The sequence below is a fragment of the Mustelus asterias genome, unplaced genomic scaffold (genome assembly GCF_964213995.1).
Source record: "Mustelus asterias unplaced genomic scaffold, sMusAst1.hap1.1 HAP1_SCAFFOLD_1679, whole genome shotgun sequence".
In the NCBI taxonomy this organism is placed as follows: domain Eukaryota; kingdom Metazoa; phylum Chordata; class Chondrichthyes; order Carcharhiniformes; family Triakidae; genus Mustelus; species Mustelus asterias.
The window spans coordinates 18,722-80,341 of NW_027591624.1; the positions used below are offsets into that span (position 1 = coordinate 18,722).

Genomic DNA, 61,620 nt, shown 5'->3' on the forward strand with positions numbered 1-61,620 from the left:
GGCATGGACAGAGTGGATAGTCAGAAACTTTCCCAGGGTGGAAGAGTCAATTACTAGAGGACATAGGTTTAAGGTGTGAGGGGCAATGTTTAAAGGAGATCTACGAGGCAAGTTTCCCCACCCCAGAGGGTGGGGAATGCTTGGAACTCACTGCTGCAGGTGGTAGTGGAAGCAGACAATAGTGTCTTTTAATGGGCATCAGACAAATTCATGACTAGGATGGAAATGGCCCCCAGAAGGATAGTGGTTTGAGTTTTGTCAGGCAGCATGGTTGGTGCAGGCTTGGAGAGCCAAAGATCCTGTTCTTTAATCAATGTAATGCATGTCATTTGTAACCTTTTTGATTGGATTATGTCCAGCTGACTGAGCTACAGAATTGTCTCAACCATGTATGTTGTGTGAACATACATCTCTCTCAAGAGAGATGGAAGTTGAGACTTAAGTTAAATAAATTCTCAGTGAGCATGAGCAGTCCTGTGTCCCAGGTGTTTTAACATTCAATAAGTCTTGTCCATCCAGCACCTGGTGTTGCTGTAACCTGAGATAATGTGTTCCAATATATGGAATTACCCCAATAGCACAGCATTCATGCTGGAAAATGTATTTGAAAAAATGGTTACAAAAGATACCATCCCAAAACTTGCATCCAAGCACTTCAGTGCACAACTGAACCATAGGACATTACAGCACAGAAACAGGCCTTTTGGCCCTTCTTGGCTGTGCTGAACCATTTCTTGGCCTAGTCCCACTGACCTGCACCATATCCCTCCACACCCATCCCATCCATGTACCTGTCCAAGTTTTTTTTAATGTTAAAAGTGAACCCACATTCACCACTTCATCTGGCAGCTCAATCCACACTGCCCCCAGTGAAGAAGCCCCCCCTAATATTCCCTTGAAACTTTTCCCCCTTAACCCATGTCCTCTAGTTTTTTTCTCCTCCCCTGCCTCAGTGGAAAAAGCCTACTTATATTCACTATCTATACCCATCATAATTTTACACACCTCTATCGAATCTCCCCTCATTCTTCTACACTCCAGGGAATAAAGTCCTAACCTATTCAACCTTTCTCTAACTCAGTTTCTCAAGTCCCAGCAACATCCTTGTAAACCTTCTCTGCACTCCTTCAAACTTATTAATATCCTTCCTGTAATTAGGTGACCAAAACTGCACACCATACACTAAATTCGGCCTCACCAATTTCTTATACAACCTCACCATAACATTCCAACTCTTATACTCAGTACTTTGATTTATAAAGGCCAATGTACCAAAAGCACTCTTTACGACCCTATCTACCTGTGACGCCACTTTTAGGGAATTATGTATCTATATTCTCAGATCTCTGTTCTACTGCACTCTTCAGTGTCCTACCATTTACCTTGCATGTTCTACCTTGGTTTGTCCATCCAAAGTGCAATACCTCACTTGTCTGCATTAAACTCCATCTGCCATTTTTCTAGCTGGTCCAAATCCTTCTGCAAGCTTTGAAAACGTTCCTCACTGTCCAGTACACCTCCAATCTTTGTATCGTCAGCAAATTTGCTGATCCAATTTACCACATTATCATCCAGATCATTGATATAGATGACAAACAACAATGGACCCAACACCGATCCCTGTGGCACACTAGTCATAGGCCTCCACTCAGAAGCAATCCTCCACTACCACCCTCTGGCTTCTTCCATTGAGCCAATGTCTAATCCAATTTACTACATGGATACCAAGTGACTAAACCTTCCTAACCTCCCATGCAGGACCTTGTCAAAGGCCTTACTGAAGTCCATGGAGACAACATGCACTGCCTTCCCTTCATCCACTTTCCTGGTAATCTCCTCGAAAAAATCTAATAGATTGGTTAAACATGACCTACCACGCACAAAGCCATGATACTCTCCCTAATAAGCCCCTGTCTATCCAAATATTTGTAGATCCTATCTTAGTACTCCTTCCAACAATTTACCTACTACTGACGTCAAACTTACCGGCCTATAATTTCCCACATTACTTTGAACCTTTTTAAGCAACCTATCCTCCAATCATCTGGCACCTCACCCGTGGATACCAACATTTTAAATATATCTGCCAGGGTCCCTGCAATTTCAACACTAGTCTCCTTCAGGGTCCGAGGGAATACCCTGTCCGGTCCTGGGGATTTATCTACTCTGATTTGCCTCAAGACAGCAAGCACCTCCTCCCCTTTAATCTGTATAGGTTCCATGACCTCCCTACACGTTTGCCTTATTTCCATAGACTCCGTGCCAGTTTCCTTAGTAAATACGAATGCAAAAAACCCACTTAATATCTCACCCATTTCTTTTGGTTCCATACGTGGCCAACCACTCTGATCTTCAAGAGGACAAATTTTATCCCTTACTATCCTTTTGCTCTTAATATACCTCGAGAAGCTCTTAGGATTATCCTTCACCTTGTCAGCCAAAGCAACCTCATGTCATCTTTCAGCCCTCCTGATTTTTTTTTAGTTTCTTGCACTTTTTATACGCGAGCATCTTATTTGCTCCCTGTTGCCTGTACAGGTCATACATCTCTCTTCTTTATCAGAGTTCCAATATCCCTCGAGAACCAAGGTTCCTTATTCTTATTCACTTTGCCTTAATCCTGCCAGGAACATACAAACTCTGCATACAAATTTCTCCTTTTAAGGCCTCCACTTACCAATCACAACCTTGCCAGAGAAGAGCCTGTCCCAATCCACACTTTTTAGATCCTCTCATTTCTTCAAATTTGGCCTTTTTCCAGTTTAGTACCTCAACCCAAGGACCAGTGATCAAGTTGAAACTATATGATCACTGGAACCAAAGTGCTCCCCTACACACACTTCCATCACACTTGTCCTCACTCATTTCCTAATAGGAGATCTAATATTACATCCTCTCTAGTTGGTAACTCTATATTGATTTAGAAAATTTTCTTGAACACATTTTACAAACTCTAACCCATCTAAACCTTTAACAGTATGGGAGTCCCAATCTATATGTGGAAAATTAAAATCCCCTTCTATCACAACTTTATGCTTCCTGCAGTTGTCTGCTATCACTGCAGATTTGCTCCTCCAATTCTTGCTGACTACTGGGTGGTCTATGACACCCACATTAATGTGGTCATACCTTTCCTGTTTCTCAGCTCCACCCACATGGCCTCCATAGACAAGCCCCCTAATCTGTCCTGCCTGAGCACCGCTGGAACATTTTCCTTGACTTGCAATGCCACCCCCTCCCCATCCCATCTGAAACATCAGAACCCTGGAACATTGAGCTGCCAGTCCTGCCCCTTTGAAAGTTGATCTGTTTCCACCATGTTCCCTATGAAGCAAGAATACATGATGGAATCTTTAGGCAAGCTATAGCAAGTCTCCTAAAGGATAACCTAGGCCACAGCATCAAACAAGTCAGATCACCATTAACAACAAGCCCTGGAACACATCCAGATGTGCTGATGTACAACATTGCAATAGCACCTCAATGTCAATTATCAGTTTCACCACTGATCACATTTGTTACAGAGACAATTTGTAAAGAAAAATATTCAACCCAAGAAAAGTCAATCTTCACAAAGTTATTTTTTCTTTAAACCCAAAGATTTTATCAAATCCTTTCTCAAAGCAAAATTACAAGGAATTTCACAGAAAACACTATCTCCATTGCCAAGTGGCAGATTCATTTTCAGTTAAAAAACTGGATCCAATAATTATAACCAACCTCATGGCTGTGGGAGTGAACCAGATACTCAAAAATCCAACATATACATGACAATCCAAATAGATTCTTTTGTTGTAACAGTCCCATATTATGGACTGATTATTCAGACAACATCAATGGATAGAACATTACTGAAAGACAACATTAAAAGTGATAAACACTCAAACACAAAGAAAGTAGCTGTCAGAGTCTCAGCTCCAGATCTCACTCTGAACTGTCAGTTCCTCAATCTGTGCTTCAGCCTTCACCACTGAATCTCTCTGCAAGTCTGTTCAGCTATCAGAGATAGAGCTGCTTCAATACTCACACTTTATCCTGCAGTCTCTGCTCACCTCTGAGCTCCTTCCCTCTCTGAGCCCCAGACACAGACTGAGCTCCTAGCAGCCGGTTTAAATAATCCTCTCTGTTAATCAGCTCCTCCCAGTGGGTGGGGCTACCAACCCCCAGGATTAGATTCGTCACAAAGATATCATATTTAAACATTTATATGATATCCACGTCATATTTATATTACAACGGTATCCAGATAATTTAAAATAATTCCCATTTAATATATTAACAACATTTTCTGATCAATTGTCTGAAATGTGGAGAAATGGGTCGAACCCACCCCCTATGGACTGCTTAAAGGGACCATTCCCCTGTACTGCCCCTTACCTCTGATTCTTTTACAGCTCCATCCTCCGCTGCCCCTTAACTAGGCGGCCTTTGCATCGCCGTCCTGTACTGACCCGCCCATGGGGGGTATTTCGAGCCCCTGCTGTCAGTCCGGTTAAGTGGTATTTAGATGTCCAGTTACACTGTCCTTGAACGCATTTGAAACCAAATCTGTGCTGACTTTAAATTACTTAAGCCTCCCTATATCAGCTGTCCCCCAATAAGGATATATTCATTTTCCCCACCGCCTTTAAATCCTCCCCCGCACCGCGATTGAAGGGCATCAATCTCCCAGGACAGCGATTTTTTCTATGCGATTATGTGATGGAAACGTTTCAATGGGATAATGTTGGAAGATGTTTTTTTTCCTGCATCTGATCTAATAATGGGAATTCTGTAGGCGAGGGACGGAACTGTTGGCTGTGATACTATGTGGGGGTTATTTCATGTGGTGGTTATTTGAAGGTTTTGCGAGGGTGACACTGTGGTAAACCACTGTTAGCTTATTGCCTGTGTGTGTGTGTGTGACATGCCTGGACATGCCCCTGCCGGCCCTGCCTGGGACTCCTCCCCCGGTCCAGGTATAAAGGTGACTGCTCCCCACCCCCTGCCTCAGTCTCTGGACCAGTTCATCGGCATGGGTGTGCTCCAAGTCTTTTGCTAATAAAAGCCTATTTGTTCTTGCATACAAACTAGTCTTTGCTTGATTGATAGTGCATCAGACACAAATTGATATTGATAATCATGGGAGAGTTTGCCTTCTTTAGAAATAGAAAGATACATGGGAACACTTCCACCTGCAAGTTCCTCTCAAAGTCACCATCCTAACTTGTAAATGTGTCGCCATTCCTTCACTGTTGCTGGATCAAAATCCTGGAAGTTCCTCTGTAATAGCACTGTACATGCAGCAACACCACATGGACTGCAGGGGTTCATCATTACCACATTCACATGCATCTCCTGCTCTTGTCCTTCCAGATGTTTGCTGTCGTGGGTTTGGAAGGCGCTGTCTAACGAGGCTTGCTGCAGTGCACTTGATCAATTGCGCAGTGGTGGTGGATGGAATTAATGATTAAGGCGGTGGACCTTTATTCATTCGTAGGACATGGACGTTGCTGGTTGATCAGCATTTATTGTCCATCCCTAGTTGCCTGAGGGCAGTTGAGAGTCAACCACATTGTTGTGGCTCTGGTGTCACATGTAGGCCAGACCAGGTAAGGACTGCAGATTTCCATACCTAAAAGATATTAGTGAACCAGATGGGTTTTTCCAACAATCGGCAATGATTTCATGGTTATCAATGGATTCTTAGTTCCATACTTTTTTTATTCAATTTATTTTCCACCAGCTGCCATGGCGGGTTTCGAACCCGGGCCCTGAGAGAATTAGCTGAGTTTCTGGATTAATAGTCGAGCGATAATACCACGAGGCCATCGCCTTCTGATGGTGTGCCAATTAAGTGGGCTATTTTGTCCTGGAGGATGATAAGTTTCTTGAATTTTAGAGGTCACAGCGGTTTGCAGCATGGAAACAGACCCTTCGGCCCAACTTGTCCGTGCCGCCCTTTCTTTTTTAAAACCCCTAAGCTAATCCCAATTGCCTGCATTTCACCCATATCCCTCTGCACTCATCTTACCCATGTAACTATCTAAATGCTTTTTAAAAGACAAAATTGTACCCGCCTCTCCTATTACCTCTGGCAACTTGTTCCAGACACTCACCACCCCCAGTGTGGAAAAGTGCAGCTCTGGACACTTTTGTATCTCTCCCCTTTCACCTTAAACCTATGCCCTCTAGTTTTAGACTCCCCTACCTTTGGGAAAAATATTGACTATCTGGCTGATCTGTGCCCCCAGTTATTTTATAGACCTTTATAAGATCACCCCTCAGCCTCCTACGCTCCAGAGAAAAAACTCCCAGTCTATCCAGTCTCTCCTTGTAACTCAATCCATCAAGTCCCTGTAGCATCGTAGTAAATCTTTTCTGCACTCTTTCTAGTTTAATAAAATCCTTTCTACAATAGGGTGACCAGAATTGCACATAGTACTCCAAGTGTGGTCTCACCAATGTCTTGTACAACTTCAACAAGACATTCCAACTCCTGTATTCAATGTTCTGACCGATGAAACCAAGCGTGCCGAATGCCTTCTTCACCACTCTGTCCACCTGTGACTGCACTTTCAAGGAGCTATGAACATGTATCCCTAGATCTCTTTGTTCTGTAACTCTCCCCAATGCCCTACCATTAACTGAGTAAGTCCTGCCCTGGTTCAATCTACTAAAATGCATCACCTCGCATTTGTCTAAATTAAACTCCATCTGCCATTCGTCAGCCCACTGGCCCAATTGATCAAGATCCCATTGCAATTGGAGATAACTTTCTTCACTGTCCACTATGCCACCAATCTTAGTGTCATCTGCAAACTTACTAACCATGCCTCCTATATTCTCATCCAAATCATTAATATAAATGACAAATAACAGTGGACCCAGCACTGACACATGAGGCACACTGCTGGTGACAGGCCTCCAGTTTGAAAAATAATTCTCTACAACCACCTGGCTTCTGTCAAAAAGTCAATTTTATATCCATTTAGATACCTCACCTTGGATCCCGTGAGATTTAACCTTATGCAACAACCTACCATGTGGTACCTTGTCAAGGGCCTTGCTAAAGTCCATGTAGACAACATCAACTGCACTGCCCTCATCTACCTTCTTGGTTACCCCTTCAAAAAACTCAAATTTGTGAGACATGATTTTCCACTCACAAAGCCATGCTGACTGTCCCTAATCAGTCCTTGCATCTCGAAATGCCTGTAGACTCTGTCTCTCAAATTACCTTCCAACAATTTACCCACCACAGATGTGAGACTCACCGGCCTGTAGTTCCCAGGCTTTTCCCTGCAGCCCTTTTTAAACAAAGGCCCAACATTTGCCACTCTCCAATCTTCAGGCACCTCACCCGTGACCATTGATGATTCAAAAATCTCGGCTGGGGATCCGCAATTTCCTCCCTAGCCTCCCACGATGTCCTGGGATACACTTCATCAGGTCCCGGAGATTTATCTACCTTGATGCGCTTTAAGACTTCCAGCACCTCCTTCTCTGTAATATGTACACTCCTCAAGTCATCATTATTTATTTCCCCAAGTTCCCCAACATCCATGCTTTTCTCAAAAGTAAATACTGATGAGAAATATTCATTTAGGATCTCACCCATCTCTTGTGGATCCGCACATAGATGACCTTGTTGATCCTTAAGAGGCCCTACTCTCTCCCTTGTTGCTCTTTTGCCCTTTATGTATTTGTAGAAGCTCTTTGGATCCTCCTTTGCCTTATCTGCCAAAACAATCTCATGTCCCCTTTTTACCCTCCTGATTTCTCTCTTAACTCTACTCCTACACCCCCTATACTCTTCAAGGGATTCACTTGATCCCAGCTGCCTATGAATGTCACGTGCCTCTTTCCTCTTCTTGACCAGGGCCTCATAGAGGTTTACTGCATGGAAACAGGCCCTTTGGCCCAACTTGCCTATGCCGCCCCTATTTTTTGCCCCTAAGCTGGTCCTGTGAATCTGGAAATATTCTTTATCAGGCTTGGCTTCGACAAAAATCGATTCAACTCCAGATATCTGGTTAACTTCTTTCTTTCCTTTAACGACGTCGGGTCAGCCTTCCGTAATGGTGCGGGTTACCGAAGCCTGCAGCCATCAAAGACTGAACACATTTCCCACGCTTTTTACAGTTTAAATACTGTTTCAGAACCGGCGCCAAAAACATCACGTGACCGCACCAACCACAAATTCAAATACTAGAACAGGCGCCAAAACATCGCGATTTAAGCAACACTCTACATATTTACATCCACATTCCCCCCTTTTATCACTCTGTGATAACCACTGACATCGTCGTGGCTTGATCTAATCAGGTTACAATTGTATTTTCATCAAGTCCAATATTACTTTATCTCCCTCATCCTCCGCATCCAATTCTGCCTCCACTTCTATTCGGGCTTCCTCCAGCACCTCGTCGTCCAGTATGAGTTTGTATTCCTCGTCCTCCTTCTCACTCGCGGCGACCATCATCAGCTGAGTCGGTCGTGATCCTATCGAATCCAAGGTGGTCATCACCCGTGTGATGAGACACTTTACAATGCCAATTCCAATCCTCATACAAAGAACTAAGAGTATGGCATATAACCCCACATTCTTTAACCAACCAAGACATCCTGACAGTTCCCATTCCCCCAATCCCTTGCCCTCTCTAATAGATCCTAGTTGCTGGTCAATTTGGTTCAGGTAATTAGTGAGATTAGTAGTGACCTTATCTAGTCCCAGTATGCAGTTATCCTTCACGATGGCACACATGCCTCCTTGTCGAGCTAGCAGGTAATCCAAGGCATATCTATTCTGCTGGGCATACAGCCTGAGTTTCTCTAATTGGACGGTGATGACCCGGAGGGCTCCTCTTGTAGCGTTCCCCAAGGCGGTAAGGCCAGAAGCGATGTAATTACGATTATTGGGACGGCTCCAAAGGAAAAGAAACCCGCCGCTCCATAGCCAGCAGCCTGACCAGGAGTGAGGGCAGTTATTTCCTTGTAGTCAGCGCAAAAATCCTCTGCTCAGTCCCGCTCTGGCCTCCTATGGGCGGCACGGTAGCACAGTGGTTAGACTGCTGCTTCACAGCTCCAGAGACCTGGGTTCGAATCCCGGGTCGGGTCGCTGTCTGTGTGGAGTTTGCACATTCTCCCTGTGTCTGCGTGGGTTTCCTCCGGGTGCTCCGGTTTTCTCACACAGTCCAAAGATGTGCGGGCTAGGTTGATTGGCCATTCTAAATTGCTCCTTAGTGTCCCGGGATGCATAGGTTAGAGGGGTTAGTGGGTAAATATGTTGGGATATGTGGATAGGGCCTGGGTGGGATTGTGGTTGGTGCAGACTCGATGGGCACTCTTTCTGCACTGTGGGATTCTATGATTCTATGACGTGAGGGCCCCCAATGGCTCGGACAGGGAACCATGCTGGGAAGTATGGTCCCTATTGCCACCACCTGGGGGTAAGGATAGGACAAATATTTGGTGGCCGTACCATTGAAAAAGAAGAAATACCCTGTCTCAGTGTACATGGTCTCTGAACACTTTTGCCATGTCCCGTTGGCTCGAACCCGGTGATAGGTATCATCGGTTCCCAAGAACAGGGATCTGGAACCTGTACGGGATGATACCGTCCGTCTTCCTTCTGCATTAATCTGTACTATCGTAAAGTCCCTACCGTAAGCATGAAGGTGGGTGCCATTCATATGGCCACAAATTAGATTTTCCCCTTTTCCCAAAGCTATGCAGGTAGAATTCAAACACTTACAGGTTACCTCATCTCTCTGGGCTTCGTACCCACATTTATGCTGATGGCAATGCTTGCTCAGGCAGGGGTGATCCTGGCACACACAAACTGTGGAGCATCCCCAACCTCTCCCTTTAAAGCAGTTCTCACAGCTTTGATTATCCTCGGGAACCGCTGTCCCATCGGCCTGTTGTTCCCACCAGAGGGAAAGTTTCCTCCAGTCATTAGTCCTCTGCCTAACCTTGGACTCACGAGGGGAATGGTAGCAATCCACGGTTGGAGCACAGGCGGGGTCATACCGGAAAGGTATCCGGTCCTCCCGAGGAAGAGTTGCATCTTGTTCTGCACATTCGAAGGATCGTCCCTCTCGATACCAAGAGGGAGTAATTGTGAACAGGGAATTTACGTCTTTGGGGAAAGGATAGCATGCTATAGTAGAAGCTCCATGGATGGTATGATGGGCTTGTACAAACCAGTTTCCCAGAGGGTGCTCTTGCCCTTTAATTGGGGATGGATTGTCCAGTCCCTCTAATAACCCTTCAATCTGAAATATACTATCCCCGGTGCTCCTTCGTCTCCGACTGTGGGCGTCTCCTCCAGGAACAGGGGTCCGATTAGGCTGGCTGATTTCATATTCCCCTGCACTTACAGCACAGAACATCAAGCTGATGAGCTCCAAGAGTATTTTTGCCAAAATCATGTTGGTTCGTCCTTACTTGACCACTACCTGAAGAGGAAAAAAACATTACGACAAGCATAACAACCACAGAGTAAAGAGCATGTCACCCGGTACCGCCTCTCGTACTAATCATCCGTAAGATCCTCCTCACTGCCATCCTCAACTCCCCCCTTTTTGGGATCGGCTTGCCCGATCAATTTACAGTGGTGGAGATGGACACAAGCCTCGCGTCCCGCCACCTGAGCCACTGTAGGGGTGGTTAACAAGACTTGGAATGGGCCCTCCCACCGCGGCTCTAAATGCTGCGAGTCCAATTTTTGATAAGGACAAATGAGCCCGGTTTTACTTTAGTGGGAGTGGATAAGGTCGGTGGTTTACCGTAAGCAGCCCGGACTTGTGAATGAAGATGACACAAAGAGTGGGGTAAGGGAGAGGATATATGAGGTCATTTCATCTGTCATATGATGGAAATGAACGGGTGTCTTTGACCCATCATCCCAAGGGGTCCGCAGGGGTCGACCAGACAAGACCTCCGCGGGCGAGAGATGGGGCGGTCCTGCAGGGGTGGTTCGTATTTGAAATAAAGCTCGGAGTAGTCTGACCCAAGACAGACCTGAGGTTTCTACAAGTTTAGCCAGCTTGGTTTTGAGCGTTTGATTGGAACGTTCGACGACACCAGCAGCCTGGGGATGGTGAGCGCAATGGAGTTGTTGGCGAATATTCAGCTGGGCGCACAGTTCCTTATTGACTGATGCAATAAAATGTGGGCCATTGTCAGAACTCAGGGAGGTCGGGACGCCAAATCGAGGCACAATTTCGTGCAGTAAAATCCTGACAACAGTTGTCGCTTTGTTATCCGATGTAGGATACACTTCAATCCACTTATTAAAGACATCCACGATTACTTAGACATATTTATACCCCTGACATCTCTGCAACTCAATGAAGACCATCTGCAGGGTCTCAAAGGGGCCTGCCGGCAGGGGAGTCTTACCCAGATCACAGGGTGCTCCCCGGGAATCAGCGACCCGGGGAGGGTGGGTCAGGAAATTGGCTGGATTAATAACAGTGCCCGGATTATGCTGTTGGCATATCAAACAGCGGAGAATTAGACTTTGTGCCATGTCCTGTAGGCGAGGATGCCACCAGGAAGTGAGGAGTAAATCACTAAGAGACCTTGCACCACAGTGAGTTGCAAAGTGTACACAATCAATTACCCAGAGAGCCACAGTATCGGACATACAGGTTTGGTTAGCAGGAGTGATCCAGACTCCGGATTCTGGGTCCACCCTACAGCCCAGTGCATTCCATCAATCTTTGTCACCAGGCGAGGCTTCTTGCTGCGATCTAAGAACATCATCGATGGTTGGCATGGGTTGCTCAGAGGCAGGGCCATCCACGTCCGGACTTTTCCCCTGCCTCATCATTCGGGGCACAATCATCTGACAAGTTTTAGAAACCAATTTGGCCGCCTCATCTGCCCTATGGTTACCTAAAGTGACAGGGTCTTTACCAGCGGAATGGGCGGCGCACTTAATCACTGCAATGCGTGCAGGCAGAAGAAGGGCCTGTAGTAAGTCAGACACCAGTTGTTTGTGTGAAATAGGGGCGCCGGGTGATGTAAGGAAGCCTCTATTCCTCCACAGTTGTCCAAAGTCATGGACAACTCCAAAAGCATACTGGGAGTCCGTGTAGATGTTAACATTCAAACTCCGACCCAGGACACAAGCTCTGATGAGGGCAAACAGTTCGGCTTGCTGAGCCGAGAAAGGGGTCTCAAAAGCTGCTGACTCCAAAATAACCCCCTGGTCATTCACAATAGCGTTACCCTGAGAGCCGATGGCCTCTCTCGTCAACGGAGGCACTGCCATCGGTGAACATGATGAGATCGGCGTTCGTTAGGGGAATTTCAGAGAGATCGGGGCGCACGGTGGTGTCTTCCCTGAGAAGGACGGAACAGTCATGTGGAGGGGAATCAGCGACCCGGGGAGGGTGGGTCAGGAAATTGGCTGGATTAATAACAGTGCAATACTTAAAGGTAAGTTGAGGATTATTAAGCAATTAAATCTCATATCGGTTCTGTCTGGCCGCAGTCAGATGTTGTGTCTGTAACTGGCCCAACAGTGCTGCCACCATGTGAGTGGTATATATAACAATGGGCTGTTGTAAAGTCAGATTTGCAGCCGCCTTCAAGCTGAGGTAAATAGCCGCAAGGATTTGGGTGCAGTGTGGATATCCGAGCGCTACAGGGTCCAGTCTGGAGGAAAAATAGGCAACCGGTCGGTGTCGGTCACCATGAAGTTGAGTCAAAACCGAAGCAGCGCAGTCGTCGATGATCGTCCAGAAGAGTTGAAAGGGTCGATCGTACAAAGGCCTCCCCAGGGCTGGTGCCTGTATTAAGGACTGTTTTAATTCACTGAACGCCTCTTCTGCTTCTGCGGAAAGGACGAAGGATCCCTCCTTAGCCGTATAGGGGGTTAGATTTTTTGTTAACAAGGTCACATTGGGGATACACTGCCGGCAGTAATTAATCATACCCAACCACCGTCGGACTTGCTTAGCATCAGTGGGACTAGGGAAGTGTGCTATTGGTTCAATTTGACTTTCTTCCAGGTGACGAGTGTCAGCGGACAGCAGGACGCCTAAGAACTTGACAGTGGTCTGAGCGATCAGGACCTTACCAGGAGACACAAGGTAGCCTAAGTAGGACAGGTAATTCAGGACCTGAACGGCATCTTCTCTATTACTGCATTCATCCGAACTCGCTGTAAGCAAATCATCAACGTATTGGATGAGGGTTGATCCACTAGCAGGGGTTAAATTCTGTAATTGTTTCTGGAGACACTGCGAGAAGAGGGTCGGCGAGTTAATAAAGCCCTGAGGTAGTCGAGTCCAGGTATATTGTTGGCCGTTGTGGGAAAAGGCAAACAAGAACTGACTATTCGGATGTAATGGGATGGAGAAAAAGGCATGCTGAAGATCAATGACCACGAACACCCGAGCATTAGCTGGAATGGAGGCCAGGATGTGGGCACCAAGGCATGTAAAGGCTCGATGGTAGAATTAATGGCTCGTAAATCCTGGACGAGGCGATATTCATTTGGCTTTCCTGGTTTAGGGACTGCAAGGATTGGGGTATTACATGGGGACTGACATGGTAATAGAATCCCTTGATGTAAAAGGCTATCGATCAGTCAAGTGATACTCGGAACAGCTTGCGCCTTTAAGGGATATTGCCGGATTGACGGAAAAGTCACATTAGGTTGCACCAAGATCTCGATGGGTTCAATATCCGTAAATCCAACCTGCACAGAGTCCATCCCCCATACAGAGGGGTTCGTGTATTCTATAATGTCCTTTCCCTTGTGTCGATGGAGGACCTCAGTGGAGACCTGCGGGTGGTGATAAAATTGGATACACAGGTTCCCAGGGAGCTCTTGTTTGTCCGTTCTGCGTGGGTCAGCTAATTCCACTGCTCTGTGCACCATGGGGCCCAGATCTTTGGCATGATTGGGTGGGGTGACAGATCTGGTAATATGCGGGGCCACTCCAGAAGGCTGTTTCCACAATTGGAGAGGGACATTGACAAAGTCAGCTTCACCCTCCGGTCCCTGAACCCAGGCACGGGTCTCAATGGTCCATGATGTACCTTCAAAATCCTTGAAAAACTCTGCCAAATCGTGATTCTGGCCACTGCGATCATAGGCAAGGGTCACATGATGCGTGGCACCCACCAGATCTAAGGTCCACCACTGGGGAACTGATGCGACGTAACACGTTCGAGGAGATTGTGACATGTCAATTTAGATACCAGCCTCTGAACAGCGGAGTCGAAGTTGAAAGGCACACAACAAATCTCTCCCCATTAGGTTGCAATCGATTCCAGTGGTGATAACAAATTGATGGTCCACAGTTTCACTCTGATAGGACACCGGGACCTTTTCTGACACCGCATATTGCAAAACTTGACCCTGGAGTCCGGAAAGTTTTGGGGGTTTTTTCGATTGGGGTAACTTCAAGGTGCCTTGTACAGAGGACATAGCTGCCCCAGTGTCTACCAGAAACAGATACCAGTGATTATAGAGCTTCAACATCAATAAGGGTTCTTGGTCGGATTGGGACTCCGTCAGTAACAGCATACGTTGTCAGAAGGGATTCTGCTGGGGAAAATGGAGTGTAGGGTCCGCGTCTATCACCTCCCCTAGTCTGCCTTCTGCTGGGGCACTCCTTGCTGTAATGTCCCAGACGGCCACAGTTAAAACAGCCATCAGATCTGGCATTATTCCGGCCCCGTGGGGTTCTCTCATGTCCTCGATGCAGGTTATAAGGTGGGTAATGAGTATATGGCAGGACATAAAAGGGAGCTGTGGGGCCACTTGGATGGGTTCTATATCCATATCCCTGCTGGCCTACCCACCCTGGATAATAAAAGTGAGGTTCCATTTGATAATGCACCTGATCAGGGTCTCCTCTGATAGGAGGCTGCCGCGGTTCCTCTTTCATTACATATTCAGTTTTTTCAGGTTTGACCTTAGCCTGAGGTTCCTCTTTCAGGCCTTGAGGTTCCCCTCTAGTGTCCCCTTGTGAGTTTGGCCAGAAGGCTTTGACAGCACGGGACATCTGCACGGGGGAGCTGTCTGCCCAATCAATGTTATTGGTCTTTATGGCTGTCGCCACCATGGAAGGGAGACAATGCATAAGGATTGAGCAGCACTGCGGCGAAGGGTTCCCCTCCTCTGGTCTCCTGACTGAGTTTCATAGATTTCGTGGAACCTTTCTAGGAACTCCTCTGCCCCTTCACTCTTCCGGGGTTTCAATTCCAATATCTTGGACAAATCAACAGGCTTCTGCAAAGTGCGACTGACCACCTGAAGTATCAAATCGATGCGTCCTTGCCCCGTATTATTAATCGGTAATAGATCGTCATGAATGCGGACCGGGTGGTCGTCCGTGCTCACATGGCCGAGGAATCGGGTGCACTCCGATGGGGTCAGCACCTGACGAACCAATGCCCACAGGTCTCTTGACTCAGCGCCATTAACCTGGATAGTGGTGCGAAGGAAGTCTACAAATTTTTGCGGGGTCTGATGCCGATCAGGTGCGCCGCCCAGTATGGCCATCAATTCATTCGGCTTCCATGGGTAATATACTTCCAAAGTTGCCCGGGAGTTTACGTTGTTTGGGTCGTGTCGAGGGTTGGGCATTGGTCTTATAGGGTAGTTCCCAGGGTGATTATTCGCCTGTGCTTCGGATTCATTGCCCTGGTTTTTATGGCTCCATGTGCGACCAGAAACAGGCTCGTCTGCCAGAGGTTCAGTATGTTGGGCGTCGGGGCTGGGACAGTAGGGACTGGGACTGGGACTGGTGACGTTAATTACAATTGGGGTCTGCGAACCTAACATGCCAGAGAGAGGGGGTAGAGGGTCGACTGTTGTCCCTGGTACGGGGGAGGCGCATATTTACCCTCAGGAGAAGGGGCAGTTGGACCAGGGATCTCTTCCCGTGTATCGGCATCCGCATTAGATGCCGTCAGGGGGTGGTTCTGCTAAGGGCTGCGCTTGAGATGGGTGAGGCGGAAGAGGTGCAGTTACCCCCATCATCCAATGGTGTAGATCCTCATCTGTATCATTATCAGTGACCTGAATGCCATCCATCATGTTCCCTATCTCAGAAACCTCACGATCCTTGAGAGAACGTTTCTTATGTAAGCATTCCCTTTTCAACACCTCAACCGGTTTCAGAGTCCCTCCCTCCAATAATTCTATTCCCAACTTAACAGCATTGTCCTGCCAGCTGGATAGGAGACTCTGCTCCTTTAACTCCTGACAATGTTGCAACCATAACCCTATAAGCTCCTTCGTCTTCCTTCCCATATTCTTTCGCCAAATTTGTTGCTGCGCAGCTTTAACAAGTTGGATATTTTTGGTCCCTCCTGGGGGCCATTCGGATGGCCCTAATTTATGGGTCAATGCCCCCGACAATTGTCTCAATTTGGTGGCTTTATCCGGATATTTCTCGCAAAGCATTTGTAAGGCTGAATTTGTCTGATTGGTTGTATCCAAATAGTTCCCCATTTTAAAACAAACTGTTGTACTCACTCAATACCCCGGTAAATTCAATTGGAGCTCTAACAATTCTATCACCACCTCACCAGTTCCCTGGTGACCCTCGCCGATCAACAGCGACCCTCAGTGAATTACGGTTCTGCTCAATTATTCACTGACTACTTATTTTATACCTCACCGTTTTCACAGTGACCCAAATAACACCCGACCTGGAGTTGCACAAGCTGACGAAATCACAGGCTATTCCGTCGGGGCGGCTGGCGACAATAAACGAAAGGTCAACAAACACCAGAATTACAGGGCAGAGGAAAACCAAGTGGTTGTATCAACGGTACTCACGCACTTGGGTGGCCAATTCCTCAGTCCCGGACTCGGTGCTGACGACTCTAACACCATTGTCTGTCGGCTGCCGACTGTTGGAATCCCACTTCTGACACCAAATGATAATCTCAAATTGCACTCAATCAGGCTTGGTTCGACAACAAACCGATTCAACTCCAGGTGTTTAATCAACCTCTTTATTTCATTATGTTACGACGTCGGGTCAGTCTTCCTTAATGATGCAGGCTAACAAAGCTTGCAGCCCTCAGGGGAGACTGAACACACTGCTTTGTTTTGGTACAATACAAATACTTTTTTTCTAACACATACAAGTGACCCGATAGCCTCCCAGCTATAGTCCGAATATACCCGTTACCAATCAGAGGATAATAATGCTTCGTGCACTCCTCGTGCTGACCTTCACTGGCCAGTCACATTCTGTGCACGGACGCTGCAACACAGAACACTTGTGTGATAACAAGTGACCGCAGCTGCATTCAGCTTATCTTAGCAGGCAGTTGTCTGCAGAACAAGACCATCCCATCACATGACCTCACCCAACCGCCAGGAGCCGGGCAAGAGTTTATACTCACGTATACTATAATACTGTAAGCATTAGATTATTAATAGTTTCTACAATCAAGGAAGACATCACTATCCAAGCATCACTACACATATATCCACATCCACAAAACCACGACCATGATACCCAGAAGACAATAAGATATAAGAGCAGAATGAGGCCATTCGGCCCAGCAAGCAGGCTCCACCAATCAATTCTGGCTGATAAGTTTCTTAAACCCATTCTCCTGCTTTCTCCCCGTAACCCTTGATCGCTGTACCAGTCAAGAACCTATTTATCTCTTTATTAAATACATTCAATGATCTGGCCTCCACAGCCTTGTGTGGCAATGAATCCCACAGATTCACCACCCTCTGGCTGAAGAAATTCCTCCTCGTCTCAGTTCTGAAGTAAGAAGTCTCACAACAGCAGGTTAAAGTCCCACAGCTTTATTTCGAATCACGAGCTTTCGGAATGCTGCTCCTTCATCAGGTGAGTGGGCAACTGGTGTTGTGAGACTTCTTACTGCGCACACCCCAGTCCAACACCGCCATCTCCACATCACATTTCTAAAGGGCCGTCCCTTCCCTCTGAGTCTGTGCCCTCGGGTCCAAGTCTCCCCGACTCATGGAAACACCTTCCCCAAGTGCACTCTATCCAGGCCTTTCATTATTCTGTAAGTTTCAATGTGATCCCCTTCCTCATACTTCCAAACTGCATCGAGTGTGGACCCCCAGTCCTCAGACGCTCCTCATGCGTCAAGTCTTTCATTCCCCGGATCATTCTTGTGAACCTGCTCTGAACCCTCTCCAAGGCCAGCACATCCTTCCTTAGATACGGGGACCAAAATTGCTGACAATATTGTGAATGCGGTCAGACCAGTGTCTTATAAACCCTCAGCAGTACACCCCTGCTTTTGTATTCTCGTCATCTCAAAATTAACACTAGCACAGTGATCTCTGCTATATCGAATTAATATTGACCCTACATTATTTCCAACTTTCCATCCCTCCCTGACCCTCAACACCCCATCGAGGCTGTAACTGTTCTACTTTGGGTATAAAAAGTGTTGGGTTGAAGGGGGTTAAGTGAAGCTGTTTGTTTAGTGACTGGAATTGATGTGAGTCTCCATGGATCCGATTAGTGTGCCTGGAGGGATTTCCCTCTTCTATTAATAAGGGATTCCGTTCAATGTGTTGTCCCATTGAGTCAGCGGGAGCGGCAACTCCGACACCAACAGAGATCAGCGGCTGTGGAGAGAGCGGGAGGGAGAGGAGAGATCAGAATCTGGGAGCAATGGATTGGAATCTTCCAACAATGGATCAGAATCTGGGAACAATGAACCGGAATGTTTCAACAATGGATCAGAATCTGGGAACAATGAACCGGAATGTTCCACCCAAGGACAGGAGTTTACTCTCTTGGATTTCTCAGTTTACTGCTGATTATTATTGGATAACATCAGCTGTTCGGATTCAATATCTACTGTACGTGATTCAATACTTTTACTATCCCCTCCTGGCGATTGTTGGTGTTCCGGGTAAGTCTCTGGCTGGAATTGGACCGGCCCGACCACCACGGGAATCGGTGCAGGCGAGGGGCGGAGAATGGGAAGGTCTGTTGAACACGGGTGGGATTTTGCAGCTTGGGGAAGAGTGAGGCTGGAAAGTCCCGTCCCCTGTGTCCAGTTCCTAATTCTGGAAAGGCTGTTTAACTGTTTTGATTTTCTTGTCATTTACTGTACTGGGTTTGCTGCTCTTGTTGAATCTCTGTATCCGGTTATTAATTCTTTCAGCCACTGACAATTGTCTCGGGGTCTATGGGCTGGGATGTCTTCTGAGTGCTGTGACTTTCCATAGACATGTGACCTCAAACACTATTCCACCGTGAGTAAAAGATTGAGACAGAATCCTTTTCACCCTCTGCATATAACACCAGTTCACCCACCCAATCACCAGGCCGCAGAATCAATTTTATTGGTCATATCTGCACAGCAGGATCTCACAGAGAGAAAACATATTTCATTAAATTTGAAATTTATTCATCAGTGTCACAAGTATGCAAACATTAACATTGCAATGAAGTTACTATAAAAATCCCCGAGTCACCACACTCCAGCGCCTGTTCAGGTACACTGAGGGAGAATTTAGCACGACCAATGCACCCAACCAGCACAACTTTCAGATGGTGGGAGGAAACTGGAGCACCAACGAATGTTGTTCCTCTGTTTAAGAAAGGGAATAGAAATGACCCTGGTAATTATAGACCGGTTAGTCTTACTTCGGTGGTTGGTAAATTGATGGAAAGGGTCCTTAGGGATGGGATTTACGACCATTTAGAAAGATGCGGATTAATCCGAGATAGTCAGCACGGATTCGTGAAGGGCAAGTCGTGCCTCACAAATTTGATTGAATTTTTTGAGGAGGTAACTAAGTGTGTTGATGAAGGTAGGGCAGTTGATGTCATATACATGGATTTTAGTAAGGCGTTTGATAAGGTCCCCCATGGTCGGCTTATGATGAAAGTGAGGAGGTGTGGGATAGAGGGAAAGTTGGCCGATTGGATAGGTAACTGGCTGTCTGACCGAAGACAGAGGGTGGTGGTCGATGGAAAGTTTTCGGATTGGAGGCAGGTTGCTAGCGGTGTGCCGCAGGGATCAGTGCTTGGTCCTCTGCTCTTTGTGATTTTTATTAATGACTTAGAGGAGGGGGCTGAAGGGTGGATCAGTAAATTTGCTGATGACACCAAGATTGGTGGAGTAGTGGATGAGGTGGAGGGCTGTTGTAGGCTGCAAAGAGACATAGATAGGATGCAAAGCTGGGCTGAAAAATGGCAAATGGAGTTTAACCCTGATAAATGTGAGGTGATTCATTTTGGTAGGACAAATTTAAATGTGGATTACAGGGTCAAAGGTAGGGTTCTGAAGACTGTGGAGGAACAGAGAGATCTTGGGGTCCATATCCACAGATCTCTAAAGGTTGCCAGTCAAGTGGATAGAGCTATGAAGAAGGCCTATAGTGTGTTAGCTTTTATTAACAGGGGGTTGGAGTTTAAGAGCCGTGGGGTTATGCTGCAACTGTACAGGACCTTGGTGAGACCACATTTGGAATATTGTGTGCAGTTCTGGTCACCTCACTATAAGAAGGATGTGGAAGCGCTGGAAAGAGTGCAGAGGAGATTTACCAGGATGCTGCCTGGTTTGGAGGGTAGGTCATAGAACATAGAACAGTACAGCACAGAACAGGCCCTTCGGCCCACGATGTTGTGCCGAGCTTTATCTGAAACCAAGATCAAGCTATCCCACTCCCTATCATCCTGGTGTGCTCCATGTGCCTATCCAATAACCGCTTAAATGTTCCTAAAGTGTCTGACTCCACTATCACTGCAGGCAGTCCATTCCACACCCCAACCACTCTCTGCGTAAAGAACCTACCTCTGATATCCCTCCTGTATCTCCCACCACGAACCCTATAGTTATGCCCCCTTGTAATAGCTCCATCCACCCGAGGAAATAGTCTTTGAACGTTCACTCTATCTATCCCCTTCATCATTTTATACACCTCTATTAAGTCTCCCCTCAGCCTCCTCCGCTCCAGAGAGAACAGCCCTAGCTCCCTCAACCTTTCCTCATATGACCTACCCTCCAAACCAGGCAGCATCCTGGTAAATCTCCTCTGCACTCTTTCCAGCGCTTCCACATCCTTCTTATAGTGAGGTGACCAGAACTGCACACAATATTCCAAATGTGGTCTCACCAAGGTCCTGTACAGTTGCAGCATAACCCCACGGCTCTTAAACTCCAACCCCCTGTTAATAAAAGCTAACACACTATAGGCCTTCTTCACAGCTCTATCCACTTGAGTGGCAACCTTTAGAGATCTGTGGATATGGACCCCAAGATCTCTCTGTTCCTCCACAGTCTTCAGAACCCTACCTTTGACCCTGTAATCCACATTTAAATTAGTCCTACCAAAATGAATCACCTCACATTTATCAGGGTTAAACTCCATTTGCCATTTTTCAGCCCAGCTTTGCACCCTATCTATGTCTCTTTGCAGCCTACAACAGCCCTCCACCTCATCCACTACTCCACCAATCATATGAGGAAAGGTTGAGGGAGCTAGGGCTGTTCTCTCTGGAGCGGAGGAGGCTGAGGGGAGACTTAATAGAGGTGTATAAAATGATGAAGGGGATAGATAGAGTGAACGTTCAAAGACTATTTCCTCGGGTGGATGGAGCTATTACAAGGGGGCATAACTATAGGGTTCGTGGTGGGAGATACAGGACAGATATCAAAGGTAGGTTCTTTACGCAGAGAGTGGTTGGGGTGTGGAATGGACTGCCTGCAGTGATAGTGGAGTCAGACACTTTAGAAACATTTAAGCGGTTATTGGATAGGCACATGGAGCACACCAGGATGATAGGGAGTGGGACAGCTTGATCTTGGTTTCAGATAAAGCTCGGCACAACATCGTGGGCCGAAGGGCCTGTTCTGTGCTGTACTGTTCTATGTTCTATGTCTATGTTCACCCGGAGGAAACCCACGCAGACATGGGGAGAACATGCAGAATCTGCACAGACAGTGGCCAAACCTGCAATTGAACCAGGAGCTCTGGTGCTGTGAGGTAGCAATGCTATCCCCTGTGCTACCACAAGCTCTCCGAGAGCAACAGGAACACAAACACACAGACACACCCAAACACACATACATTAATACACACATTTGTTGATACAAGCAATCAGATTTAGACACTTACTCCCACTCACACACAAATTCAAGAACCAAAATTGCTGCAACACTTCAGAATAACGCACACTTAGGAACACTCGTCAGGTACTCTGTTGCTCACACACAAACACGCACACATACACATGCATACTGGTACAGACAATATAGACACACGCAACACACACACGGTAGGGGGTAGGGCAGGATAACAGCTACTCCCTGTCCATTGATGGTGGGGTGATCAAGTAAAACCGCGTGACAGCCTGGAACTCAGGTCCACGTCCCATTTCTCACCTCTTGCAACCTTCACCGGCAATGGATAAACAGCGGATTCAGTCTCCTGAATTCAGCCCATTTCCGGCAAGAAGCTGAATAAATTATTTCAATTTATTTTGAAACAAATTTAAATGAGATTAGTGAGCCTGGGATGGAATTGTGCGCCACACTTGCCTTTGCAGCCTCACCGGGAGAGGTTGGGTCCGGTGAGGAAAACAGCTGGCCACATGTATGAGGACGAGTCATGATGACCTCGCCGGTAGAACCGAAGGCCATTGAGGACACCGGGCAAGGTCGAGGGCAAAGGTAGGTACCCCTTGGGCAATGCCCACTGGGCAGTACCAGGGAGTGGCGCATGAGGTGGCGTGGTCTACAGGGGCGGAGCCTGAAGGTAGCGGGGCCGACTCTGAACGTAGTTGCTGGGTCGGAGAGGGTCCCGTTACCACTCTGCCCACTGTCTGTGGGGTGGGGTGGTCCCCGCTGCCACTCTGCACATGATTGGTGTTGGTAGGGAGGGGGGTCTCGGTGCCTCTCTGCATGCACAGTGGGGTAGGGAGGAGGACTCGCTGCCTCTCGGCATCCACAGTGGGGTAGGGAGAGGGTCTCGCTGCCTCTCTGCATGAACAGTGGGGGTAGGGAGGAGGTTTCGCTGCCTCTCTGCATGCACAGTGGGGTAGGGAGGGGGGTCTCGCTGCCTCTCTGCTTGGACAGTGGGATAGGGAGGGGGTCTCGCTGCCTCTCTGCATGGACAGTGGGGTAGGGAGGGGGTCTCACTACCTCTTTGCATGCACAGTGGGGTAGGGAGGGGGTCTCGCTGCCTCTCTGCATGGACAGTGGAGTCGGGTGGGGGGTCTCGCTGACACTCTGCATGCACAGTGGGGTAGGGAGGGGGTCTCGCTGCCTCTCTGCATGCACAGTGGGGTAGGGAGGTGTCTCGCTACATCTCTGCATGCACAGTGGGGTAGGGAGGGGTCTCGCTGCCTCTCTGCATGTACAGTGGGGTAGGGAGGGGTCTCGCTACCTCTCTGCATGGACAGTGGGTTAGGGAGAGGTGCCCTGCTGACACTCTGCATGCAATTGCTGTGGGGGAATGGGGGGTGATTGGTCCAGGTGGTGGGGAGTGGGCTGGGTCTATATCTAGACGGGGGCTGCTCAGAAAGAGCTGAGGACCCCCGGACTACCTGGGGGCAGCTGCTGTGTTGAAGCGAGCTGCAGCAGCAGAGAGCTGACAGATGTCTCTCTCAGACCAGGCAGCTCACTGCTGGCTGCAATTGTGTATTTGCAACCAGATAGGTTTGGGAGGTGGTGGGTATCCCAGCCAGCGCTGTGAGAGCTGCAAGTGATGGGGCCACTGCTGTGGGAGGCCTAACAGCCATCGAGTTTTAACAGCACAAAATGAGGCCCTTCGGCCCATTATGTCTGAACTGGTCATCAAACACCTATCCAATCGAATCTCATTTTCCAGCACTCAATCCACAGCCTTGTCATAGAGTTTACAGAATGGAAACAGGCCCTTTGGTCCATCTTGTGCATGCCGCCCTTTTTTTAAATCCATTAAACTAATCCCAATTGCCCACATTTGCCCCATATCCCTCTATACCCATCGTACCCATGTAACTGTCGCAACGCTTTTTAAAAAAAAATTGTACCCGCCTCTACTTCTGCCTCTGGCAGCTCGTTCCAGACACTCACCGCCCTCTGTGTGAAAAAATTGCCCCTCTGGACCCTTTTGTATCTCTCCCCTCTCACCTTAAACCTCTGCCCTCTAGTTTTAGACTCCCCTACCTTTGGGGAAAAGATATTGACTATCTAGCTGATCTGTGCCCCTCACTATTTTATAAACCTCTGTAAGATCACCCCTCAGCCTCCTACGCTCCAGGGGAAAAAGTCCCAGTCTGTCCAGCCTCTCCTTATAACTCAATCCATCAAGTCCCAGTAGCATCCTAGTAAATCTTTCCTGCGCTCTTTCTAGTTTAATAATTATATGCTCTGGTGTTTGAGTTGCTGATCTAAATGCCTCTTGTGGTTGTTCCCGCTTCTACCATCCTTTCAGGCCGTGAGCTGCAGATCCCAGCACCCTGTGGATGGAAACATTTTCCCTCAAATCCACACAAAAATCTTCCCTTTACCTTAATGTCTCACAGGAACCCGAGTTCGATTCCCGGCTTGGATCACTGTCTGTGTGGAATTTGCACATTCCACCCGTATGCGCATGTGTTTGCTCCGGATGCTCCAGTTTTCACCCACAGTCCAAAATGTGCAGGTTGGGTTGATTGGCCATGTTAACTGCCCATTAGCGTCCTGGGATATGTATGTTTGGGGGATTAGCAGGGTACATATGTGGGACTTTGGGGATAGGGCCTGGGTGGGATTGTTGTCAGTGTAGACTCGATGGGTCAAATGGTCCCCTTCTGCACTGTAGTGATTCTATGAGTCGGTTGGTCCATGTCCTCACACATTCTTTATCTTTTTCTCTCATGGAACAAGTGGGAAGAGTTGATGTCCGTGGTGCGCTATTCCTGAATTAGGCTGGTTGCTTTTGTGAGGCAATGGGAAGTTTAGACAGAGTTAATGAGTGGGAGGTTGGTTTGAGTGATGGACTGGTCTGCATTCACCAAGCTTTGAAGTTTCTCGCAGTCTTGGACAGAGCAGGAGCCATTCCAAGCTAGAATGTTATTTATGGTGCATCTGTAAAAGTTGGTGAGAGTCGCAGCTGACATGCCAAATGTCCGTAAACCTCTGAGAAAATAGAGGCGTTCGGAGACTTTTTTAATTATAGGGACATCATGGAGGAACCAGGAAAGGTTTTTCGTGATGTGGACCCTAAAACGTGAAGCTCTCGACTTTTTCGACTTCATCCCATTGATGTTGATCAGGGCATGTACTCCACTAGACTTCCAGAAGTCAATTTGCTTTGTTGACATTGAGGAGGAGATTATTGTTGTCGCCCCAGTTCACCAGATTCTGTGTCTCTTCCTCCGACCCACTGCAGGTGTCATCAGCAAACTTGGAAATCGAGTTGGAGGGGAATTTGGCCACACAGTCACCAGTGTATAAGGAGTATAGTAAGGGGCTGAGGACGCAGCCTTACGGGGCACCGCTGTTCAGGATGATTGTGGAGGAGATGTTGTTGATTGTCCTTAATTTTGCTCTCTATGGATTAGGAAGTTGAGGATCCAATTGCAGAGGCAGGAGCCAAGCCCAGGGCCACGGACTTTGGACATGAGTTTCGGAGGACTAATGGTGTTGCAGGCTGAGCTGTAGTTGATAAACACGAGTCTGTGTTCCAGGGTTCACTGTCGGGCCAGGGAGATGGCATTGTGGACCTGTTGTGGTTGTCGGTGAACTGTCGTGGATCCAGGCAATCTGGGAAGCCGGAACTGATTCATGCCATGACCAACCTTTTGATGCATTTCATAATATTGGATACCAGAGTCACCAGACGATGGGCATTAAGGCAGCCTGCTTGGCTTTTCCTTTGGTACTGGCCTTTGTTTGAGTTTTACCTGGTGCATAGATTGGCAACCTTCCTGCCGAGAGAGGACTGATGCAGCTGCACTGGTCCAGTAGACCAACGTGGGACAGCAGTAATCGCACTGAGCATTATGGACGATAGCGATTCGCTGAACCCTGAAGCTTTCTCCCACTCTTCAGAGTAAACACTGGAACTTGTGTTCTGTGCCAATCGAGTGTGAGATTACTATTTCTTCCTGTGTTGTGCTAACAGTGGCCACAATGCTGTGATCTCCTCTCCAGGGTACAGTTCTGTGTAAATATAATAGAGATTCTGTGCTGTCAAGACATCAGGATCTCCCTCTGCCAATTGTTAGTATTGTCCAGAGGCAAGGGTCAAACCAGCCCTCTTTGGTACCAGCTCTGTTGCAGGGGTTGTCAGTAAACTGTCTGAGAGACGACAGATTACCATCTACAGGACTCCAGTCTGGATTTTCTGTCAGGGTTTACTCCCTCATCCTTGTAGCTGAGTGAGGGTCAATGTTGTGGACTCTCCGGAAAGCTCTCTCCTAAATGTATACCACTGTGGTGCTACCATGGAGCAGCACGGTGACACAGTGGTTAGCACTGCTGATTCACAGCGTCAGGGAGCTGGGTTCAATTCCAGGCTTGGGTCACTGTCTGTGTGGAGTTTGGACCTTCTCCCCGTGTCTGTGTGGGTTTCCTCCGGATGCTCCACTTTCCTCTCACACTGCAAAAGACGTGCTGGATTTTTTAAAAACAGATTTAAGTGATTTTATGTGTGTACATTCTTTTTTATTTTAACCCATCCTCAGTCCAAATGGTAACATCTTTCCCTGAATCCTGTCTAATTTTATTCTTTATTTCCCTTCCTGACAGTGAACATAATCACAATTGTGACACTGACGAGCAGAAACTGTGGTCTGTCCCAATGTGTGACTCGTTACCTGGTGGCCATGTCAGTGGGGGATCTGCTGGTCGTTATCCTCGACCTGATATTCAGACACATTCCCATTCTTTATCGGGAACAGTTTTATTTCCTCTACTGGGTCCCCGTGTGTAACATCCACGCCGTCCTGCTTTATGCAGCCACTGACTGTTCTGTCTGGTTCACCGTCACTTTCACCTTTGATCGATTTGTGGCCATTTGCTGCCCCAAGCTGAAGAGTAAATATTGCAGTGAGAAATCGGCGGCTGTGGTTCTGGGAACAGTGACGGTGCTGAGCTGTTTAAAGAACATCTTCTGGTATTTTATGTTATTAAATAGATATCTGCTGGGGAACGTCCCCTGGTTTTGTGATGTCACAATGGATGTTGTGGAATCTCCGGTCTGGGGAACAATCGAGTTCCTCCACAACATTCTCACCCCGACTGTCCCGTTCGCCCTGATTCTGCTGCTCAACGTTTTCACCGTCAGACACATTTTAATGAGCAGCAGAGCCCGCAGGAGACTCCGGACTCACAGCAGTGGGGAGAATCCCAGAGACCCAGAGATGGAGAGTCGCAGGAAATCCATCATTTTACTGTTTGTTATCTCAGCCAATTTTATCCTCTTATGGTCGACATTAATGGTTTATTCTATATGGAGTCGGATGGATTATTTGGGCTATAAGTCGGTATGGTTAGATTACTGTGTTGTGGAATTTGGTTTCATGTTGCAACTCACAAGTTGTTGTACAAACACTGCCATTTATGCTGTGACACAGACTCACTTCAGGCAGCAGCTAATAAATCTGCTGAAAGCTCCCCTTACTGCAATTCTTCAACTCATCAGACCCTGAGAGGAAACTACAACTACAAGACCCCTGACTCTTTCTATTGGACTTTCAAACTATAAATAACAAACAGCCTCACAGAGACAGAGAGAGTGACAGATAAAGAGAGAGAGAGGGCAGTGAGAGCAAAACTGGGAGTGATAGAGAGATGGAGGTTGACAGAGAGAGGGACGGGTACAAATACATGGAGCGTGACACAGTTTGAAAGAGTTTCTAACAGATACAGGTAGAGAAACAGAGAGAGAGAAAGAAAAAGGACAGAGACAGATAGGGACTCTCAGAGCGAGAAAAACAGGGATAGAGATTGGGGGAAATGGGGAGGGAGATGGACAGGGAATGAGAAAGGGATACAGAGGGATACAGATGGCAGAATGTAATGAGAGAGGGAGACTAAGACGGAAAGGGAGACAGAAAGAGAGGCAGAGAGAAACAGAGACAGAGACAGAGAGCGTCAGTGAATTTGAAACAGTGAGACTGAATGAGTACAATGGACACAGCAAGCGCAAAAGACAGAGTGAGGTAGAGAGAGAGAGAAAGACAGAGAAATAAGAAAAGGGGGACAGAGAAGGAGAGGGACAAGGAGAGTGAGACTGAGGGGGGAGGAGACACAGAGGAAGAGTGTAGAGAGAAGGTGAATGAGGGAGATGCAGAGAGACAGTAAGAACATAAGAAATAGGAGCAGGAGTAGGCCATCTAGCCCCTCAAGCCTGCCCCGCCATTCAATAAGATCATGGCTGATCTGACGTGGATCAGTACCACTTACCCGCCTGATCCCCATAACCCTTAATTCCCTTACTGATCAGGAATCCATCCATCCGCGCTTTAAACATATTCAGCGAGGTAGCCTCCACCACCTCAGTGGGCAGAGAATTCCAGAGATTCACCACCCTCTGGGAGAAGAAGTTCCTCCTCAACTCTGTCTTAAACCGACCCCCCTTTATTTTGGGGCTGTGTCCTCTAGTTTTAACTTCCTTACTAAGTGGAAAGAATCTCTCCGCCTCTACCCTATCCAGCCCCCGCATTATCTTATAAGTCTCCATAAGATCCCCCCTCATCCTTCTAAACTCCAACGAGTACAAACCCAATCTCCTCAGCCTCTCCTCATAATCCAAACCCCTCATCTCCGGTATCAACCTGGTGAACCTTCTCTGCACTCCCTCCAATGCCAATATATCCTTCCTCATATAAGGGGACCAATACTGCACACAGTATTCCAGCTGCGGCCTCACCAATGCCCTGTACAGGTGCATCAAGACATCCCTGCTTTTATATTCTATCCCCCTCGCAACATAGGCCAACATCCCATTTGCCTTCTTGATCACCTGTTGTACCTGCAGACTGGGCTTTTGCGTCTCATGCACAAGGACCCCCAGGTCCCTTTGCACGGTAGCATGTTTTAATTTGTTTCCATTGAGATAGTAATCCCATTTGTTATTATTTCCTCCAAAGTGTATAACCTCGCATTTCTCAATGTTATACTCCATTTGCCATATCCTCGTCCACTCACTCAGCCTGTCCAAATCTCTCTGCAGATCTTCTCCGTCCTCCACACGATTCACTTTTCCACTTATCTTTGTGTCGTCTGCAAACTTCGTTACCCTACACTCCGTCCCCTCCTCCAGATCATCTATATAAATGGTAAATAGTTGCGGCCCGAGTACCGATCCCTGCGGCACGCCACTAGTTACCTTCCTCCAACCGGAAAAACACCCATTTATTCCGACTCTTTGCTTCCTGTCGGAGAGCCAGTCCCCAATCCACTTTAACACACTACCCCCAACTCCGTGTGCCCTAATCTTCTTCAGCAGCCTTTTATGGGGCACCTTATCAAACGCCTTTTGGAAATCCAAAAACACCGCATCCACCGGTTCTCCTCCATCAACCGCCCTAGTCACATCTTCATAAAAATCCAACATGTTCGTCAAGCACGACTTTCCCCTCATGAATCCATGCTGCGTCTGATTGATCGAACCATTTCTATCCAGATGTCCTGCTATCTCCTCTTTAATAATGGATTCCAGCATTTTCCCTACTACAGACGTTAAGCTGACCGGCCTATAGTTACCCGCCTTTTGTCTCCTTCCTTTTTTAAACAGCGGCGTAACATTAGCCGTTTTCCAATCAACCGGCACTACCCCAGAATGCAACGAGTTTTGATAAATAATCACTAACGCATCCACTATTACCTCTGACATTTCTTTTAATACCCTGGGATGCATTCCATCCGGACCCGGGGACTTGTCCACCTTCAGTCCCATTAGTCTACCCAGCACTGCCTCTCTGGTAACATTAATTGTATTAAGTATTTCTCCTGCTGCCAACCCTCTATCGTTAATATTTGGCAAACTATTTGTGTCCTCCACCGTGAAGACCGACACAAAAAACTTTTTTAAAGACTCAGCCATATCCTCATTTCCCACTATTAACTCCCCCCTCTCGTCCTCCAAGGGTCCAACATTCACTCTAGCCACTCTATTCCTTTTTATATATTTATAAAAACTTTTACTATCATTTTTTATATTAATTGCTAGCCTAGCTTCATAGTCTATCCTTCCTTTCTTTATCGCACAGAGAAACAGGCAGAGATATATATATATATATATATATATACAGAGAGAGAGAGATACAGAGAGAGGCATGCACAGAAAGACAGAAAGAGACAGAGAGAGAGACAGACTTAATGACATTAACGATAACCATCAGGTGGAGTTATTGGAATAGGAGCTCCCTGATTGAGACAGTTAATGCTGTCCAATCCGGGAGCCCTGCAGACGTATATAATATGGTGTGTCTAGGTTACCGGAAGTCAGGATGTGTACACTCTGGGTGTGGATGTGATGGACTGGTGGTTTTATCACTACACTATTAATACAGAAACTCAGCTAATGTTCTGTGCACCCGGGTTCGAATCCCGTCACAGCAGATGGTGGAATTTGAATAAATATATCTGGAATTCAGAATCAGCTGGTGACCATAAAAGCATTGTCGATTTTCAGAAAAACACATCTGGTTCACCAATGTCCCAGGGAAGGAAATCTGTCGTCCTTATGTGGTCAGGACTAAATGTGACTCAAAGTGGTTGACACTTAATTGTCCTCTGAACATGGGCAACTAGGGATGGGCAATAAATGCTGGCCGGCCAGTGACACCCAAGTCCCAAGAGTGAATACAAATACTTTGTACTGGGAAATTTTAAACAAACGGTAAACAGTTTCTCACAGCTGGATAAATACCCAATCCCTCTGATCGAGGACTTAGCTTCAAATCTGGCAGGAGGATTCTTGTTTCCAATTATGAACTTATTCACGTGCACTTATACTGACAGCTAGGTGAGGTTTCCCAGCGATATTCAACACTTCATACTCAGAGGAAGTTTAACATTTATAAAGTGTCAGACGGAGGTTTACATAAAGACTGCAATGAAGTTACTGTGAAAATCGCCTCATTGCCACTCACTGGTGCCTGTTCGGGTAACACTGAGGGAGAATTTAGCATGGCTACTGCACCTAACCAGCAACGTCTTTCAGACTGCGGGAGAAAACCGGAGAAACCAGAGTAAACCCACGCAGATACGGAGAGAATGTGCAGACATTGACCCAAGCCAGGAACTGAACCCAGGTCTCTGGCGTTATGAGGCAGCAGCGCTAACCACTGGGACACCTTGTCTACAGTGATAGATTGGGCAAAGAAATTCCAGAAGGACCTGCATGGCAGTGCAGCCCATAACATTGGCCCATATCCAGCTGTGGGCTTTATTACTGTCCGCCTACCATTATCCAGGAGGCTGAGTCACTGACGCCAATGCCTTGAGTTGGCGACGATTCACAGACACTTGTCGTACCCACAATGGAAGAGACGGTAATCATGAACTTTTTCAAAACTCTCCCAGTGGCAGCCAATAATATTCGGCTGTGGAGGCAAAATTACCCATTCCTGAATGAATTGAAGCAGCGAGTGCTGATGGGGGAATCCAAAAGGCCGTTACAGCCTGAATTGCACCCATATTGGAGTGGCAGAGAGCGGCTGACTGTGGAAGATGGCACACGCCTATGGGGTTCAAGAGTGTCATCCTGAGCCAGGGTCACCATCTCATGGTAAACTTTACCATGGCCACCCAGGAGTGGCAAACTGAAGATCCTCCAAGTTGCCCTGCTGGTGGCCAGGTATGGGGATGGATATTTGCCCGTGGGTCAGTGTTGGCAATATCAACAAGGGCAGCACTATCACCAGTCACTACTCTTCACACTTGGGAATGGTCAGGATGGCCATAGACGTGGCTGCACATGGAGAGTGCCGGTCCGTTCATGGGGTCTATGTTCCTGGTAATGGTAGATGCTGATTCAAAATGGATGGCCGTACACAGGGTGAGTTACTCAAACACAAGGACAAGAGTGGAGAAACTTCACACCTCTTTCTTGACACCCGGGATCCCGGAAATGTTAGTTTCCGAAAATGGACCACCCTTCATCAGCCAGGAATTTGTGCATGAGATGAAGTTGAACAGAAATTAACACGTTAGGACAGTGTCATATTACCCATCATCCAACGGCCTGGCAGAAAGAGCGGCCCAAACAGTAAAAGCAGGTTCAAAAAAACATCCCACAGCCTCCTTGGACACCAAACCATCCAGATTCATCTTCAATTACAGAACACCCCCCAAACCACCCCCACCCCCCCCTCCCACCCACCTCCCCAACCACCCATTCAACTACCAGAACAGCCCCAGCAGAGTTGGTCATGAGAAGATGACTCCGCCCAGGGTTGAGTCTGATATTCCCAAGGGTGGGAGGTTCGCAAGGCATCAAGACACCCAGTGTTGATCCCACCAGCCGGGAGAGGCACCTAAAGGCAGGTGATAGGTTATTGGTAAAGAATCATGGCAATGGATCCGCGTGGTTATGAGGCACGGTCGAGTCTGGAACAGGGCCAGTTTCCTATCAAGTCCGCTTGGGAGATACCATCCTATGGGAATGCTTCAATCATCTGCAAGCCATGAAGCCCCAATCCGTGCCTGAACAATCAATTCCCAGCAGACCGGGAACTTTGGAAAGAATTCCAGGAACTCCGGCTCCTGTTCTCCATCTCCGCCAGTGGGAACCTCGGAGTCTGAAATGGACACAGTGGGTTTAGCCTCTCGATCACATTGTCACCCGATAAAGGGAACTCGGGCCACACGCTCATGGTGGAAGAGGCGAGCTCCGGTCTGCTGAACCCCACTCACTTCCGAGGCTGAGCAGCAGGAACCGGACCCAGCATTGAAACTCCAAAAAAGGCTTCCAAGGCGGTCAGCCCTCGGCGGTTACTCAGACCTAGAGGGGGAGGGGGTGCAATGAATTCAATCAGGTTCATGAGTTGGACACGGGCAAATATAAACTACCAAACTGAGGCCTGTGAAATGTGCCCACTCAGGGAGCTCCACAGAGTGCAAGCTGCAGAGAGTGAAGCACTGAGAGCTGGGGTAAGTGTGGGAGTTTAGGGAAGTGGGTGGAGAGGTATTGCTGTGTCTTGTGTCCCTTACTGCTCGGTCCCTTACAACCAGGTCCAGTGTGGGTAGGTGTCACCCAGACATTACAGTTCAGAAAGTGACGTGGGACCAATGGAAGCAGCGGTAAGGTGAGTAAGGCCTTGGAAGGAACACTCAGGGAATTTTCTGAGCAGCTCCTGCTGACGTGATAGCTTCAGGAAGGGCTCCCAATATTGTTAATGTTCTGGGGACCCGGGTTCGAATCCGGTCACAGCAGCTGGTCGAATTTGAATTCACTAAAAAATATCTGGAGTCAAAAATCTACTGATGACTATAAAACCATTCTCCATTGTCGGAAAACCCCATCTGGTTCACTAACGTTGTTTAGGGAAGGAAACCTGCCGTCCTTATCAGGTCTGGCCTACATGTGGCTCCAGAGCCACAGCAATGTGTTTAACTCTCAACTGCTCTCCAAGGTGTAGCGGGATCCCTCTTTTTAACTCCACTGGGCTTATTTTAGGTTGGGTTCTCCGTCACCCAAAACCCCACCAATGCCCGAGTGATTCTCTCTCTCGCCGATGGAACAACGGCCACCTTGCGTCTACTTCACTAGAGTAGCGCTCCCAAGAGAGAGAAAAGGAAACTGCTGCCTATCCACTACCTGGCAGCCTTTCCTGAGTGGGCGGTTTCGAACGCCCAGGGTACCCTCAGTTCTAGACTCCGGAATTATGGTCAGGAATATTTAATATTGTGACTGAGTCAGAGATCATTGGTGAGAAATTGAAAAGATCAAAACGGACTCCAACGGAAGTCAAAGATATATATATTAAAACATCAAGGTCAAAGGTCACCAAACACCAGGAAAACAACACACCATGCCTTATGCTCGATAAGACTATAGCTATGGAAGGAATACTAAAATGGACACCACGGAATTCTTACTTTATACAAGTTTACCAGTGTCTTAAACTATGAAAGGTGCATGCAAAAGCCCCCCCACTTTCCCCAAAGCTTCATCCACTATGATGATCTCGGGAACTTCGCGAATTACATGGGGATACTCACAATCCTAGTTTAAATTGCTCAGTGGGCTTCAGGCTGCGTGCTGGAGGCGACCGAGTGGAGAGTGCTGTCATGCTGGTCCGAAGAGAAAAAGAGAGAGAAATGGCCAACCTGACCATCCTTTTATATTGTAAAACTTGAATTCTTTTCCTGCCAACTCCGCCCCCTTTCCAGCCGGCAGTTCCACAGACAAAGGCTTGCTCGTTATCTGCAACTGCGATCTTACAGTCCATAGAGACCAGATGGTCCCATCCCAGGTGATAGGTCTCTTGCTGTCCTGTATTGTTCCATCGGAGATCGTTTAATTGTTTTCTCATTATGGAAATGGGCTTCTCCTCGCTCTGGGACAAGGCCATTATCACCTGTATTGAGTCCAGACCAGGTGTATTGTCTTGCTGCCAGCCTAGTCTGGTGAGGTCGTCAGGTCCTTTTTGTGCTGCTGATAACCTAATCAGCAGTCTGTCTGGTTTCTGGCTGCTTGCAATTTTTGGACTGGGCCCCTTCACACACACACACACACACACACACAGGCTGGCTGGGCTCCCTGGGACATTTTTGGTCAAGTCCTACAGCCAAGTGTGGCCACTTTCACAGTTCTTTCGGGTTCAAGTCCTTTTCCCAGCTCATAAAAAAGGCCCGAGTTGCCCGAAAAACTTACACTGGTATGGAGGGTCTTAGCTATGAGGAGAGATTGGGTAAACTTGGGCTTGTTCTCCCTGGAAAGACGGAGAATGAGGGGAGATCTAATAGAGGTGTACAAAATTATGAAGGGTATAGATAGGGTGAACAGTGGGAAGCTTTTTCCCAGGTCGGAGGTGACGATCACGAGGGGTCACGGGCTCAAGGTGAGAGGGGCGAGGTATAACTCAGATATCAGAGGGATGTTTTTTACACAGAGGGTGGTGAGGGCCTGGAATGCGCTGCTAAGTAGGGTGGTGGAGGCAGGCACGCTGACATCGTTTAAGACTTACCTGGATAGTCACATGGGCGGTCTGGGAATGGAGGGATACAAATGAATGGTATAGTTGGACCAATGAGTGGCGCAGGCTTGGAGGGCCGAAGGGCCTGTTTCCTGTGCTGTACTGTTCTTTGTTCTTTGTCCAAAGATGTATGTGTTAGGTGGATTAGCCATGCTAAATTGTCCCTTAGTGTCCAAAGATGTACAGGTTAGGGTGGATTGGCCATGCTAAATTGTCCCTTAGTGTCCAAAGATGTGTAGGTTAGGTGGATTGACCATGCTAAATTGTCCCTTAGTGTCCCAAAGATGTGCAGGTTAGGGTGGATTGGCCGTGCTAAATTGTCCCTTAGTGTCCAAAGATGTGCAGGTTAGGGTGGATTGGCCATGCTAAATTGTCCCTTAGTGTCCAAAGATGTGCAGGTTAGGGTGGATTGGCCATGCTAAATTGTCCCTTAGTGTCCAAAGATGTGCAGGTTAGGGTGGATTGGCCATGCTAAATTGTCCCTTAGTGTCCAAAGATGTGCAGGTTAGGGTGGATTGGCCATGCTAAATTGTCCCTTAGTGTCCAAAGATGTGCAGGTTAGGGTGGATTGGCCATGCTAAATTGTCCCTTAGTGTCCAAAGATGTGCAGGTTAGGGTGGATTGGCCATGCTAAATTGTCCCTTAGTGTCCAAAGATGTGCAGGTTAGGGTGGATTGGCCATGCTAAATTGTCCCTTAGTGTCAGGGGAACTAGCCAGGGTAAATGTGTGGGGTTATGGAGATAGGGCCTGGGTGGGATTGTGGCCGGTGCAGACTCGCTGGGCCGAATGGCCTCTTTCTGCACTGCAGGGCTTCTCTGATTTTATGCTCAGCGATTCTGCGTTGTCGTGTATCTTGAAGGCCGCCTTGGAGAATGCTTACCTGAAGGTCGGAGGCCGAGAGAGACAGTTCAGGGGTTAGAAGTTAGCTGCCTGGGAAATATGAACATAGAACATAGAACAGTTGGGGTCTGATGTTGCAGATGTATAGAACGTTGGTTCGGCCGCATCTGGAATACTGCGTCCAGTTCTGGTCGCCGCACTACCAGAAGGACGTGGAGGCTTTGGAGAGAGTGCAGAGGAGGTTTACCAGGATGTTGCCTGGTATGGAGGGGCTTAGTTATGAGGAGAGATTGGGTAAACTGGGGTTGTTCTCCCTGGAAAGACAGAGGATGAGGGGTGACTTAATAGAGGTGTATAAAATTATGAAAGGCATAGATAGGGTGAACGGTGGGAAGCTTTTCTCCAGGTCGGTGGTGACGTTCACGAGGGGTCATAGGTTCAAGGTGAAGGGGGGGGAGGTTTAACACGGATATCAGACGGACATATTTTACACAGAGGGTGGTGGGGGCCTGGAATGCGCTGCCAGGCAAGGTGGTGGAGGCGGACACACTGGGAACGTTTAAGACTTATTTAGACAGCCATATGAACGGAGTGGGAATGGAGGGATACAAAAGAATGGTCTAGTTTGGACCAGGGAGCGGCACGGGTTTGGAGGGCCGAAGGGCCTGTTCCTGTGCTGTATTGTTCTTTGTTCTAGTACAGCACAGAACAGGTCCTTCGGCCCACGATGTTGTGCCGAGCTTTGTCTGAAACCCAGATCAAGCTATTTCCTCCCTATCATCCTGGAGTACTCCATGTGCCTATCCAATAGCTTCTTAAATGTTCCTAAAGTTTCTGACTCCACTATCCCTGCAGGCAGTCCATTCCACACCCCAACCACTCTCTGCGTAAAGAACCTACCTCTGATATCCTTCCTATATCTCCCACCATGAACCCTATAGTTATGCCCCCTAGTTACCGCTCCATTCACCCGAGGAAATAGTCTTTGAACGTTCACTCTATCTATCCCCCTCATCATCTTATAAACCTCTATCAAGTCTCCTCTCAACCTCCTCCTCTCCAAAGAGAAAAGCCCAAGTTCCCTCAACCTTTCCTCATAAGACCTACCCTCCAAACCAGGCAGCATCCTGGTAAATCTCCTCTGCACTCTTTCCAGTGTCTCCACATCCTTCTTGTAGTGAGGTGACCAGAACTGCACGCAATATTCCAAATGTGGTCTCACCAAGGTCCTGTACAGTTGCAGCATAACCCCATGGCTCTTAAACTCAAACCCCCTGTTAATGAACGCCAACACACTATAGGCCTTCTTCACGGCTCTATCCACTTGAGTGGCAACCTTTAGAGATCTATGGATATGGACCCCAAGATCTCCCTGTTCCTCCACATTCTTCAGAACCCTACCTTTGACCCTGTAATCCACATTTAAATTTGTCCTATCAAAATGAATCACCTCGCATTTGTCAGGGTTAAACTCCATTTGCCATTTTTCAGCCCAGCTCTGCATCCTATCTATGTCTCTTTGCAGCCTACAACAGCCCTCCACCTCATCCACTACTCCACCAATCTTGGTGTCATCAGCAAATTTACTGATCCACCCTCCAGCCCCCTCCTCCAAGTCATTTATAAAAATTACAAATAGCAGAGGACCAAGCACTGATCCCTGTGGCACTCCGCTAGCAACCTGCCTCCAGTCCGAAAATTTTCCATCCACCACCACCCTCTGTCTTCTGTTAGACAGCCAGTTACCTATCCAATCGGCCAACTTTCCCTCTATCCCACACCTCCTTACTTTCTTCATAGGCCGACCATGGGGGACTTTATCAAACGCAAATATGGAAAGGAAACCAATCCTTGGAACCAGGTAGTAGTTTTCTGTAAAGAGCGTCGCGCTGGACCGAGTTTGCAGTGGTATCAGTTTTTTTAAAAATCTGCTTGTTTTTGCAATTCAAACTAACCAACAAGAAGAATGGAATTTGGTAAATTATACTTTATTCATGCCTTCAAACCGTGAAACTGTGAGGCAAGTTCGACATTCTGTCCCTTCGCACTCACCCACGAGCGTTACATACACCTAGAGAAAGAGACAGAGAGAGCGAGAGAGGAATAGTTAATCTTTCTACACAATCATAGAACCATAGAAAATTACAGCTCAGAAACAGGCCTTTTGGCCCTTTTTTTTTTAGAAACCCTACAGTACAGAAGGAGGCCATTCGGCCCATCGAGTCTGCACCGACCACAATCCCACCCAGGCCCTATCCCCATATATTTACCCGCTAATCCCTCTAACCTACGCATCCCAGGACTCGAAGGGGCAATTTTTTAACCTGGCCAATCAACCTAACCCGCACATCTTTGGACTGTGGGAGGAAACCGGAGCACCCGGAGGAAACCCACGCAGACACGAGGAGAATGTGCAAACTCCACACAGACAGTGACCCGAGCCGGGAATCGAACCCGGGACCCTGGAGCTGTGAAGCAGCAGTGCTAACCACTGTGCTACCGTGCCGCCCCTGTGCTACCGTGCCGCCCTTCTTGTCTGTGCTGAACGAATTTTTTTGCCTAGTCCCACTGACCTGCACTTGGACCATATCCCTCCACACCCCTCTCATCCATGAACCCGTCCAAGTTTTTCTTAAATGTTAAAAGCATTTACCACTTTATCCGGCAGCTCATTCCACGCTCCCACCACTCTCTGCGTGAAGAAGCCCCCACCTAATATTCTCTTTAAACTTTTCCCCTTTCACCCTTAACCCATGCCCTCTGGTTTTTTTCTCCCCTAGCCTCAGCGGAAAAAGCCTGCTTGCATTCACTCTATCTATACCCATCAAAATCTTATACACCTCTATCAAATCTCCCCTCAATCTTCTACGCTCCAGGGAATAAAGTCCCAACCTATTCAATCTCTCTCTGTAACTCAGCTTCTCAAGTCCCGGCAACATCCTTGTGAACCTTCTCTGCACTCTTTCAACCTTATTTACATCCTTCCTGTCACTAGGTGACCAAAACTGTACACAATACTCCAAATTCGGCCTCACCAATGCCTTATATAACCTTAACAACACCAGGTTAAAGTCCAACATGTTTATTTGGTAGCAAAAGCCACACAAGCTTTCGGAGCTGCAAGCCCCTTCTTCAGGTGAGTGGGAATTCTGTTCACAAACAGAGCATATAAAGACACAAACTCAATTTGGTTGTGTTGTTTTGTTTCTTAAAGACTTGATTAGTTGTAAGTATTCGCATTCCAACCATTATTCATGTAAATTGAGTCTGTGTCTTTATATGCTCTGTTTGTGAACAGAATTCCCACTCACCTGAAGAAGGGGCTTAGAGCTCCGAAAGCTTGTGTGGCTTTTGCTACCAAATAAACCTGTTGGACTTTAACCTGGTGTTGTTAAACTTCTTACTGTGTTTACCCCAGTCCAACGCCGGCATCTCCACATCATTATATAACCTTACCATAACACTCCAACTTTTATACTCGATACTCCGATTTATAAAGGCCAATGTACCAAAGGCACTCTTTATGACCCTATCCACCTGTGACGCCACTTTTAGGGAATTCTGTACCTGTATTCCCAGATCCCTCTGTTCAACTGCACTCTTCAGAGTCCTACCATTTACCCTGTACGTTCTTCTTTGGTTTGTCCTTCCAAAGTGCAATATCTCACACTTGTCTGCGTTAAATTCCATTTGCCATTTTTCAGCCCAATCAGTGTGAGAAAACACTTTTGTACATCCAACAAAACAGGATCAGGCACTGTGTGTGATGGACCGCAATGCATAACTCCTCCCAAAGTGCATCGCAACGGACCCAATTCCCCGACACAAACTGGTCTTGAGATATCTGCCATCTGCGATTAGATATAAATAACTCCGAGCTTCATAGCTCCTGGAAAGTGGAGTCACAGGTGGACAGAGTGGTGAAGAAGGCATTCGGCACGCTTGGTTTCATTGGTCAGGATGTGGAGATGCCGGCTGGGGGTAAACACAGTATGAGTTTTAACAACACCAGGTTAAAGTCCAACAGGTTTATCTGGTAGCAAAAGCCATTAGCTTTCGGAGCGCTGCTCCTTCGTCAGATGATGGAGTGGAAATCTCCACTCCATTTCCACTCCATCTGACGAAGGAGCAGCGCTCCGAAAGCTAATGGTATTTGTGCTACCAAATAAACCTGTTGGACTTTAACCTGGTGTTGTTAAAACTCTTACTTCATTGGTCAGAACATTGAATACAGGAGTTGGGACGTCTTGTTGAAAGTTGTACAAGACATTGGTAAGGCCACACTGTGTGCAGTTCTGGTCACCCTATTATAGAAAGGATATTATTAAACTAGAAAGAGTGCAGAAAAGATTTACTAGGATGCTACCGGGACTTGATGGATTGAGTTGCAAGGAAAGACTGGATAGACTGGGACTTTTTTCTCTGGAGCGTAGGAGGCTGAGGGGTGATCTTATAGAGGTCTATAAAATAATGAGGGGCACAGATCAGCTAGATAGTCAACATCTTTTCCCAAAGGTAGGGGAGTCTAAAACTAGAGGGCATAGGTTTAAGATGAGAGATACAAAAGTGTCCAGAGGGGCAATTTTTTCACCCAGAGGGTGGTGAGTGTCTGGAACGAGCTGCCAGAGGCAGTAGTAGAGGCGGGTACAATTTTGTCTTTTTAAAAGCATTTTAGACAGTTACATGGGTACGATGGGTACAGAGGGATATGGGACAAACACGGGCAATTGGGACTAGCTTAGGGGTTTAAAAAATGGGGTGCCATGGACAAGTTGGGTTGAAAGGCCTGTTTCCCTGCTGTAAACCTCTATGATTGTATAACTTGGATGAAAGCGTAGATGGGTAAGTTAGTAAGTTTTCAGACAACACAAAGGTGGTTGGAGTTGCGGATATGTGTAGGAGGTTGTCAGGTGACACAGGGGGATAGAGATCAGTTGCAGACACTTGCAGAGAAATGGCGGCTGGAGTTTAAGCCGGGTAAGTGTGAGGTGCTGCACTTTGGGAGATTAAATGTTGAGGGTAAGTCTACAGTTAATAGCAGCACTCTGAACAGCACTGATGTACGGAGGGATCTTGGGGTTCGAGTCCATAGCTCCCCGAAAGTGGCCACGCAAGTAGGCGGGGAGGTAAAGGAGGCGTATGGCGTGCTTGTCGGGGCATCGAGTGCAAGAATCAGGATGTTGTGTTGCAGCTTTATAAAACTTTGGTTAGGCCGCACTCAGAGATTATTGCGCCTAATTCTGGTCGCCACATTACAGGACGGATGTGGAGGCTTTGGAGAAGAGGTTTACCAGGATGTTGCCTGGATTAGAGGGTGTGAGGCTGGACAAACTCGGGTTGTTTCCCCTGGAGCGGCGGAGGCCGAGGGGGGAGACCCGATAGAAGTCTATAAAACTAGGAGGGGCAGAGATAGGATGGACAGTCAGAATCTTTTCCCCCCCAGAGTTGGAATGTCTAATACTCGGGGGAACGCACTGAGGGTGAGAGGGGATTGTTCGAAGGAGATGTGAGGGGTAGGTTTTTCTACACAGAGGGTGGTGGGTGTCTGGAACGCGCTGCCAGGGGTGGGGGTGGAGGCGGATTCGATAGGGGCGTTCAAGGGGCTTTTAGATAAACACAGGAACATGCAAGGAGCAGAGGGATAGGGGGCAAGGCCAGGCAGAAGGGAGGAGTTTAATTTGGGGTCATGTACAGCAGAACATTGTGGGCTGAAGGGCCTGTTCCTGTGCTGTACTGGGAGTGGATCAGCACTGCAACATTCTGCGCCTATCATTCTGTATATCTCCCACTTGGCTACTCCCCAGTATTGTGCGGGGCATCCCCCACGGACTGATGTCCGCACTGTGGGAGGGTCAGTGCTGAAGGACCGCCGCACTGTGGGAGGGTCAGTGCTGAGGGAGCGCCACACTGTGGGAGGGTCAGTGCTGAGGGAGTGCCGCACTGTGGGAGGGTCAGTGCTGAGGGAGCGTCGCACTGTGGGAGGGTCAGTGCTGAGGGAGCGCCGCACTGTGGGAGGGTCAGTGCTGAGGGAGCGCCGCACTGTGGGAGGGTCGGTGCTGAGGGAGCGCCGCACTGTGGGAGGGTCAGTGCTGAGGGAGCGCCGCACTGTGGGAGGGTCAGTGCTGAGGGAGCGCCGCACTGTGGGAGGGTCAGTGCTGAGGGAGCGCCGCACTGTGGGAGGGTCAGTGCTGAGGGAACGCCGCACTGTGGGAGGGTCAGCGCTGAGGGAGCACCGCGCTATGGGAGGGTCAGTGCTGAGGGAGCACCGCACTGTGGGAGGGTCAGTGCTGAGGGAGCGCCGCACTGTGGGGACAGGTACAGCACGGGGTTAGATACAGAGTAAAGCTCCCTCTACACTGTCCCCCCCATCAAACACTCCCAGGACAGGTACAGCACGGGGTTAGATACAGAGTAAAGCTCCCTCTACACTGCCCCCCCCATCAAACACTCCCAGGACCGATACAGCACGGGGTTAGATACAGAGTAAAGCTCCCTCTACACTGTCCCCCATCAAACACTCCCAGGACAGGTACAGCATGGGGTTAGATACAGAGTAAAGCTCCCTCTACACTGTCCCCCATCAAACACACCCAGGACAGGTACAGCACGGGGTTAGATACAGAGTAAAGCTCCCTCTACACTGTCTCCCCATCAAACACACCCAGGACAGGTACAACATGGGGTTAGATACAGAGTAAAGCTCCCTCTACACTGCCCCCATCAAACACTCCCAGGACAGGTACAACACAGGGTTAGATACAGAGTAAAGCTCCCTCTACACTGTCCCCATCAAACACTCCCAGGACAGGTACAGCACGGGGTTAGATACAGAGTAAAGCTCCCTCTACACTGTCCCCCCATCAAACACTCCCAGGACAGGTACAGCATGGTGTGAGATACAGAGTAAAGCTCCCTCTACACTGTCCCCCCCATCAAACACTCCCAGGACAGATACAGCACGGGGTTAGATACAGAGTAAAGCTCCCTCTACACTGTCCCCATCAAACACTCCCAGGACAGGTACAGCACGGGGTTAGACACAGAGTAAAGCTCCCTCTACACTGTCCCCATCAAACACTCCCAGGACAGGTACAGCACGGGGTTAGATACAGAGTAAAGCTCCCTCTACACTGTCCCCCATCAAACACTCCCAGGACAGGTACAGCACCAGGTTAGATACAGAGTAAAGCTCCCTCTACACTGTCCCCATCAAACACTCCCAGCACAGATTGAGTATAAAAGTTGACCCCTATGATCACGAGGGGGTCACGGGCTCAAGGTGAGAGGGGCGAAGTATAACTCAGATGTCAGAGGGATGTTTTTTACACAGAGGGTGGTGGGGGCCTGGAATGCGCTGCCAAGTAGGGTGGTGGAGGCAGGCACGCTGACATCGTTTAAGACTTACCTGGATAGTCACATGAGCAGCCTGGGAATGGAGGGATACAAACGATTGGTCTAGTTGGACCAAGGAGCGGCACAGGCTTGGAGGGCCGAAGGGCCTGTTTCCTGTGCTGTACTGTTCTTTGTTCTTTGATTGTTCTTTGTAATTGTGTTTGTTATAGAAAATGTTGGTTAGGCTACATTTGGAATACTGCGTCCAATTCTGGTCGCCACATGACCAGAAGGACGTGGAGGCTTTGGAGAGAGGACAGAAAAGTTTTCCCAGGATGTTGCCTGGTCTGGAGGGTATTACCTATGGGGAGAGATTGAATCGAGTGGGATTATTCTCCTTGGAAAGTCGGAGGCTGAGAGGCGACCTGGTGGAAGTTTATAATATTATGAGGGGTGTGGATAGGGTGAACAATTTGGATGCTTTTTCCCAGGGGCGCAAATGACAATTACAAGGGAGCACAATAAGAGGGGAAAGGTTCAGTGGAGATGTGTGTGTGGGGGGGGCGCTGGGGGGGGAAGTTTTTTTACACAGAGGGTGGTGGGGGCCTGGAATGCACGGCCAAGTGAGGTGGTTGTGGCAGACACGTTAAGACTTTTTAAAGAGTTATCTGGAAAGATACATGTACGGACGGGGAATAGAGGGATACAGGCAGTTGGTCTAGATCGGACACTTTGGTAGAACTAACGTAGGGGGGAGCTATACGGTAAATGGCAGAACCATAAAGGGTGTAGATACGCAGAGGGACCTGGGTGTGCAAGTCCACAGATCCTTGAAGGTGACGTCACAGGTGGAGAAGGTGGTGAAGAAGGCATATGGCATGCTTGCCTTTATAGGACGGGGCATAGAGTATAAAAGTTGGGGTCTGATGTTGCGGTTGTATAGAACGTTGGTTCGGCCGCATTTGGAATACTGCGTCCAGTTCTGGTCGCCGCACTACCAGAAGGACGTGGAGGCTTTGGAGAGAGTACAGAGGAGGTTTACCAGGATGTTGCCTGGTATGGAGGGGCTTAGTTATGAGGAGAGATTGGGTAAACTGGGGTTGTTCTCCCTGGAAAGACGGAGGATGAGGGGAGACCTAATAGAGGTGTATAAAATTATGAAAGGCATAGATAGGGTGAACGGTGGGAAGCTTTTCCCCAGGTCGGTGGTGACATTCACGAGGGGGTCATAGGTTCAAGGTGAGGGGGGGGAGGTTTAACACGGGTATCAGAAGGACGTATTTTACACAGAGGGTGGTGGGGGCCTGGAATGCGCTGCCGGGCAAGGTGGTGGAGGCGGACACACTGGGAACGTTTAAGACTTATCTAGATAGCCACATGAACGGAGTGGGAATGGAGGGATACAAAAGAATGGTCTAGTTTGGACCAGGGAGCGGCACGGGCTTGGAGGGCCGAAGGGCCTGTTCCTGTGCTGTATTGTTCGATGTTCAGGGTTATAAATTTTAAATATTTATACTCACATCTATAAACACATATTATCATTAAGATGCCGATAGGCAGAATCGCACAGCCGATGAGGACGCAATGATGTCTTCCCGGAGTCCCAACTGTTGAGAATGAGAAGAGACAGCTTCACTAACTTTACTCTTCTCATTTAATCTCCTCGCGTCTGAGGGACAGGGAGATATTAAAATGAAATTGGGGAGAGAGAGAGAGGAATAGAATCACACAGCGCAGGAAAGGCCCTTCAGCCCAGGTCCGCAACGACAATATCTCTCACTAAAGGGCGCGCTCAACCCTAATCCACCTTAATGTTGTTGCAGTTACACAGGGTGTTGGTGAGGCCACACCCGGAGTATTGTATGCAAGTTTGGTCTCCTTTTCTGAGGAAGGATGTTCGTGCTCTCGAGGGAGCGCAGCGAAGGTTTACCAGGCTGATTCCCGAGGGGACTGATGTATGAGGAGAGATTGACGAGGTTCGGATTGTTTTCACTGGAGTTCAGACAAATGAGGGGGATTTCATAGAGACTTATAAAATTCTAACAGGACTGGACAGGGTAGATGCAGGGAGGATGTTCCCGATGGTGGGGGGAGTCCAGAACCAGGGGGGGTCACAGTCTGAGGATTGGGGGGAGACCATTTAGGACGGAGGTGGGGAGATATTTCTTCACCCGCTGAGCCTGTGGAATTCATTCCCACAGGAAGGAGTTGACGCCAAAACATTGACTGTATTCCAGAGGGGGCTGGGTGTCACACATGGGGGGCGAACAGGGATCAAAGGTTATGGGGGGAAAGCAGGATTAGGCTGTTGGATTGGATGATCAGCCGTGATGGTGATGAATGGGGGAGCAGCCTCGAAGGGCCGAATGGCCTCCTCCTGTTCCTATCCTCCATGTTTCTGTGTTAATCCCATTTTCCCGCACTTGTCACATGTCCTTGAACGTTCTGTTGTTTCAAGTGCTCACCCCAATATTTTTTTAAGGGTTGTAAGGTTTCCGGCTTCCACGACCTTCCCAGGCAGCGCTTTCCAGATTCCCACCACCCTCTGAGTGAAAAAACCTTTTCTCAAACCCCCTCTGAATCTCCTGCCCCTCACCCTAAAACTCTGTCCCCCTCGTGACTGACCCTTCAACTCAGGGGAACAGCTGCTCCTTATCCACTCTGTCCGTGCCCCTCATAATCTTGAACACCTCGATCAGGTCGCCCCCCTCAGTCTTCTCTGCTCCAACGTAAAACAACCCAAGCCTTACCCCAACCTCTCTTCATAACTTAAACGCTCCGTCCCAGGCAGCACCCTGGTGAATCTCCTCCGCGCCCCCCTCTAGTGCAGCCACATCCTTCCTATAATGTGGCAACCAGAACGGCACGCACTCCTCCAGCTGTGGCCCCACCACAGCTCTACACAACTCCAACACAACTTCCCTGACTCCTATACTCTACAGGAGAGACCGTGCGAGACAGAGAGAGAGAGAGACAGTGAGACAGACAGAGAGAGAGACAGTGAGACAGACAGAGAGAGAGACAGTGAGACAGACAGAGAGAGAGACAGTGAGACAGACAGAGAGAGAGACAGTGAGACAGACAGAGAGAGAGACAGTGACTCAGACAGAGAGAGAGACAGTGAGACAGACAGAGAGAGAGACAGTGAGACAGACAGAGAGAGAGACAGTGAGACAGACAGAGAGAGAGACAGTGAGACAGACAGAGAGAGAGACAGTGAGACAGACAGAGAGAGAGACAGTGAGAGACAGAGAGAGAGACAGTGAGACAGACAGAGAGAGAGAGAGTACGCGCGAGACAGAGAGAGAAAGAGAGAGAGAGAGACAGCACGCGAGACAGAGACACAGAGAGAGCGTGTGAGACAGAGAGAGAGAGAGCACGTGAGACAGAGAGAGAGAGAGCACGTGAGACAGAGAGAGAGAGTGAGCGCGAGACAGAGAGAGAGAGAGAGAGAGCGCGCGAGACAGAGACACAGAGAGAGCGTGTGAGACAGAGACACAGAGAGAGCGTGTGAGACAGAGAGAGAGAGAGCACGTGAGACAGAGAGAGAGAGAGAGAGTGAGCGCGAGAGAGAGAGAGAGAGCGCGCGAGACAGAGAGAGAGAGAGAGTGAGCGCGAGACAGAGAGAGAGCGCGCGAGACAGAGAGAGAGAGCGTGCACGAGACACAGAAAGTGTGAGAGAGAGCCCATGAGACAGAGAGAGAGAGCGCGAGAGAGAGAAAGAGAGACAGAGAGAGAGCGCGCGAGACAGAGAGAGCGCGCGAGACAGAGAGAGGGAGAGAGCGCGCAAGATAATAGAAACCCAACAGTACAGAAAGAGGCCATTCGGCCCATCGAGTCTGCACCAACCACAATCCCACCCAGGCCCTACCCCCATATCCCTACACATTTACCCACTAATCTCTCTAACCTACGCATCTCAGGACACTAAGGGGCAATTTTTTAACATGGCCAATCAACCTAACCCTTTGGACTGTGGGAGGAAACCGGAACACCTGGAGGAAACCCACGCAGACACGAGGAGAATGTGCAAACTCCACACAGACAGTGACCCGAGCCGGGAATCGAACCCGGGTCCCTGGCGCTGTGAAGCAGCAGTGCTAACCCACTGCGCTACCGTGCCGCCCAGATAGAGAGAGAAAGAGAGAGAGCGCGCAAGACAGAGAGAAAGAGAGCGCGAGGGGGGGACACAGCGAGGGGGGGACACAGCGAGGGGGGGACACAGCGAGGGGGGGACACAGCGAGGGGGGGACACAGCGAGGGGGGGACACAGCGAGGGGGGGACACAGCGAGGGGGGGACACAGCGAGGGGGGGACACAGCGAGGGGGGGACACAGCGAGGGGGGGACACAGCGAGGGGGGGACACAGCGAGGGGGGGACACAGCGAGGGGGGGACACAGCGAGGGGGGGACACAGCGAGGGGGGGACACAGCGAGGGGGGGACACAGCGAGGGGGGGACACAGCGAGGGGGGGACACAGCGAGGGGGGGACACAGCGAGGGGGGGACACAGCGAGGGGGGGACACAGCGAGGGGGGGACACAGCGAGGGGGGGACACAGCGAGGGGGGGACACAGCGAGGGGGGGACACAGCGAGGGGGGGACACAGCGAGGGGGGGACACAGCGAGGGGGGGACACAGCGAGGGGGGGACACAGCGAGGGGGGGACACAGCGAGGGGGGGACACAGCGAGGGGGGGACACAGCGAGGGGGGGACACAGCGAGGGGGGGACACAGCGAGGGGGGGACACAGCGAGGGGGGGACACAGCGAGGGGGGGACACAGCGAGGGGGGGACACAGCGAGGGGGCGACACAGCGAGGGAGCGACACAGCGAGGGAGCGACACAGAGAGGGAGCGACACAGAGAGGGAGCGACACAGAGAGGGGGCGACACAGAGAGGGGGCGACACAGAGAGGGGGCGACACAGAGAGGGGGCGACACAGAGAGGGGGCGACACAGAGAGGGGGCGACACAGAGAGGGGGCGACACAGAGAGGGGGCGACACAGAGAGGGGGCGACACAGAGAGGGGGCGACACAGAGAGGGGGCGACACAGAGAGGGGGCGACACAGAGAGGGGGCGACACAGAGAGGGGGCGACACAGAGAGGGGGCGACACAGAGAGGGGGCGACACAGAGAGGGGGCGACACAGAGAGGGGGCGACACAGAGAGGGGGCGACACAGAGAGAGGGAGCGACACAGAGAGAGGGAGCGACACAGAGAGAGGGAGCGACACAGAGAGAGGGAGCGACACAGAGAGAGGGAGCGACACAGAGAGAGGGAGCGACACAGAGAGAGGGAGCGACACAGAGAGAGAGGGAGCGACACAGAGAGAGAGGGAGCGACACAGAGAGAGAGGGAGCGACACAGAGAGAGAGGGAGCGACACAGAGAGGGAGGGACACAGAGAGGGAGGGACACAGAGAGGGAGGGACACAGAGAGGGAGGGACACAGAGAGGGAGGGACACAGAGAGGGAGGGACACAGAGAGGGAGGGACACAGAGAGGGAGGGACACAGAGAGGGAGGGACACAGAGAGGGAGGGACACAGAGAGGGAGGGACACAGAGAGGGAGGGACACAGAGAGGGAGGGACACAGAGAGGGAGGGACACAGAGAGAGGGAGGGACACAGAGAGAGGGAGGGACGCCGAGAGGGAGGGACGCCGAGAGGGAGGGACGCCGAGAGGGAGGGACGCCGAGAGGGAGCGACGCCGAGAGGGAGCGACGCCGAGAGGGAGCGACGCCGAGAGGGAGCGACGCCGAGAGGGAGCGACGCCGAGAGGGAGCGACGCCGAGAGGGAGCGACGCCGAGAGGGAGCGACGCCGAGAGGGAGCGACGCCGAGAAGGAGCGACGCCGAGAGGGAGCGACGCCGAGAGGGAGCGACGCCGAGAGGGAGCGACGCCGAGAGGGAGCGACGCCGAGAGGGAGCGACGCCGAGAGGGAGCGACGCCGAGAGGGAGCGACGCCGAGAGGGAGCGACGCCGAGAGGGAGCGACGCCGAGAGGGAGCGACGCCGAGAGGGAGCGACGCCGAGAGGGAGCGACGCCGAGAGGGAGCGACGCCGAGAGGGAGCGACGCCGAGAGGGAGCGACGCCGAGAGGGAGCGACGCCGAGAGGGAGCGACGCCGAGAGGGAGCGACGCCGAGAGGGAGCGACGCCGAGAGGGAGCGACGCCGAGAGGGAGCGACGCCGAGAGGGAGCGACGCCGAGAGGGAGCGACGCCGAGAGGGAGCGACGCCGAGAGGGAGCGACGCCGAGAGGGAGCGACGCCGAGAGGGAGCGACGCCGAGAGGGAGCGACGCCGAGAGGGAGCGACGCCGAGAGGGAGCGACGCCGAGAGGGAGCGACGCCGAGAGGGAGCGACGCCGAGAGGGAGCGACGCCGAGAGGGAGCGACGCCGAGAGGGAGCGACGCCGAGAGGGAGCGACGCCGAGAGGGAGCGACGCCGAGAGGGAGCGACGCCGAGAGGGAGCGACGCCGAGAGGGAGCGACGCCGAGAGGGAGCGACGCCGAGAGGGAGCGACGCCGAGAGGGAGCGACGCCGAGAGGGAGCGACGCCGAGAGGGAGCGACGCCGAGAGGGAGCGACGCCGAGAGGGAGCGACGCCGAGAGGGAGCGACGCCGAGAGGGAGCGACGCCGAGAGGGAGCGACGCCGAGAGGGAGCGACGCCGAGAGGGAGCGACGCCGAGAGGGAGCGACGCCGAGAGGGAGCGACGCCGAGAGGGAGCGACGCCGAGAGGGAGCGACGCCGAGAGGGAGCGACACAGAGAGGGAGCGACACAGAGAGGGAGGGACACAGAGAGGGAGGGACACAGAGAGGGAGGGACACAGAGAGGGAGGGACACAGAGAGGGAGGGACACAGAGAGAGGGAGCGACACAGAGAGGGAGGGACACAGAGAGGGAGCGACACAGAGAGGGAGGGACACAGAGAGGGAGGGACACAGAGAGGGAGGGACACAGAGAGGGAGGGACACAGAGAGGGAGGGACACAGAGAGGGAGGGACACAGAGAGGGAGCGACACAGAGAGAGGGAGCGACACAGAGAGGGAGCGACACCGAGAGGGAGCGACACCGAGAGAGGGAGCGACACCGAGAGAGGGAGCGACACCGAGAGAGGGAGCGACACCGAGAGAGGGAGCGACACCGAGAGAGGGAGCGACACCGAGAGAGGGAGCGACACCGAGAGAGGGAGCGACACAGAGAGGGAGCGACACAGAGAGGGAGCGACACAGAGAGAGGGAGCGACACAGAGAGAGGGAGCGACACAGAGAGGGAGCGACACAGAGAGGGAGCGACACAGAGAGGGAGGGACACAGAGAGGGAGGGACACAGAGAGAGGGAGCGACACAGAGAGAGGGAGCGACACAGAGAGGGAGGGACACAGAGAGGGAGCGACGCCGAGAGGGAGCGACACAGAGAGGGAGGGACACAGAGAGGGAGGGACACAGAGAGGGAGGGACACAGAGAGAGGGAGCGACACAGAGAGGGAGCGACACCGAGAGGGAGCGACACCGAGAGGGAGCGACACAGAGAGAGGGAGCGACACAGAGAGAGGGAGCGACACCGAGAGAGGGAGCGACACCGAGAGAGGGAGCGACACCGAGAGAGGGAGCGACACCGAGAGAGGGAGGGACACAGAGAGAGGGAGCGACACAGAGAGGGAGCGACACCGAGAGGGAGCGACACCGAGAGGGAGCGACACAGAGAGAGGGAGCGACACAGAGAGAGGGAGCGACACCGAGAGAGGGAGCGACACCGAGAGAGGGAGCGACACCGAGAGAGGGAGCGACACCGAGAGAGGGAGCGACACAGAGAGGGAGCGACACAGAGAGGGAGCGACACAGAGAGGGAGCGACACAGAGAGAGGGAGCGACACAGAGAGAGGGAGCGACACAGAGAGGGAGCGACACAGAGAGGGAGCGACACCGAGAGGGAGCGACACCGAGAGAGGGAGCGACACCGAGAGAGGGAGCGACACCGAGAGAGGGAGCGACACCGAGAGAGGGAGCGACACCGAGAGAGGGAGCGACACCGAGAGAGGGAGCGACACAGAGAGGGAGCGACACAGAGAGGGAGCGACACAGAGAGGGAGCGACACCGAGAGAGGGAGCGACACAGAGAGGCAGCGACACAGAGAGGGAGCGACACAGAGAGGGAGCGACACAGAGAGGGAGGGACACAGAGAGGGAGGGACACAGAGAGGGAGGGACACAGAGAGGGAGGGACACAGAGAGGGAGGGACACAGAGAGGGAGGGACACAGAGAGGGAGGGACACAGAGAGGGAGGGACACAGAGAGGGAGGGACACAGAGAGGGAGGGACACAGAGAGGGAGGGACACAGAGAGGGAGGGACACAGAGAGGGAGGGACACAGAGAGGGAGGGACACAGAGAGGGAGGGACACAGAGAGGGAGGGACACAGAGAGGGAGGGACACAGAGAGGGAGGGACACAGAGAGGGAGGGACACAGAGAGGGAGGGACACAGAGAGGGAGGGACACAGAGAGGGAGGGACACGGAGAGGGAGGGACACGGAGAGGGAGGGACACAGAGAGGGAGGGACAGGGTTAAGTCTCAGAGTTAGTATTTGGTTTGGGGTCGCGGTCACCTCTTCCAGTGGTCGTGGTCTCCTTATCGAATCCTGGCGTAGTTACACCCTCCTTCGGTTCCGTGAGAGGTTCTAAAAACCACAGTTCAAATAAAAACAATTTAACAGGACATAGAACATTCCAGCTCAGTACAGGCCCTTCGGCCCTCGATGTTGTGCCGACCAGTGGAACCAATCTAAAGCCCCTCTAATCTACACTATTCCAATATCATCCATATGTTTCTCCAATAACCATTTGAATGCTCTTAATGTTGACGAGTCCACTACTGCTGCAGGCAGGGCATTCCACGCCCTTACTACTCTCTGAGTAAAGAACCTACCTCTAACATCTGTCCTATATCTCTCACCCCTCAATTTAAAGCTATGTCCCCTCGTGCTAGCCAACACCATCCGAGGAAAAAGGCTCTCACTGTCCACCCTATCTAATCCTCTGATCATCTTGTATGCCTCTATTAAGTCACCTCTTAACCTTCTTCTCTCTAACGAAAACAACCTCAAGTCCCTCAGCCTTTCCTCATAAGACCTTCCCACCAGACCAGGCAACATCCTGGTAAATCTCCTCTGCACCCTTTCCAACCCTTCCACATCTTTCCTATAATACGGTGACCAGAACTGTACGCAATACTCCAAATGCGGCCGCACCAGAGTTTTGTACAGTTGCAGCATGACCTCCTGGATCCGAAACTCAATCCCTCTACCAATAAAAGCTAACACACCGTACGCCTTCTTAACAACCCTATCAACCTGGGTGCCAACTTTCAGGGATCTATGCACATGGACACCCAGATCCCTCTGTTCATCCACACTACCAAGTATCTCACCATTAGCCCAATACTCTGTAATCGTGTTACTCCTTCCAAAGTGAATCACCTCACACTTTTCCGCATTAAACTCCATTTGCCACCTCTCAGCCCAGCTCTGCAGCTTATCTATGTCCCTCTGTAACCTGCCACTTCCCTCCGCACTGTCTACAACTCCACCGACTTTAGTGTCATCCGCAAATTTACTAACCAGTGGCCCCAAAACAGATCCTTGCGGTACACCACTAGTAACTGAACTCCAGGATGAATATTTCCCATCAACCACCACCCTTTGTTTTCTTACAGCTAGCCAATTCCTGATCCAAACCGCTAAATCACCCTCAATCCCATGTGTCCCTATTTTCTGCAAAAGCTTACCATGGGGAACCTTATCAAACGCTTTGCTGAAATCCATATACACCACATCAACCGCTTTACCCTCATCCACCTCTTTGGTCACCTTCTGAAAGAACTCAATAAGGTTTGTGAGGCACGACCTACCCTTCACAAAACCGTGCTGACTATCCCTAATCAAATTATTCCTTTCTAGGTGATTATAAATCCAATCTCTTATAATCCTTTCCAAAACTTTGCCCACAACAGAAGTAAGGCTCACCGGTCTATAATTACCAGGGTTGTCCCTACTCCCCTTCTTGAACAAGGGGACAACATTTGCTATCCTCCAGTCTTCTGGCACTGTTCCTGTAGACAATGACGACACAAAGATCAAAGCCAAAGGCTCTGCAATCTCCTCTCTAGCCTCCCAGAGAATCCTAGGATAAATCCCATCCGGCCCAGGGGACTTATCTATTTTTACCCTTTCCAGAATTGCTAACACCTCCTCCTTATGAACATCAATCCCGTCCAGTCCAACAGCCTGCATCTCAGTACTCCCCTCGACAACACTGTCCCTCTCCAGTGTGAATACTGACGAAAAATATTCATTTAGCGCCTCTCCTATCTCTTCAGACTCCACGCACAACTTCCCACTACTGTCCTTGACTGGCCCTAATCTTACCCTAGTCATTCTTTTATTCCTGACATACCTACAGAAAGCTTTAGGGTTTTCCTTGATCCTACCTGCCAAAGGCTTCTCATGTCCCCTCCTGGCTCTTCTTAACACTTTCTTTAGGTCCTTCCTGGCTAACTTGTAACTCTCAAGTGCCCTAACTGAGCCTTCACGTCTCATCTTAACATAAGTCTCCTTCTTCCTCTTCACAAGAGATTCAACTTCTTTAGTAAACCACGGTTCCCTCGCTCAACCACTTCCTCCCTGCCTGACAGGTACATATTTATCAAGGATGCGTAGTAGCTGTTCCTTGAACAAGTTCCACATTACAATTGTGCCCATCCCCTGCAGTTTCCTTCCCCAACCCATGCCAGCTAAATCTCGCCTAATCGCATCATAATTTCCTTTCCCCCAGCTATAACTCTTGCCCTTTGGTATATACCTATCCTTTTCCATAGCTAGGGTAAACGTAACCGAATTGTGGTCACTGTCACCAAAGTGCTCACCTTTCTCCAAATCTAACACCTGGCCTGGTTCATTACCCAGTACCAAATCCAATGTGGCCTCGCCTCTTGTTGGTCTATCTACATACTGCATCAGGAAGCCTTCCTGCACACACTGGACAAAAACCGACCCCTCTAAAGTACTCAAACTATAGCTTTTCCAGTCAATATTTGTAAAGTTAAAGTCCCCCAGAACAACTACCCTGTTACTTTCGCTCCTATCCAGAATCATCTTTGCAATCTTTTCCTCTACATCTCTGGAACTTTTCGGAGGCCTATAGAAAACTCCCAACAGGGTGACCTCTCCTTTCCTGTTTCTAACCTCAGCCCAAACTACCTCAGTAGACGAGTCCTCATCAAATGTCCTTTCCGCCACCGTAATACTGTCCTTGACTAACAATGCCACACCTCCCCCTCTTTTACCACCTTCCCTGCACTTACTGAAACATCTAAACCCCGGAACCTGCAACAACCATTCCTGTCCCTGCTCTATCCATGTCTTCGAGATGGCCACAACATCGAAATCCCAGGTACCAACCCATGCTGCAAGTTCACCCACCTTATTCCGGATGCTCCTGGCGTTCAAGTATACACACTTCAAACCGCCTTCCTGCCTGCCAGTACACTCCTGCGACTCTGAAACCTCATCCATGACCTCATCACTCTCAACCTCCTGTACACTGGAGCTACAATTCAGGTACCCACCCCCCTGCTGAATTAGTTTAAACCCTCCCGAAGACCATTAGCAAATTTCCTCCCCAAGATATTTGTAGAGGTTTGTAGAGGTCCCACCTACCCCAGAAAGAGCCCCAATTGTCCAGGTATCTGAATCCCTCCCTCCTGCACCATCCCCGTAACCATGTGTTCAACTGCTCTCTCCCTATTCCTCTCCTCACTATCACGTGGCACGGGTAACAAACCAGAGATAACAACTCTGTTTGTTCTAGCCCTAAGCTTCCACCCTGACTCCCTGAATTTCTGCCTTACATCCCCATCCCTTTTCCTACCTATGTCTTGAGTGCCTATGTGAACCGCAACTTGGGGCTGGTCCCCCTCCCCCTTAAGGATTTCGAAAACACGATCCGAGACATCGCGGACTCTGGCTCCTGGGAGGCAACACACCAACCGCGAGTCTCTCTCATTCCCGCAGAATCTCCTATCCGTCCCTTTAACTATGGAGTCCCCAATGACTAATCCTCTACTCCTCTCCCCCCTTCCCTTCTGAGCCACAAGGACAGACTCTGATCCAGTGACCTGTACCCCATGGCTTACCCCTGCTAAGTACCCCCCCGCCCCAACAGTATCCCCATTTTCTACTACATTTTTTGTTTCTCCCCCCACTTGGACAGCTCCCTGTACCTTGGTGCTGTGGTCAGTTTGCTCATCCTCCCTTTCCCTCCCCTTCTGAGCTGCCGGGCCGGACTCTGCGTCGGAGGCACGGTCACTGTTGCTTCCCCCAGGTAGGCTGCTCCCCCCAACAGCACTCAAACAGGAGTACTTATTGTTAAGGGGCACAGCCACTGGGGTACTCTCTAGTACCTGACCTTTCCCCTTCCCCTTCCTAACCGTGACCCACTTGTCTGTCTCCCGTGGCCCCGGTGTGACCACCTGCCTGTAACTCCTATCTATCACCTCCTCACTCTCCCCAACCAGACGAAGGTCATTGAGCTGCAGTTCCAGTTCCCCAACGCGGTCCCTTAGGAGCTGCAGCTCGACGCACCTGGCGCAGATATGGACGTCCGGGAGGCTAGCTGACTCCAGGACCTCCCACATCCGACACTGAGAACAACAAACTGGCCTCACAATCATAATTCCCCCTTTCTTCCAGTGACACAGGAAAAAGTCTAAACCTACCCCACCTCGGCCTGTTTACGCTGATGCCCGATGAGCCAAAGCCCTTTAGTTCTCACCCTGCTCACTCCGCTGCCCGCTAACGATGCTGCCCGCTGGCTGGTTTAGCCTACTTACATACCTCCCGCGCGCTGAAGAAGAATTTAGACCCTTCCCAGAACACCCAGCGGCCTACTTCCGGCTTAGAGTTCAAGGTTTTATTTTTTTAAATGTTTCATATAGATAGGAAATTGGAAAGACAGAGACAGACAGAGAGTATAATGTGTGAGGGACCAAGGTCCCTGTAACACTCACGCTCTACATCGAGTCTGATGGAGTATTTTTCGGGAGTGACGTGTTGTGTTTTCATGATGATACATTGATAAGTCCCCGTGTCGTTCAGATTAACGCCCAGAATGCTGAGGGACAGGTTCCCTCTGGCAAAATCCGCGCTGTCGATTAGTGTTCGACCTTGGTATCGTTGATCCTGGATCTCTGGGTGCTGGGTGCCATTGGACCAGTGTAGGACCACCCAGTTCCCCGGCAACTTCTGCCAGTAAACGTCCAGGACTCCCAGGGGGTCCGTCTGACAGGGCAACACCGCATCCTGTCCACTGTCCGTAATAACATTTACACCTTCAGGACAAAGCACATCAAATCTCAATCCAACCCAATCTCAACCCAACCCAATCTCAACCCAACCCAATCTCAATCCAACCCAATCTCAAACCAACCCAATCGCAACCCAACCCAATCTCAAACCAACCCAATCTCAACCCAACCCAATCTCAAACCAACCCAATCTCAATCCAACCCAATCTCAACCCAACCCAATCTCAAACCAACCCAATCTCAACCCAACCCAATCTCAATCCAACCCAATCTCAATACAACCCAATCTCAACCCAACCAAATCTCAATCCAACCCAACCCAATCTCAACCCAACCCAATCTCAACCCAATCCAAGCTCAGCCCAACCCAATCTCAACCCAACCCAATCTCAATCCAACCCAATCTCAATCCAACCCAACCCAATCTCAACCCAACCCAATCTCAATCCAACCTCAAACCAACCCAATCTCAATCCAACCCAATCTCAACCCAATCCAATCCAAGCTCAGCCCAATCCAATCCCACCCCTCCCCACGCCCCTCCCCATGCCCTCCCCCCTCCACGCACCCACCCCCGCCCCCCCCCACCCCCACCCCGCACCCCGGACATTCTCTCTTCCACCTTCTTCCGTCGGGGAAAAAGATACAAAAGTCTGAGGTCACGTACCGACCGACTCAAGAACAGCTTCTTCCCTGCTGCTGCCGTCAGACTTTTGAATGGACCGACCTCGCATTAAGTTGATCTTTCTCTGCACCCCTAGCTGTGACTGTAACACTACATTCTGCACCCTCTCCTTTCCTTCTCTATGAACGGTATGCTTTGTCTGTATAGCGCGCAAGAAACAATACTTTTCACTGTATCCCGATACACGGGACAATAATAAATCAAACCCAATCAAATCATCCCGACTTGGAAACATGTCGGCCGTTCCTTCACTGCGGCAGGGGTCAAAATCCTGGAACTCCCTCCCTAACAGCGCCATGGGTGTACCTACACCCCACACACACACGGGGACTGACTGATGTCCAATCACATTCCTGGAACTCCCTCCCTAACAGCGCCATGGGTGTACCTACATCCCACACACACACAGGGGGACTGACTGACGTCCAATCACATTCCTGGAACGCTCTCCCTAACAGCGCCATGGGTGTACCTACACCCCACTCACACACACAGGGACTGACTGACGTCCAATAACAATCCTGGAACACTCTCCCTAACAGCACTGTGGGTGTACCTACACCACACACACATGGGGACTGACTGATGTCCAATCACATTCCTGGAACGCTCTCCCTAACAGCGCTGTGGGAGTACCTACACCCCACACACACACACGGGGACTGACTGATGTCCAATCACAATGCTGGAACTCTAACCCCAATCCCAACCCTAACAGAGGTGGGAGGAATGTTGGGCGTTGCTGGTTGGGTCCAGCATTTATTGCCCATCCCTAGTTGACCCTTGGAGGGACAGTTGAGAGTCTGTGAGAGCTGTGGCTCTGGAGTCACATGTAGGCCCAGACCAGGGTAAGGACGGCAGATTTCCTTCCCTAAAGGGGACATTCGTGACCCAGATGGGTTCAGGGTCATCAGTGGAGGGGTTGGAGGGGAAAGGGGACCCAAGGGGTAACGTTTTCACACGGAGGGTGGTGTGTGTATGGAATGGGCTGCCAGAGGGGGTGGCAGAGGCGGGGACAATGACTACATCTAAAAGATGTTTGGACAGGAACACGCATCGGGAAAGGTTTGGAGGGATACGGGCCAAACACAGGCAAATGTGACCGGTTCGGTCCAGGAAACCTGGTCAGCACAGGCGAAATGGGCCGAAGGGCCTGGTTTCCACGCTGGATATCTCTAATGCCCAAAGATGTGCGGGTTCGGTGCACTAGCCACGCACACAGAGGGTGGTGGGTGCCTGGAACTCGCTGCCGGGGGAGGGAGTGGAAGCGGATACGATAGTGAGTTTTAAGGGGCGTCTGGACAAATACATGAATAGGATGGGAATAGAGGGATACGGTCCCCGGAAGGGGAGGGGGTTTTAGTTCAGACGGGGGCAGCATGGTCGGTGCAGGAGGGCCGAAGGGCCTGTTCCTGTGCTGGAATATTCTTTGTTCTATTGCCTCATGCGCGTGACACAGAATCTCAATGATTCTGTCTCTCTAACCCCCGGTTATCTCTCCCCCTCCCCCGGTTATCTCTCCCCCTCCCCCGGTTATCTCACCCCCCCCCCCCCCCTCTCCCTGCTGTTATCCAAACGTTCCCCTCCTCCCCCCCCGGTTCTGTCCCTGTTATCTCAGGTCAATCCTACCTGATGCATATGATAGGCCAAATAGATATATGAATAAAACAGCTGTTCCGATCCACGGTGAATTATTTCCTAAAATAGAGGGAGGGGAAACAGAATTACTGCAGGGTAATTATAGAGAGGCGGGGAGGGCGAGGCGGGGAGGGCGAGGCGGGGAGGGCGAGGCGGGGAGGGCGAGGCGGGGAGGGCGAGGCGGGGAGGGCGAGGCGGGGAGGGCGAGGCGGGGAGGGCGAGGCGGGGAGGGCGAGGCGGGGAGGGCGAGGCGGGGAGGGCGAGAGAGACAGGGATGGTGCAGGAGGGAGGGATTCAGATACCTGGATAATTGGGGCTCATTCTGGGGTAGGTGGGACCTCTGCAAACGGGATGGTCTGCACCTGAACCAGAGGGATACCAATATCCTGGGGGGGAAATTTGCTAAGGCTCTTCGGGAGGGTTTCAACTAATTCAGCAGGGGGGTGGGTACCTGAATTGTCGCTCTGGTGTACAGGAGGTTGAGAGTAGTGAGGTCATGGATGAGGTTTCAGAGTCGCAGGAGTGTACTGGCAGGCAGGAAGGTGGTTTGAAGTGTGTATACTTCAACGCCAGGAGCATCCGGAATAAGGTGGGTGAGCTTGCAGCATGGGTTGGTACCTGGGATTTCGATGTTGTGGCCATCTCGGAGACATGGATAGAGCAGGGACAGGAATGGTTGTTGCAGGTTCCGGGGTTTAGATGTTTCAGTAAGAGCAGGGAAGGTGGTAAAAGAGGGGGAGGTGTGGCATTGTTAGTCAAGGACAGTATTACGGTGGCAGAAAGGACATTTGATGAGGACTCGTCTACTGAGGTAGTTTGGGCTGAGGTTAGAAACAGGAAAGGAGAGGTCAACCTGTTGGGAGTTTTTTATAGACCTCCGAAAAGTTCCTGAGATGTAGAGGAAAAGATTGCAAAGATGATTCTGGATAGGAGCGAAAGTAACAGGGTAGTTGTTCTGGGGGACTTTAACTTTACAAATATTGACTGGAAAAGCTATAGTTCGAGTACTTTAGAGGGGTCAGTTTTTGTCCAATGCGTGCAGGAGGGTTTCTTGACGCAGTATGTAGATAGGCCAACAAGAGGCGAGGCCACATTGGATTTGGTACTGGGTAATGAACCAAACCAGGTGTTAGATTTGGAGGTAGGTGAGCACTTTGGTGAAAGTGACCACAATTCGGTTATGTTTACTTTAGCGATGGAAAGGGATAGGTATATACCGCAGGGCAAGAGTTATAGCTGGGGGAAAGGAAATTATGATGTGATTAGGCGAGATTTAGGATGCATAGGATGTGGAAGGAAACTGCAGGGGATGGGCACAATTGTAATGTGGAGCTTGTTCAAGGAACAGCTACTACGCGTCCTTGATAAATATGTACCTGTCAGACAGGGAGGAAGCAGACGTGTGAGAGAACCGTGGTTTACTAAAGAAGTTGAATCTCTTGTGAAGAGGAAGAAGGAGACTTATGTTAAGATGAGACGTGAAGGCTCAGTTAGGGCACTTGAGAGTTACAAGTTAGCTAGGAAGGACCTAATGAAAGAGTTAAGAAGAGCCAGGAGGGGACATGAGAAGTCTTTGGGCAGGTAGGATCAAGGAAAACCCTAAAGCTTTCTGTAGGTATGTCAGGAATAAAAGAATGGCTAGGGTAAGATTAGAGCCAGTCAAGGACAGTCGTGGGAAGTTGTGCGTGGAGCCTGAAGAGATAGGAGAGGCACTAAATGAATATTTTTCGTCAGTATTCACGCAGGAAAAAGACAATGTTGTCGAGGAGAATACTGAGGTACAGGCGATTGGGCGAGACGGGATTGAAGTTAATAAGGAGGAGGTGTTAGCAATTCTGGAAAGTGTGAAAATAGATAAGTCCCCTGGGCCGGATGGGATTTATCCCAGGATTCTCTGGGAGGCGAGAGAGGAGATTGCAGAGCCTTTGGCTTTGATCTTTATGTCATCATTGTCTACAGGAACAGTGCCAGAAGACTGGAGGATAGCAAATGTTGTCCCCTTGTTCAAGAAGGGGAGTAGGGACAACCCTGGTAATTATAGACCGGTGAGCCTTACTTCTGTTGTGGGCAAAGTTTTGGAAAGGATTATAAGAGATAGGATTTATAATCACCTAGAAAGGAATAATTTGATTAGGGATAGTCAGCACGGTTTTGTGAAGGGTAGGTCGTGCCTCACAAACCTTATTGAGTTCTTTCAGAAGGTGACCAAAGAGGTGGATGAGGGTAAAGCGGTTGATGTGGTGTATATGGATTTCAGTAAAGCGTTTGATAAGGTTCCCCATGGTAAGCTTTTGCAGAAAATAGGGACACATGGGATTGAGGGTGATTTAGTGGTTTGGATCAGGAATTGGCTAGCTGTAAGAAAACAGAGGGTTGTGGTTGATGGGAAATATTCATCCTGGAGTTCAGTTACTAGTGGTGTACCACAAGGATCTGTTTTGGGGCCACTGCTGTTTGTCATTTTTATAAATGACCTGGATGAGGGCGTGGAAGGATGGATTAGTAGATTTGCGGATGACACTAAAGTCGGTGGAGTTGTAGACAGTGCGGAGGGAAGTGGCAGGTTACAGAGGGACATAGATAAGCTGCAGAGCTGGGCTGAGAGGTGGCAAATGGAGTTTAATGCGGAAAAGTGTGAGGTGATTCACTTTGGAAG

At 49.9% G+C, this 61,620-nt stretch overlaps 1 long non-coding RNA gene across 1 annotated transcript; it reads right to left on the reverse strand.

The window, feature by feature from the left end:
- Nucleotides 1-37,911: 37,911 nt before the first annotated feature.
- On the reverse strand, nt 37,912-59,223 carry LOC144488586 (uncharacterized). Its single transcript, XR_013496629.1, has 5 exons — nt 58,956-59,223; nt 56,345-56,665; nt 51,888-51,959; nt 44,796-44,882; nt 37,912-38,014 (listed from the first exon to the last, which is right to left on the reverse strand). It is a non-coding gene; the product is annotated as an uncharacterized LOC144488586 (long non-coding RNA).
- Between the last annotated feature and the right edge of the window lie 2,397 nt (nt 59,224-61,620).